At 46.3% G+C, this 71,849-nt stretch overlaps 2 protein-coding genes and 1 non-coding gene across 4 annotated transcripts in view; all 3 read right to left on the reverse strand.

The window, feature by feature from the left end:
- Positions 1 to 3,071, reverse strand: part of ACADL (acyl-CoA dehydrogenase long chain) — a 44,338-nt gene extending 41,267 nt beyond the window's left edge. The window contains exon 1 of the mRNA XM_038766434.1: positions 2,791 to 3,071. Coding sequence (XP_038622362.1) covers positions 2,791 to 3,071 — 281 coding nt within the window. The remainder of the gene's footprint in view (positions 1 to 2,790) is intronic.
- Positions 3,072 to 14,328: 11,257 nt separating this feature from the next.
- On the reverse strand, positions 14,329 to 14,465 carry LOC119945663. Its single transcript, XR_005456321.1, has one exon. It is a non-coding gene; the product is annotated as a small nucleolar RNA SNORA7 (small nucleolar RNA).
- Positions 14,466 to 25,542: 11,077 nt separating this feature from the next.
- MYL1 (myosin light chain 1) lies at positions 25,543 to 54,292 on the reverse strand. 2 transcript variants are annotated; one of them, XM_038766664.1, is made up of 7 exons: positions 54,053 to 54,292; positions 36,651 to 36,678; positions 30,708 to 30,851; positions 29,029 to 29,202; positions 28,155 to 28,232; positions 26,758 to 26,800; positions 25,543 to 25,850 (listed from the first exon to the last, which is right to left on the reverse strand). In XM_038766664.1, the coding sequence occupies exons 1-6, from the start codon at positions 54,176 to 54,178 to the stop codon at positions 26,772 to 26,774; spliced, it is 579 nt and encodes a 192-aa protein (XP_038622592.1). In that variant the 5' UTR covers positions 54,179 to 54,292; the 3' UTR covers positions 25,543 to 25,850; positions 26,758 to 26,771. The 2 variants fall into 2 exon arrangements, with proteins under 2 accessions (XP_038622592.1, XP_038622593.1); XM_038766665.1 differs by lacking the exons at positions 36,651 to 36,678; positions 54,053 to 54,292 and adding exons at positions 36,939 to 36,963; positions 37,693 to 37,759.
- Between the last annotated feature and the right edge of the window lie 17,557 nt (positions 54,293 to 71,849).

Consider the following 71,849-nt stretch of genomic DNA (forward strand, 5'->3'; position numbering starts at 1 on the left):
AGTGGAAAGAGCAGGGGCTTGGGAGCCGGAAGTTGTGGGTTCTAATTCCAGCCCCGCCACGTATCTGCTATGTGACCTTGGGCAAGTCACTTAACTCCTCTGAATCTCTGTCACCTCATCTGTAAAACGGGGATCAAGATTGAGCCCCATGTGGGACGGGGACTGTGTCCAACCTGACTACCTTGTATCTATCTTTCCTCTCCATCTAAACCACCACCATGTTAATACAATCAGTCATGCCTAGATTACTTCATCAGCCTCCTTGCTGACCTCCCCGGATCATCTTTCTACAGAAACGTTTGGGACACGTCACACCACTCCTCAAAAATCTCCAGTGGTTACCTGTGAGCCCGTTGTTGGGTAGGGACCGTCTCTATATGTTGCCGACTTGTACTTCCCAAGCACTTGGTACAGTGCTCTGCACACAGTAAGCGCTCAATAAATACGATTGAATGAATGAATGAATGAATCTCCATATCAAACAAAAACTCCTCACCATTGGCTTTAAAACACTCCATCACCTTGCCCCCCCTCCTACTTCACCTTGTTTCTCTCTTTTTACATTCTAGCCTGCATACTTCACTCCTTTAGTGCTGTTTCACTGTGCCTTGATCTCTCCCGTCTCACCACAAATCCCAAACCCATGTCCTGCCTCTGGCCTGCAGTGCCCTCCCTTACTCTCTCAAAGCGTTATGGAAGGTGCATCTCCTCCAAGAGGCCTTCCCAGACTAAGCCCCACTTTTCCTCATCCACCCTGATTTGCTCTCTTTGCTCTCCCCCCCACCCCCCCACCCCAGCCCCACAGCACTAATGTGCATTTCTGTAATTTTATTTCTTTATATTGATATCTGTCTCCACCGCCCCTGGACTGTGAGCTCATGATGTGGGCAGGGATTGTCACTCTTTATTGCTGTATTGTACTTTCCCAAACGCTTAGTACAGTGCTTTGTACTGAGTAAGCGCTTAATAAATACGATTGAATCAATCAATCGTATTTATTGAGCGCTTACTGTGTGCAGAGCACAGTACTAAGCGCTTGGGAAATACAAGTTGGCAACATATAGAGACAGTCCCTACCCAACAGTGGGCTCACAGTCTAAAAGGGGGAGACAGAGAACAAAACCAAACATACTAACAAAATAAAACAAATAGAATAGATATGTACAGGTAAAATAGAGTAATAAATATGTACAAACATATATAAGAATGAATGATTGACTCTAATCCAGTGCTTAAAACTGGATTAACATGGCACGCAGTAAGTGCTTATGTTGCCAACTTGTACTTCCCAAGCAATTAGTACAGTGCTCTGCACACAGTAAGTGCTCAATAAATCCGATTGATTGATTGATTAAGAAATACTACACTTATTATTATGAGATAATTGAGACCCAGGGAAGAGAAGTGACTTGTCCATGGTCAGCCACCAGACAAGTGGCGGAGCTGGGATTAGAACCCATGCCCTTTGACACCCAGGCCCCAGCTCTATCCCCTAGGCCCTGCCAGTCACCAACCGTGCCTTGACACCGGTGGCGTTTCTCTGTAGCTAGAATTCTCGGTCCGGAAAGGCGTTGTACCCAAAGAGACCGGTTTCCTGAAATCGATAAGGTCCCGCCAACGAGCCTCCGGGCCCCGGGCCCGTTGGGGGGGGGGGGGGGGGGGCGCCTGGGGAAGCGGCCGCGGCCGCACCCCCGGGGGCGCGCCAGCCCCATCCCGGCCACGGGGAGCAGCGGGGAGCAGGGAGGGAAAAGAAGGGGGCAGGGGGGGAAAGGGGGGGACAGGGAGGGCAGCGAGGAGCAGGGAGGGCAGGGGGGCAGCGGGGGCAGGGAGGGCAGCGGGGAGCAGGGGGGAGCAGGAAGAGCAGAGGGGGACAGGGAGGGCAGCGGGGAGCAGGGAGGGCAGGGGGGCAGCGGGGGACAGGGAGGGCAGCGGGGAGCAGGGGGGCAGCGGGGGACAGGGAGGGGAGCAGGGGGGCAGCGGGGGACAGGGAGGGCAGGGGGGGACAGGGAGGGCAGCGGGGAGCAGGGAGGGGAGCAGCGGGGAACAGGGAGGGCAGCGGGGGACAGGGAGGGCAGCGGGGAGCAGGGGGCAGCGGGGGACAGGGAGGGCAGGGGGCATTGGGGGACGGGGCGCAGTGGGGAGCAGGGGGGCAGCGGGGGACAGGGAGGGCAGCGGGGAGTAGGGAGGGCAGGGGGGCAGCGGGGAACAGGGAGGGCAGCGGGGGACAGGGAGGGCAGCGGGGGGCAGCGGGGGACAGGGAGGGCAGGGGGGGACAGGGAGAGCAGGGGGGGGACAGGGAGAGCAGGGGGGGACAGGGAGAGCAGCGGGGAACAGAGAGGGGAGCAGCGGGGGCCAGGGAGGGGAGCAGGGAGGGCAGCGGGGGATAGGGAGGGGAGCAGGGGGACGGAGGGGAGCAGGGGACAGGGAGGGCGGGGGGGGACAAGGGGGAAAAGGGGGGCAGCGGGGTCCAGGGAGGGCAGGGACAGCAGGGGCTGCGCCCGACGACTGAAGGGACTGGCCGGCGGGGCTTGCCGGCCGTCCTGCCTCCCTGCCTGCCTGCCGGCCGGCCGTTCGTCCGTCCGTCCTGCCTGCCTGCCTGTTTTCCTTCCCGGCGGCGGCGGCGGCGGCGGTCGGTCGGGGCCCGCGCTGGGGCGGCCCAGCGCGGGCCCCGACGGCCGGCCCCGACGGCCGGTGCCGGCGGGCCGCACAGACGGGCCAGGGGGCGGGGAAAGGACCGGGCCCCCGGGCCCCCCGGGGCCCCCGCCCGCCCGCCCGCCCGAGGAGGCTCACCGGGGAGCGGCCGCGGCCCCGAGCCGGCTCCGGACGGGGAACAGGCGCCCGGGCCCGAGCCCCAACCCGGCCCCGGCCCCGGCCCTTAGGGCGGACACACAGCGGCCCAGCGGCCCTCCAGCCATGCTGCTCCCGCACCCCCAACTGCCCACCAACCGGGGGGCGGGCCGGGCGGGGCCGGGGGCAGAGCGCGGGCCCCGGGCGCGGCCGGGTGCTCCGCCCCTGCCGTCCTGGCACCGGCCCGCCTCTGCTCCTGCCCCCCTCTGCCACCGCCCCGCCATCAATCCATCATCGGTCGTCTTTGGGGAGGATTTCCTGGGTGCAGAGCACTGTCCTAAGCGCTTGGGAGAGCATACTGTAACGGACACATTCCCCATCCGCAACCAACTGACGGTTTAGGGCGGGAGGCGGAGATTTCCTCCTGCCTGATGTGCATATAGCTATAATTCTATTTATTCTGTTGGTATGTGTATATAGCTATCATTCTATTTATTCTGTTGGTATGTGTATATAGCTATAATTCCATTTATTCTGCTGCTATTCACACCTGACTACTTGTTCTGTTTTCTTGTCTGTCTCCCCCTTCTAGACTGTGAGCCCGTTGTTGGGTAGGGACCGTCTCTATGTGTTGCCGACTTGGACTTCCCAAGCGCTTAGAATAGTGCTCTGCACACAGTAAGCGCTCAATCGATACGACTGAACGAATGAATGAATGAATCTCTACTCGGATGCCCCGCCGACACCTCAATCTGAACATGACCATAACGGAACTCCTTACCTTTCCACCCAAACACCGCCCTCCCTGTGATTTTCCCATCGCCGTAATAATAACAATAATAAAATAATTAATATAATTATTTGTGTTATGTTAATATAATATAATCGTGTATATTTATTTATATAAAAATATTGATATTGATATACACCTCGTGCCAAGCATTGTTCCAAACGCTGGGGTAGATACTGTTTAGGTTGGATAGAGTCCCCATCCCACTTAAGGAGCACGTTCTTAATCCCATTTCATAGATGAAGTAATTGAGGCTCAGAGAAGTGAAGTGACTGGCTCAAGGCCACACAGCAGACATGTGAGGGAGTCAGGATTAGAACCCATGACCTTCTAACTCCCAGGTTCGCGCTCGATCCACTAAGCCACGCACCATCCTCCCTGTCTTGCAAACCTGTGACATCAGTGTTATTCTTGACTCCTCCTACCATTCCTCTCCAAACATCTTAAGCTAGTCGTCTATTCATTCATTCAATCAATCGTATTTATTGAGCACTTACTGTGTGCAGAGCACTGTACTAAGCGCTTGGGAAGTACAAGTCGGCAACACATGGAGAAGGTCCCTACCCAACAACGGGCTCACAGTCTAGAAGAGGGAGACAGACAACGAAACACAACATGTAGACAGGTGTCAAAATCGTCAGAACAAATAGAATTAAAGCTATAAGTACATCATTAACAAAATAAATTGAATAGTAAATATGTACAAGTAAAATAAATAGAGTAATAAATCTGTACAAATATATACAAATGCTGTGGGGAGGGGAAGAAGGTAGGGCAGGGGGATGGGGAGGAGGAGAGGAAGAAGGGGGCTCAATCTGGGAAGGCCTCCTGGAGGAGGTGAGCACTCAGTAGGGCTTTGAAGAGAGGAAGAGAGCTAGCTTGGCGGATGTGTGGAGGGAGGGCATTCACCCGCTGTCTCAAATTCCTCTCATCAAATTGTCTCCTGGACCCCCTCCAATCTGGCTTCCGTCCCCTTCACTCCACAGAAACCGCCTTCTCAAAGGTCACCACTGATCTTCTTCTTGCCAAATCTACAGGCCTCTACTCCATCATAATCTTCCTCATTCTCTCAGCTGCCTTGGACACTGTCGACCACCCCCATCCCCTGGAAATGTTATCCAACCTTGACTTCACCGACTCTGTCCTCTCCAGGTCCTCTTCTGATATCGCTTATCTTATATCAGTCTCCTTCAAGGGCTACTCCTCTGCCTCCCACTCCCTAACTGTGGGGGTCCCTCAAGTTTCAGTTCTTGGTCCCCTTCTACTCTCCATCTACACTCACTCCCTTGGAGAACTCATTCACTCCCACAACTTCAACCACCAGCTCTACGCAGGTGATACCCAAATCTCCATCTCCTCCCCTGATCTCTCTCCCTCTCTCCAGGCTCACATCTCCTCCGGCCTTCAAGACATCTCTATGTGGATGTCCTCTCGTCACCTCAAACTTAACATGTCCGAAACAGGGCTCCTCATCTTCCCACCCAAACCCTGTCCTCTCCCTGATTTTCCTGTCACTGTAGACGGCACCACCATCCTCGTCTCACAAGCCCATAACCTGGGCATTATCCTTGACTCCTCTCTTTCATTCGACCCACATATTCAATCCGTCTCCAAATCCTGTCGGTCCCACCTTCACAACATGGCTAAAATCTGCCCTTTCCTCTCCATCCAAACTACTACCACATTAATACAATCACTCAACCTATCCTATCCCTAGATTACTGCATCGGCCTCCTTACTGAGCTCCCAAATCTCCAGTGGTTGCCTATCCACTTCTGTATCAAACAAAACTCCTCACCATTGGCTTGTCCTACCTCTGGCCTGGAATGCCTGTACCAAGCGCTTGGAAAAGTACAGTACAACAAGAAATGGTGACATTCTCTGCCCACAATGAGCTCACAGTCTGGGGGTGGCGGGGTGAGGGGCGGGTGGACAGACATCAATACAAAGAAATAAAATTACAGATATATTCACAAGTGCTGTGGGGCTGGGGTCAGAGGGTAGGAAGAGCAAAGGGAGCAAGTCAGAGCAATGCAGAAGAGACTAGGAGATGAGGAAAAGTGGGGCCTAGTCTGGGAAGGTCTCTTGGAGGATATGTGCCTTCAGTAACCCTTTGGAGGGGGGAGAGTAATTAACTGTTGGATTTGAGGAGGTTGTTCCAGGCCAGAGGCAGGATATGGGCCAGGGGTCAGTAGCGAGAAAGGCGAGATCGGGGAACAGTGAGAAGGTTAACACCAAGGGAGCAAAGTGTGTGGACTGGGTTTTAGAAGGAGAGCAGTGAGGTGAGGTAGGAGGATGCAAGATGATGGAGTACTTTAAAGCCAATGGTGAGGAGTTTTTGTTTGATTCAGAGGTGGATAGGCAGCCACTGGAGATTTTTGAGGAGTGGGGGTGACACGTCCTGAACGTTCCTGTAGAAAGATGATCCAGGCAGCGGAGTGAAGTATGGACTGGAGTGAGGAGAGGCAGGAGGTTGGAGGTCAGCAAGGAGGCTGATGTGGTAATTTAGGAGACGAGATGAGAAGTTCTCTTTTGGACATGTTAAGTTTGAGGTGATGGGAGGATGTTGAAGTAAAATAGATGTCTCGAAGGCAGGAGGAAATGCAAGACTGCAAAGAGGGAGAGGGATCAGGGGAGGAGATGTAGATTTGGAAGTCAACTGCATAGAGGAGGTAGTTGAAGCCATGAGAGCAGTTGAGTTCTCCAAGGGAGTGGGTGGAGATGGAGAATGGAAGGAGACCCAAAACCAAGGGACTTCAGGGACACCCACAGCTAGGGGGTGAGAGGCAGAGGAGAAGCCCATAAAAGTTCCGGAGAATGAGCGGCCAGAGAGAAAGGAGGAGAACCAGGACAGGACAGTGTCGGTGAAACCTCCAGTTTTTCTGCCTTGCTGGTGGCTTTTAGGAACACACCAATTTTGGTTGAGAGAGGTTCTCAATAGACTGCAAGCTCCTCGAGGGCAGGGATCATGACTATCTACTTTCTACTTAATGACTATCTCTATTAACGAGAAGTAGCATGGCTCAGTGGAGAGAGCACGGGCTTTGGAGTCAGAGGTCATGGGTTCAAATTCCGGCTCTGCCAATTGTCAGCTGTGTGACTTTGGGCAAGTCACTTAACTTCTCTGTGCCTCAGTTACCTCAGCTGTAAAATGGGAATTAAGACTGTGAGCCCCATGTGGAACAACCTGATCACCTTGTATCCCCCCCCAGCGCTTAGAACAGTGCTTCACACATAGTAAGCGCTTAACAAATCCCATCATTAGTATTATTATTACTTTATTTTTAATTTTTTTGGTATTAGTTAAGTGCTTAATATGGGCCAGGCACTGTAGTAAACACTGGGGTGAATACAAGATAATCGGGTTGGACACAGTCCCTATCCCATATAGGGTTCACAGTCTTAATCCCCATTTTATCGTGGTAACAGAGGCACAGAGAAGTTAACTGATTTGCCCCAGGTCACACAGCAGACGAGTGGCCGAGCTGGAATTAGAACTCAGGTACTCCGACTCCCGGGCCTGTGCTCTTTCCACTAGGCCATGCTACTTCTCAATATCTATGCCACTGTACTCTCCCAAGCACTTAGTACAATGCCCAGCACACAATATGTGCTCAATCAATATCATACCCATATTAACTGGTCTGGAAAGCTTCCTGGCTCACAGGAACAAAGGGAGGTCAAATGCTTCCAAATGAATGCTGTCTTTCCAGCCTCTTGAAGAGAGGCTCTTTTAGGCAGGGGAAGGAAGAAACTGTCAAGAAGTGAGCCCCTGTGGTGAACACAGAAACACTGGCTCTCAGTTAACATGACAAAGATTTGGAGTCATTTCTATTCTAGACATCACCTTTCCCCCATTTCCCTCTCCTAGCAGAGATGAGCTTTTCCCCAGTGGCTTCTCCAAGCAGTGTGATAAGCTAGAATGTTTCTCATGCCAATGTCAGGAGGTGAATTCACGGGGAGGATGAGGAAGCAAGTAAAGACAGCCCATAGGACAAAACATCGAATGGTTTCTTCTGGTGGAGAGACTACCACTGACAAAATGATCAGCGTAAGACTGGAAAATGTTCAGATCAAATAGGTTTCTTGCCGAGCTCAGAGTACTCAGATTCCCTGTGGTTAAAGATAATTAGTAGACTGTGTGAGCCCCATGTGGAACATGAACTGTGTCCAACCTGATTGACTTGTATCTAATCAATGGTATTTACTGAGCACTTTTTGAATGCAGAGCACAGTATTAAACTCTTGGGAGAGTACAATATAACAATATTGAGAAGTAGCCTGGCTTAGTGGAAAGAGCACGGGCTTGGGGTCAAAGGTCGTGGTTCTAATCATTCATTCATTCAATCGTACTTATTGAGAGCTTACTGTGTGCAGAGCACTGTACTAAGCGCTTGGGAAGTACAAGTTGGCGACATATAGTGACAGTCCCTACCCAACAGCGGGCTCACAGTCTCGAAGGGGGAGGCAGACAACAAAACAAAACATGTGGACAGGTGTCAAGTTGTCAGGATAAATAGAATTAAAGCTAAATGCACATCATTAACAAAATAAATAGAATAGTAAATATGTACAAGTAAAATAGAGTAATAAATCCGTACAAACATATATACAGGTGCTGTGGGGAGGGGAAGGAGGTAGGACGGGGGGATGGGGAGGAGGAGAGGAAAAAGGGGACTCAGTCTGGGAAAGAGGGGGCTCTAATCCCTGCTCCTCCACTTGTCAGCTGTGTGAGTTTGTGCAAGTTGCTTAACTTCTCTGTGCCTCAGTTACCTCATTTATAAAATGGGGGTTAAGACTGTGAGCCCCACATGGGACAACCTGATTACCTTGTATCTACCCCAGCACTTAGAACAGTGCCTGGCACATAGTAAGCACTTAACAAATACCATCATTATTTAGAGAAGCAGCGTGGCTCAGTGGAAAGAGCACAGGCTTGGGAATCAGAGGTCATGGGTTCTAATCCCCACTCTGCCACTTGTCAGCTGTGTGACTTTGGGCAAGTCACTTAACTTCTCTGTGCCTCAGTTCCCTCATCTGTAAAATGGGGATTAAGACTGTGAGCCCCACGTGGGACAACCTGATTATTTTGTATCTCCCCCAACGCTTAAAACAGTAGTAAACACAACAAATGCCATCATTATTATTGTTATTATTATATAACAGAGTTAGTAGACACATTCCCTACCCACCATGAGCTTACAGTCTAGAGCTGGGGTATAAACAAATAAATTACGAATGTGCACATAAGTGATGTGGGACTCAGGGAGGAGTGAATAAAAAGGGGCAAATACAAGTGCAGTGATGATGCCGAAGGGAGTGGGATAAGAGGAAATGAGGCCTTAGTCAAGAAAGACCCTTTGGAGATGTGCCTTCAATAGGGCTTTGAAGGTGCGGAGAGTAATGGTCTGTAGGATGCAAAGTGGGAGGGCGTTCCAGGCCAGATGCAGGACGCGGGTGAGAGGTTGGCGGCAGCAAGATAGACGAGATTGTTGCACAGTGAGTAGGTTAGGATTAGGGGAATTAAGTGTGAAGGCTGGGTTGCAATAGAAGAGATGGGAGGTAAGATAGGAGTGGACAAGGTGATTGAGTGTTTTAAATTGCTTAGAACAGTGCTTGGCACATAATAGGCACTCAAGTGCCATTATAATCATCATTATCATCATTATCATTATTGTTTATTGCCTAATCTGGCCACACTGCCTTTCTGTCTCTGGTACTTTTCCATGGACTATTTGCTTATAGGTAATAACCCACTTCAAATCCTCCTCAGAAAAGTATCGACCTGTAGGATAAGACCAAAACAGGTGGCGAGGCCTAGTGGAAAGAGCCCAGGACTGGGAGTCAGGATACTAGTTCTATTCTAGTCCCAGCTCCACCACTTGACTGCTGGGTGACCTTGGGCAAGTCACTTCTCTGTATTTCAGTTTCTTCATCTGTAAGATGGCGATTTGAATAGCTGTTCTCCCTCCATGGGGGCACAGGAATGGGGTAGGCCGGACTGAGGAGTCTGCCAGAAAGTGTCCAAGAGAGCTCGGGTCATACAGATCAGCACACGGCCCATAAAGGCCAGACCAGGCCACCACACATAGTGGTTTTGCCTTAATTGGGCTAGAAAGCAGAGCCATGAGCAATTTTCGGGAACCGTGCCTGAAGGATAGTGAGGAGGATGTCTTTTTGGGTAGGGGTTTTATCTACTAACTCTACCATACTGCTCTCTCCCAGGCACTTAGTCCAGTGCTCTGCATAAAGTAAGCACTCAATAAATAACATTGATTAAATGATTGATTTGATATGCCTTAGCAGTTCCCTCAGCTGTAAAATGGGGATTCATTAGCCCTTTTTTAGTTTTCGGTATTGGTTAGGTGCTTATTATTATCCAGGCACCACCCTAAGCTCTGGGGTAGTTACGAGATAATCAAGTTGAACACAGTTCATGTCCCACGTGAGGCTACCAGTCTTAATCTCCGTTTTACAGATGAGGTACCAGGCACAGAGAAGTGAAATGACTTGCCCAAGGTCACTCACCAGACAAGTGACAGAGCTGGGATTAGAATCCAGGGCTCTGTGACTCCCAGGTAGGTGCTTTTTCCATTTGGTCAGGTTGTTTCTACTTAGACTTTGAGCTGCATGTGGTACAGAGGCTGTGTCCAATCTGATTGTCTTGAGGCCTCTCTTGCAGTTAACAAACATAGTGTTTTGCACATTGATCAGTCAATCAATGGTATTTACTGAGCGGTTACTGTGTGTAGAGCACCATTCTAAGTGCTTGGAAAAGGGCAAAACAATAGAGTTGGTAGACATAAAGGGGGAGACGGACATTGAAATAGGTAACAGGTAGGGGAAATACAAGCGTATAAGTTTGTGTAAGTATTGTGGAGTTGAGGTGAAAATCAAAATCAAAATCAAAACAAAATGCCATAGCCAAGGGCCTAGTTGCTGCTCCTATATATATGTATATATGTTTGTACGTATTTATTACTCTATTTATTTTACTTGTACATATTTATTCTATTTATTTTATTCTGTTAATATGTTTTGTTTTGTTCTCTGTCTCCCCCTTCTAGACTGTGAGCCCACTGTTGGGTAGGGACCATCTCTATATGTTGCCAACTTGTACTTCCCAAGCGCTTAGTACAGTGCTCTGCAGACAGTAAGCACTCAATAAATACGATTGAATGAATGAATGAATGCAGAGGGCCAGTGGGTAGGAGAAATAAAGGGCTTAGACTGGGAAGACCTCTTGGAGAAGTTGTGATTTGAGGAGGGTTTGGAAGGTGGGGAGACTGCTGGACTGTCAGCTATGAAGAGGGCAGGGAGTTCCAGGTCTGAAGGAGAACCTGGGCAAGGGGTCACTGGTGAGATAGATGAGATCGAGATTTGGACAGTAGGTTGCAGGATAGGTTGTAGTAGGAAAATAGTAGGCATTTAACTTACAATTAACAAATGCTATTATTATTATTATTATTATTATTATTATTATTATTATTATTCCTGTCCCTAGGATTAAGAGGACTGAGGACCCCTGAGCAAGATGACAAGAATCAGTAATTCATATTTAAATGATATTTAATTAATTAATAATTAATAGAAGCAGCATAGCTTAGTGGAAAGAGCACGGGCTTAGGAGTTCTAATCCCGGCTCTTCCACTTGTCAGCTGTGTGACTTTGGGCAAGTCACTTAACTTCTCTGTGCCTCAGTTACCTCATCTGTAAAATGGGGATTAAGACTGTGAGCTTGATAAGCTTGTATTGTCCCAGTATTTAGAACAGTGCTTGGCACATAATAAGCATTTAACAAATACCATCATTATTATTATTAATCCTTCATTTGATTCAGTTACAGGTTATCCTCCCTGTGACCTAATACAACCACTTCCAACTTTTTTGTATTGTACTCTCCTAAGCACTTAATGTGGTCTTCCGCACACAGTAAGCACTCAAAAATATGATTCATTGATTGATTCTCATTTCCTCTTTTCCCACTCCCTTCTGCGTCACCCTGATTTGCTCCCTTGATTCACCCCTTCCTCAGCCCCACAGCACTTATGCACATATCCTTAATTTATTCATTTATATTAATGTTTGTCTCCCCCTCCAGATTGTGAGCTCACTGTGGGAAGGGAATGGGCCTACCACCTCTGTTGTATTGTGCTCTCCTAAGAGCTTAAGGCAGTACTCTGCACAGACTAAGGGCTCAATAAATATGACTAATTGGTTGTATTGATGTTATATGTGACTTCTGTTGAACTGGTGGCTCTTCCTTCCTGACTAGCCTGTGCTTTCCCTATTCTGTAGCCCAAAATAATGGTAATAATCCTGGTATTTGTTAAGTCCTTACTCTCTGCCAAACATTGTTCTAAGCTCTAGTGTAGATATAATACTCTCAGATCAGACACAGACCTCCTAGTGCCACACGGGACTCACAGTCTAAAGTGATGATGGTATTTGTTAAGCGCTTACTAGGGGCCAGGCACTCTTCTAAGCCCTGGGGTAGATAAAAGGTAATCAGACCGGACACAGTCCCTGTCCCACATGGGGCTCACAGTCTTAATCCCCATTTTAAAGATGAGGTAACTGAGGCACAGAGAAGTTAAGTGGCTTTCCCAAGGTTGTACAGCAGACGAACTAGGGGAAGCAGCATGGCTCAGTGGAAAGAGCACGGGCTTTGGAGTCAGAGGTCAGAGGTTCAAATCCCGGCTCTGCCAATTGTCAGCTGTGTAACTTTGGGCAAGTCACTTAACTTCTCTGGGCCTCAGTTACCTCATCTGTAAAATGGGGATTAAGACTGTAAGGCCCCCATGGGACAACCTGATCACCTTGTAACCTCCCCAGCGCTTAGAACAGTGCCTTGCACATAGTAAGCGCTTAATAAATGCTATTACTATTATTATTATTAAGTGGCAGAGTCGGTATCAGAACCCAGGTCCTTCTGACTCCCAGGACCGTGCTTTAACCACTATGTCATGCTGAAGGAGAACCAGTATTGAATCCTCAATTTACAGTTGAGGAAACTGAGGCACAGAGAAGATAAGTGAATTCTTCAAGATCGCAAAGCAGGCAAGTGGTGGCTCTTTAATAGACCCCAGGTCTTCAGACCCCCAAGCCCATGCTCTTTCCACTCAGCAACATTTCTTCAAAAGAAAACTTAAAAACAATCCCTTCTGTCCAAGCTCTGTTCCAGATTAAAATTCACAAAACAACAAAAAAGGAAATTTCCTTTTTTCTTTCCAAAACACTCTCTTAAATTGGTTGGCAATTCGATTTCAACCAACTTTGAACCGATTTCAACCAACTTTGAACCGATTTCAACCAAATTTCAACCGATTTCAACCTTTACTCTCTCCCGCCACCTAGCGGTGGTTTTTGAGGTTACATGCATCTATATTGAGACAGCTTTAAACTGATCTCAACGCCCTAACTCAGCAGAGGCTTTGCTGACACACATGCAGCCAACTGGTTGGTGACTTTTCATTAAAATAAAATTAGAAAACATAACCCACTGTTCCCCCAAAGTCGAGGTTCAGAGGCACAAAGCCCCGCTGCTATCACATTAGTGATAGGAATCACTGGGATTTGCCCAGTGAATCAAAGGGATTTGCCCCAGATTCAATACCAGGGAATACGTAGAAGATGTTTTCCAGAGACCCGTTTGGGGCATTTCCAATCAAGGAACTTCTGCCCGGTTCTCTGTGGGATCGGAAGGACATATCTAGATGGCATCAACCCAAGATCAGCTGGGCTACGTTACCTGTCCTAGGGCGGACTACGACAGCCTTTGCAGCCAACTCTCCTGCCATCAGTCAATCACTAAACCAATCAATGACTGATAATCTGTTACTGGGCAATAACTGCATGCAGAGCCTCATACTAAATGCTTGGGAAAATACAAGACACCAAAGTTGGTGACATGAGGTGACAGAGAAGCAGCGTGGCTCAGTGGAAAGGGCACGGGATTTGGAATCAGAGGTCATGGGTTCAAATCCCGACTCTGCCACTTGTCAGCTGTGTGACTTTAGGCAAGTCACTTAACTTCTCTGTGCCTCAGTTACCTCATCTGTAAAATGGGGATTAAGACTGTGAGCCCCCTGTGGGACAACCTGATCACCTTGTAACCTCCCCAACACTTAGAACAGTGCTTAATTAAGCACTTAACATTGTAAGTGCTTAATAAATGCCATTATTATAATTATTATTATTATTATGATGAGCCTTGCTCATAAAGGACTTACACTCCAGAGGGGGAGGTAGACACTAAAAATGATTAGGGATAAGGGAAATAGTGAGCTGGATTCTGCCACCGCGATCGCTGCGGGGAGGAGGTTGGGAATGTGGGTAGTTGTGGAAGTATCAACTTCCATCCCATAGCCCTGCTTCTGACACCATCCCCTCTATGTGGGGAGCTAGACTCAGGACCAGTGTCTTCTCAGCTTGTTTGGGGAAGGCCTGGAAAGTGTGTTACAATGTGCCCTCCTAAACGCCTAGTACAGTGTGCTCTGCATTCAGTAAGCACTCGGTAAATACCATTAACTGATTCTTGTCTTATGCTGTCGAGTCATTCCCAACTCATAACGACTCCATGGACACATCTCTCCCAGAACACCCCACCTCCATCTGAAATCGTTCTGGTAGTATATCCATAGAGTTTTCTTGGTAAAAATACGGAGGCGGTTCATCATTGCCTCCTTCCACACAGTAAACTTGAGTCTCTACCCTCCCATGCCACTGCTGCGCAACACCAGTGAGTTTTAACTTATAGCAGATTGCCTTCCACTTGCTAGCCACTAGCCAAGCTAGGAATGGAATGGGTAGGCCTCTGCTTGACTTTCCCCCCTTAGCTGAGACTGGTAGAGTACTGGAAACTCTCCAGGTGTGATCCTGAGAAGGATTGATTAATTCAAGGGGCTGGGAATTCTGGAGCAACTGATACATCCACTCTTCAAACTGGTTCCGTCCACAGTACGTCAGCCTTCTGGGGGCTGCCAGACCAGATGAAGCCAGTCAATCAATCAGTGGTATTGATTGAGCACTTACTATGTACAGAGCATTGTACCAAGTACTTAGGAGAGTACAATACAACAGAATTGAATTTGATTTAATTAGTAATGAAATAACAAGCAGCATGGCCTACTGGAAAAATATTGGGCCTGGGAGCTCTAATCCTGGCTCCACTACTTCCCTGCCGTGTGACCTTGGGAGAACTTTCCTGTGTCTCAGGTTTCTCATTGGTAAACATGTGGTTAAAATGCCTGTTCTCCCTGCAGTTAATAATAATAATACTAATAATAGTTATGGTATTTGTTAAGCACTTATGTGGGGCTCACAGTCTTAATCCACAGTTTACAGATGAGGTAGCTGAGGCACAGAGAAGTTAAGTGACTTGCCCAAAGTCACACAGCTGACAGTTGGCGAAGCTGGGATTTGAACCCAAGACCTCTGACTCCAAAGCCTGTGCTCTTTCATCTGAGCCACGCTGCTTCTTTAAATTATATCATACCTTTAAATTATATATTATAAATTACTTATTTATTCATATTAATGTCTGTATCCCACTCAAGGCTGTAAGTTTGTTATAGGCAGGGAATGTACCTGCTAATTCTGTTGCATTGTACTCTCCCAAGCTGTTAGTACATGAATGAATACTCTGCACATATGACACACTCAATCAATTTGATAGATTGATTGACCTTAGCACTATACTTGGCATATAGTTAGCTCTTAACAAACACCTCAGTTATTATTACTAGTAAGTGATTGGAAAGAAGTGAAAGCTAAAATAAAAAGCATTGATAAAAATCAATCAATTAATTGTGTTTATTGGGCAGTACTGCACTGAGTACTTGGGAGAGTTGGTGGACACATTCCATGCCCACAACGAGCTCACAGTCTAGAGGGGGAGGCAGACATTAATATATATAAATACATTACAGATATGTACGTAAATACTGTGGGGTTGAAAGTGGGGTGAATGAAGAGTGCAAATCCAAGTGCAAGGGCAGTGCAGAAGGGAGTGCAAGAAGAGAAAATGAGGACTTAGTCAGGGAAGACCTCTTGGAGGAGGTGTGCCTTTAATATAGCTTGGAAGGTGGGGAGAGTGATGGTCTGTCAGATAGCCAGAGGCAGGATGTGGGCAAGGGGTTGTTGGCAAGATAGAGGAGACTGAGGTAAAGTGAGTAAGTTAGTATTAGAGGAGCAAAATGTGTGGATAGGTTGTAGCAGGAAACCAGAGAGATCAGGCAGGAGGGGGCAAGGTGATTGAGTGCTTTAAAGCCAAGGGTAAGGCATTTCTGTTTGGTGCAGAGGTGGTTGGGCAGGCACTGGAGTTTCATGAGAAGCAGGGAAACATGAACTAAGTGGTTTTGTAGAAAAATGATCTGGGCAGCAGAGTGAAGTATGAACTAGAGTGGGGAGAGATAGGAGGTAGGGAGGTCAGCAAGGAGATTGATGCAGGAATCAAGGTGGGGTAAGATGATAACAATAATAACGAGGGCATTTGTTAAGTGCTTACTTTGTGCAAAGCACTGTTCTAAGGTTGGCGGGGGGTACAAAGTGATCAGGTTGTCCCACGTGGGGCTCACAGTCTTCATTCCCGTTTTACAGATGAGGTAACTGAGGCTCAGAGAAGTTAAGTGACTTGCCCAAGGTCACGCAGCAGACATTGCAGAGCCAGGATTAGAACCCGTGACCTTTGACTCCCAAGCCCGTGCTCTTTCCACTGAGCCACACTGCTTCTCCAAGATAACTGCATTGGATGGCTTAGTATCATTTTGGATGGAGAGGAAAGGGGGGATTTTTGCAACGTTGTGAAGGTTGAACCGACAGGATTTGGTGACATTGAATGTGTGGATTGAATTACAGAGATGAAAGTAAATTATGATCATTTTTTTCAGACAATCTCTAAGGAACTCTAAGGTCTATTAATACCAACTTCTATTTCCCCTAAATTCAAGGGCTTGAGGGCCTGGCAGTGACTTTCCCTTAGCTGGGAAGACCTGGCTCCCTCTGAAAAACAGTTCTGCTCCTCTCTGAGACCACAGGGAGTCACCAGGGAACAACACAAAAGATTTCTTCTCTTCAAGGATCCCACCCCATTGACTTGAGGCAAGCTGTTGAAAACTGGTTCCTGCCCTTTCTGCTCTGAGCGCTCTTTATCGAGTGGATGTTGTGCATCTGGATTTCCTTTGGAAGCTTTTGTTAAACTATTTTGGGATTAATTCAGTTTCATGGGAAACCTAAAATGGCCCTGGGACGGGGCACCCCGAAAGAGGTCACAAGGGACTTCGTTAAAAAATATAATACTTAATATTAATATAATACTAGTAATAACAGTGCTTTTTGTTAAGCACTTGCTGTTTCAAGCATTGGGGTAGATACCATACAATCAGAACAGACATAATCTCTGTCTCGCATTGGGGTCATAGCCTAAGGGGGAGGGAGAATGGGTATTTAATTCCCATTTTACAGTTCAGAAAACAGAGGCAGAAAAAGTTAACTGGGATTATAACTGGGAGCTGGGATTACAACACAGGACTTCTGACTTGCAGTGCTGTGTTCCTTCCACTAGACCACACCTGCTTCTCTTAAAATGTTTTGTATACCCAGTTCTCCTATATTGCAATGGCTGTGTTCTTGTGAAATATCTTAGTAAGTAAAACTCACACTACAGCTCTCAGCCATTCCAATGCCATGTCCATGCATACATGTACACATGCATGGGCTCACAGGAACATGTTCAAATGTGTATATACAGATGCACACATGTACACACATAAAAGCAGTTTCTTTGATAACACTGCATACTGAAACGAAACAGACTCGTACTATTGGAAGAACATTTTCTAATTCCCTGATAGCACCCTAGCCAAAGTGGATATTGAAAAAAACATGTTATGAGAGAACCGATTATTTCTACCCCATGTGCCATCGCTCTCTAATCTTAAAGGGCAAAGGGAATGACAGAGTAGATTGACATTGAGCCAAGGGGGACCCTTGAGTATTGTTATACTGTACTCTTCCAAGCATTTAGTACAGTGCTCTGCAACAAGTAAGCGCTCAATAAATGCGATTGACTGATTGTAACTTTAGACTGGTCTGGACTTGATGTCATGTGGAATTAAGCGTGAACCTTAAGGGAGCCAGATAAAGTCCAACTGTTATCTCTCCCTTGTCTCCCTGGCCTGACACTCCTCTGAAAAGTTTAAGACTGATCTAGTAGAAATTGCTCATCCTATGGTCTTCCTAGGGTTTTACGGGGTTTTTTTAGGGTATTTTCTAAGCAGGCACTGTTAAGCAGGCACTGTTTTACATGCTGGGGTAGGTACAAGTTAATCAGGTTGGACACAGTCTTAATCACCACTTTACAGATGAGGTAACTGAGACACAGAGGAGTGAAGTAACTCACCCAAGGTCACACAACAGCCAAGTGGCAGAGCCAAGATTAGAACACAGGTCCTTCTGACTCCTGGGCCCCATGCTCTATCCACCAGGCCACACTGCTTCTACAGTTGGTTACAGTCCCACCGATCCTTTATGCCCATCTCTTCCCAGACATCCATTATGAAGAAGGCCTGATCTCCATCCTGCCCTCATTCTAAGAAGCAGGCACAGCATTTGCCCTTTCCCAATCTTTAGGGGTTTCTTCCACACTCCATGAGTTCTTGGACATTATTACTAGTGACTCTGCAGATATAGCCGTTGATTCCTTCACTATTCTAGGAGGTTCTGAAGGTTTAAATACACCGTTTTTAAACAATGAGCATCAAAGGCCTCCATCTTTCATGGTCTCTATGTGTTATCAGTAATAATAATGGTATTTATTAAGTGCTTACTGTGTGTTGAGCACGCTATCAAACGCGGTGAAAGAGAAAATAGTTGGGAACAGATTACTATCTGTTATTACTAGCTTGCCCCTTTGGGCTGTGGTAGAGGGAGATAGGAAGGAAGATAAAGGAAGGGGAGAATACTTAGAAAGTCATGCTATTTCTTTCACTCCTCTTTGGGATTCTCACTTAATTTCCACTCTTTGTACCTTCATTTACCTTTTAGAAGTCTGAGCCAATGCAACATCTTTTCACTCTATTGGCTTCCTTTGCATTAACATAGTGTGTTCCTGAGCCTGCAGAGTTGTTTGTTCGAAGATATTTGTTACCTCTAGGAGGATGGGCCGGAAAGGTTTAAAACTACAAATGCAAGGCTTAATTGCCTCATTATCAGCTGCAATTAAGCTGGGCCCTGGCCACATGTTCACCCAAAGGCTTTTTTTCCGGGAAGTGAATGGAAAACGGTTAAGCAAAAGAACACCAAATGGGAACAGCCTAATTTCCCTTTTAATCCAGGTATATTTGAAGTTCAAAGAAATCCATAACGACGTGGAAATTCTTCTGATGTGGTCCCAACCAGGAGTAGCTCAAAGGCAGCACACTGCAGTACACCAGAGAAAATTAACTGAGGCTTTTTCTCCAAACATTTCCTGAGGAAAAGAAGTCAAATTTCTCCCAGAATATCCCAGTGGCTTCTGGGAAGTGTAGGAGAAACCAACCCCTCTGCACTAAGGGCTTTATAATTTGTCCTTCAGTCCCTGAAACTGTCCTGCCAGGCTTGTTTGAAAGCTGAAGCCAGGTGCTTTCAAACCCCTTCAATGAGCTTAACAAAAATCTACAATCCTTTCCCTTTGAGGAAACCAAAAAGGCCACTTTTAATTAATCAATTAATCAATTAATCGATTGCATTTTTAGAGCCGCTATGGTGTGCAGTGCACTGTATTAAGTGCTTGGGAGAGTACACTGTAACAGACATATGAGAAGCAGTGTGTCCTAATGGATAGAGCATCGTCTGGGAATTAGAAAGACCTTGGTTCTGATCCTGGCTCTGCCACTGGTCTGCTGTGTGACCTTGGGCAAGTCTCTTAATTCTCTGTGTTTCAGTTGCCTCATCTGTGAAATGGAGGATAGGATTGTGAATCCCACGTGGGACATGGACTCTGTCCAACCTGATTAGCTTGTATCTACCCCAGCGCTTAGTACAGTGCCTGGCACAGAGTAAGCGCTTAACAAATACCCACCCCCTCAAAAAAAAAAAAAAATCAAAATGAAACAAAGCCAGAGTTGGTAGGAACGTGCCTGCCCACATGGAGCTTACAGTCTAGAGGAACAGTTCTCTTACTGTTTGCAAATCTGTCTCTTTCTCTGATGCCCTGTGCCATTGTGCAAAAAGCATTAGTATAAAACCAAATTGAATCCCATTTTGTCATTTCCTCCCTATGTTTAGAGTTTCTTTTCTCACTGGCAGCAGAGATACTTTCCAGTATATTCTCCTACCAGGTCGTTATCAAAAACAGTACAATGAAAATGACAGAATTTATCTTGCAGCTTCATGGCCCCCATTATTATTCTTTTTTATTTTGGGGGTTTGTTTTTGTGCTACAACTGCATTTTTCCTAAACTTCATCTAATTTCCAGTCTGTCACTAAGGAGGATTTAGGTTTGAGAAAAACAATATTTTTTTAAGCCTGGATTTAGTGAAATTAGTGAGATTACAAATAATTGAGTTCTATCTTTCTTCATCTTAGAGCACATGTGCATTTCAGGGAAAATGCAATCCGTATTACTGATTTATTAACAATTAGTCATTGAAATCTTTTGAAGCATCCGTTTGGTGTCCGGAAAACATTTCTGGGCCAGTTTTAAAAGCAATTTTTCTTGGGTCCAGAAATTTGGCTTTTATCTTATCTCACTGATCTACTACATCCCAGCCCTCATATTCTTCACCTTTAGCACTAGCTTGTTCCCTGTGCCATGATCTCACCTATCTCACCGCTGACATCTTTCCCACATCCTCTGGCCTCCTTCTCCATATATACCAGACTACCACTCTCTCCACTTTCAAAGGTTTATTAAGGTCATGTCTCCTCCAAGATGCCCTTCTCCAATTCAGTCCTCTTTTCATCCCTCCTTCTCCCTTCTGCATCATGTATGTGGGCACCTGGAATTCAACCCACCCTCAGCTCCACAGCACTTATGTATATTTGTACATATTTATTACTCTATTTATTTCATTAATGATGTGTATATATCTATAATTCTATTTATCTATTTTGATGTTATTGGTTTGTTTTGCTATCTGTCTCCCCCTTCTAGACTGTGAGCCCATTGTTGGGTACAGATTGTCTCTATCTGTTGCCAAATTGTACTTTCCAAGTGCTTTGTACAGTGCCGTGCACACGGTAAGCACTCAATAAATATGATTGAATGAATCTGTAAATTACTTCTTTGTATTAATATCTGTCTCACCCTCTAGACTGAGAGCTCTCTGAGTGCAGGAACCATGTCTATCAGCTCTGTTGTGTTGTACTCTCCCAAGTGCTTAGTACAATGCTCTGCACACAGTGAGTGCTCAATAAATGCCATTAATTGATTGATTGACCTGAAACAAATAAAGCTTCTAATTGGAAGACTTAAGTCTCATTCAGAACACAAATTCACCATAGAAGAAGGTTCCAGTCCATCAGAGTGCTGGGAAAGGGGTGGAGTGACTAAGAAAAAACAAAAAAGATGTCAACGCTTTGGATCGAGTTTAGGGAAGAGCTGGAAAACTGTGACTCAGTTTCTTCACCTGGAAAATGGGGATTAAATATCTGTTCTGCCTTCTCCTCAGACTGCAAACCCCATGTTGACAGGGACTGAGTCTAATCTGCTTATTTTGTATCTACCTCAGCTCTTAGTACAGGGCTTGGCACACAGTTCAGTGCTTCACACCGCAGTTATTTAAATAAGACACTACTCAATCAATCAATCGTATTTATTGAGCACTTACTATGTGCAGAGCACTGTACTAAACTCTTGGAAGAATATAATACAACAGAACTAGCAGACGTGTTCCCATGCCCATAATGAGCTTTCAGTCCAGAGGATGAGCTTATAGTATAGAGGATGAGATTGCAGTCTGTGAAATTCACCTTCGAGTGTATGATGAGGCTGAAAAGGTCAATTCATGATCCACAGTCCGGGCATACAGTACACAAGAAAAACAAACTGTCCCTTGATGTGTTGTAAGTCTTTTTTCCGTTTGTTTTGGCCCTGCAGATATTGCTTACCAGTTGTGGTTTGCTGGAGAGCTGGTATTTGGAGAGGCAGGAGAATTTAGGAATTCCCCTTTTCAGTCCCCTTTCCCATCCGAGGTGATGTCCCTAAATAGAGCTGCTCAGACATCCAGGCTGCTGCCAAGCAGGATTGCTGTCTCTTCAGTGACCAGTATCCTGGACCGCCTACTTGTGACAGCCTTTTTTTGAGTGTTGGCATGGGGCTTGCCGCTGTCGGGAGTCCTGAAACTCTAATCAGTTTCATTAGAGTGTGTTGATTTGTGCTGCATCATTCACACCCTTGGGCCCAGTCCCCCAGAAGCCAACAGCACAGTTTACCAGTTGGCTGGTTCGTGTCTGGGTGCAATCTGTAGCTGTAGAACACTGTAATAATAATAATAATTGTGGTATTTGTTAAGCACTTACTATGTGCTAGGCAATGTGCTAAGTGCTGGGGTGGATATAAGCAAATTAGGTTGGATAATAATAATAATAATAATAGTAATGTTGGTATTTGTTAAGCACTTACTATGTGCCAAGCACTGTTCTAAGCGCTGTGGGGGATACAAGGTAATCAAGGTAGTCCCACGTGGGGCTCACAGTCCTAATCCCCATTTTACAGATGAGGGAACTGAGGCACAGAGAAGTTAAGTGACTTGCCCAAAGTCACACAGCTGACAAGTGGCGGACCCGGGATTAGAACCCATGACCTCTGACTCCCAAGCCTGTGCTTTTTCCACTGAGCCACAATGGGCTCACAGTCTTAATCCCCATTTTTTTGTCTTATGCCATTGAGTCGCTTCCGACCCATAGCAACACCATGGACACATCTCTCCCAGAATGCCCCACTCTCCATCTGCAATCATTCTGGTAGTGTATCCAAAGAGTTTTCTTGGTAAAAATATGGAAGTGACTTACCATTGCTCCTTCCATGCAGTAAACTTGAGTCTCTGCCCTCAACTCTCTCCCCTGCCACTGCTGCCCAGCACAAGTGAGTTTTGGCTTGTAGCAGATTGCCTTCCACTCACTTGCCACTGGCCAAGCTAGGAATGGAATGGGTATGCCTCTGCTTGACTCTCCCTCCCGTAGCTGAGGCTGGTAGAATACTGAGAGGGAAATCCCCATTTTACAGCTGAGATAACCGAGTCACAGAGAAGTTAAGCAACTTGCCCAAGAACAGCAGAGAAGTGGAGGGGCTGGGATTAAAATCCAGCTCCTTCTGACTCCTAGGCCATGCTACTTTTCATCACTGCCTGCCCTCTTTTCTTCCAACCCTGCTGGGCCCACACTTTGGGCATCATCACAGAGCGAAACACTAATTCCCAGATGAAAAGAAAGCCGGGCCCTCTAGATCCTTGGATCATTCCACAGCAGTTAGGGAAACAAATCTAGAAACGCAGCTTCGACCATGTTGCTTGAAACCTGGCCTCTTCTGGAGAAATGGGAGGAGGCAAAGATTCTGTAAGTGGCTCCTTGCTGTGCTTTGGAGATTAGTTGCATGTGCTTCCTTCCATGTAAAGGCTTAACCAGAAGTCCTTTTTAAAGAACCAGGAACCCAGCACCTGTCACTGGCCCAGCTGGTGTATCGATAGACAATTTTGTCACCCTCCTAAATAGTCTCCTCTATTGCACCTGTTACTCCCAGAGTTATGGGTACATTATACATTGTAATTTAATAAGGTTGGGTCACCCAGCAATAGAAGGAGCTGTCGTTCCACTAGAGGATTAAGACAGTTTTATAACCTCCTGAGGGAAAGTGGTTATGGGGGAACACTAGAATCACATACATTTGCTCTAGGAATACGACTTCACAGTTATGGAATTGAGGGATGGGAATTATAAATAGAGCCTGGAATCTGACGATGACTACTTTGTCACTTATGTGTTTCTATTTACCCCGGCCACCTGGCCTGTGGGAGGATTCTTCAGGATAAAAAGACTCTCTTCTCTTTTGGCCACTGGCTGGGCCCTCACTGCCCGGCCTTTGAGTGCACTTTGAGTGAAATCCTTGAGTGAAATCCTTCCTCAGCCCTTCTTACCGGCCCCACAGTTGTCTCCCCCTTCTAGACTGTGAGACCGTTGTTGGGTAGGGATTGTCTCCATCTGTTGCCGAATCATACTTTCCAAGTGCTTAGTACAGTGCTGTGCACAGAGTAAGCGCTCAATAAATACGATTGAATGAATGAATCCCCAACATAGTCATTGGCTGGAGCGGGCCGTAGGAAACCACATCTACAGTGCCTTTTCTATAAGAGGCTGATTTCTAGATTCTGACTTTTACTTGGTGCCATGATCCCAACAGCATCAGATGGTCCTAAATACCTCCTGGAAGTGGTTTGGGAAAAGGACAAATCCCGGCGAGGGGGAAGCCACTGTCACTAAAGTCACAGCAGCAGGTTGGCATCTTCCATAAGTGTGAAGTTAGGGGTGGCCTCAATGTCTTTCCTCCTCGGGAAGTGGTAATTCACTCTGGCGGCTGCCGAAAAGGTCAGAAGTGGAGTTTTTCAATCACAAAGCATGCTCGCTGGCCAGCAAAAGTGGGAATAATTCAGAGAATGGCTGGGGAAGAATATGGAGTTCATTTAAAAGCTTTTCCACTGCTCCCAAGTCTGCCTTCTCTCCTCAACATTTAGGATGAAGATGGTTCTGAATGAACCACAGGAGAGGGGAGTGTGGGAGGTGTGGGGGTGGAGGGAACTGTTGGGGCATCTTGATGCAATGGGAAGCAGAGTGACCTAGTAGAGAGAGCACGGGCTGGAGGTCAGAAGGACCTAGGTTCTAATCCTGGCTCTGTCTTTTGTCTGTTGTGTGGCCTTGGGAAAGTCACTTAACTTCTCTGGGCCTCAGTTCCCGTATCTGTAAAATGGGGATTAAGACTGTGAGCCCCATGTGGGACAGAGACTGTGACGAACCTGATTACCTTGTATCCACCCCAGGACTTAGAACAGTACCTAGCACATAGTAAGTGCTTAGCAAATGCTGTAAAATAAATGGTTGGTGACTTAAAAAAAAACACTATGGGCAGCTAGAAAGGCCCCTTACATTTTTCCCTCAAGACAGAAGAACTAATAGTTCCTCTCGAGTTTAAATTTCACTGTCCAGGTGGATTGGAGACCTGAGACAACTGCTCGGAGTTATGGGAAGAAGCACTCCCTACTGACTGTGATCTGTTTCCCCATTTCCGGCCTCTTTATCACACTTTCACTCTTCCCTTCTCCTTGTCTTCATCATTCACCTGCACTGCTGTGATTCAGATACAGTGCCCCTATCCCAAACCGGGCCACAGATCACCAACTGAGGCCTATGAAGACCAGGAGGTTTCACACATGAATGGTTTCGTAAATCATAAAGAGAAAATGTCTTTTAAAAGGCAAAAGATTGTGGGAATTGGGGTCTGGGACATTGCGTATTGGAGCTTTGTTAGAGAGGGACAATCAAACATGGCACCTGATCCTGCCTCTAGGATAGCCAACTTGATAGACCAGTTAGAAACAAGAATACTGTGACATTTGAGCCAAATATATGTGTGTATCTGTATTTTCCTTGTAGTACTGCACCCCTAAAAAACAGCACGACAGCATCTCAAAAAGTTATGTATTCACTCCTTGACTATAGGTGTGTTTGGAGTATTGGGAATTCCTGTAGAGTGAGTTGGAACACATCCCCCTCATTCCCCATTGAAATAGTTCACTTAACCATTGACCAAATACTCTTAATAGGCATCGTGCTGAAATTAGAGAGGGATTCCCGTATAAGCATTTCTTTAGTGACCCATCTGTCTTCATCCTTAATTTTATCCTGGAGATTCACAAAACAAAGAGACCAGATTTTTTGTTTTTCAGACTTCAGAGGGTTGGGAGAAATGACTTTACAAATACCGAGACTGTCCACAGGGATTTATTGTGATGTTCTTTGGTGACATAGATTGCTCCGAAGGGAAATAGCGATTCTTATATTTAACAAGTACAGCAGAACTCTCCTCCTATTCTGCCTCAGCAAGCATGTACGGCACATCATTGGATGATCCAGAGGGAAACTCCAGGATATAAAAAAAAGATTTGGGGAAGCGTTCAGAAGAGTCCTTGCTGACTTGGATTGGGCCTTCTAGCCATGGCCAACTGAGCTGGATTGTCGTTGTGGGAGTTTCACTGAGTCACAGAAATCTCAATTCCACTGTCTTCATAGTTGGTGTGTGCTCTGGTGGTAGAAAGGAAATAAAATTCAGTGAGATTCCCAGCCCATCTTTCCAGAAAGAATGGAGAGAGAAAGAAGTGGGGCTGGATAGAGCAAACTTGGTGGACTACATGTGGTCAGATGCTCTGTGGATCTGTGATGTGCACTTAGACGTGCTCACCTTCGAGTCACTGGATCAGACTCTCTTGCCCAGCAGGGCTGTGTTAAAGGAAGTGGAAACAGGCATGCCAAATTAGTGCCCTCACCCAACAAAGTTTGGTCCAAACATGAGAGAACAGCATTGCCCAAAATACCTTAGAGGATTTTGGGTCCTGTAGACTTGTATCTGTAAACCCTTTTAAGCACTTGATAGTTGTCCCTGACAAAAGCCCCACAACACTAACGTACATATCAGTAATGTGTTTCTGTTAATGTCCTTCTCCCTCTCTATACTGTAATCTCACTGTGGGCAGTGGACATGCCTACCATCTCTGTTGTACTCTCCCGAGTGGATAGTGCAGTGCTCTGCACATGGTAAGCAATCAATAAAAGCCACTGATTGATTGGTTGATTGATTTAGCCAGTAGCTGGCTTGGCAAATCTATGGTCAGGCTCTTGAAATAATACACTGCCTGAAACTACTGTAAAAGAATAATCAATGATCGTATGATTGCTGAAATCCTTGGTAAGGATTATTAAAATTCAATGGGACCTAATAGCAAAAGCATTTCTTGTTCAGTTGAAAAGGTGTCCCCTAACATAGCCCAAGGCTTGTAGCTGAAGTGCAGTTTCCTGCAATACTGAATTTCAGAGTATGAAAATGCAAGCATTCAGTGTTGTCTGTTTGCTAATCTCTCTGCACATGTTATCTGAAGCTATTACCCACAAAAAAAATCTGTCGAACAAATCAAACACATGCAAGAAAGTGTACCTGAAGATTTCCATTTAGTTGGACATGATGTGTTTGACAAAAGCTGTCGAAAAAAGAAAACAAACTCGTGTTAGGAGTGAAGAGCCAACAATTGAGGGGAAATTCAAATGATTCAGAGATAGGTTTGATGGTAAGCAAAAACTCCATGAAAGAAACTCTGCTGTTCTGGTTTGAAGGGGGCCTGTGATTCGTGGGGAGCTTGTCTGGGGCATAGCTTGAACAACCCCAGATGATCTCAATCAGGAGGATGATCTCAATCAGGTGCTCCAGGGCAGGACTTAGGAGTCATATTTACTAAACATATATACTAAACATACATCCTTAGGGGTCATTTGTAGTTACTAAACACCTACTATATGTTCAGCACTGTACTAGGAGCTGGAGTAGATACAACACAAGATAATCAGGTCAGACCCAATCCCCATCCCACACGGGGCTCATATTCTAAAGGTGGAGGAGACAGTATTGAATCCCCATCTTACAGTTGAAAGAACTGAGGCACAGGGAAGTTAAGTGACTTGTCTAAGGTCACACAGCAAGCAAGTGGCGGAGCTGGGATTAGAACTACTACTACTACTAATAAAATTAATGGTTTCTGTTAAGCGCTTGCTTTTTTGCCAAGCACTGTACTAAGTGCTGAGGTAGATACAATAATAATAATTATAATTATGGTATTTGCTACATGCTTACTATGAGCCAAACACTGTTCCAAGTGCTAGGGTAGATATAACGTAATCAGGTTATCCAATGTGGGGCTCGCAGTCTTAATCCCCATTTACAAATGAGGTAACTGAGGCACAGAGAAGTTAAGTGGGTTGCCCAAGGTCGCCCAGCAGACAAGTGGCAGAGGTTGAATTAGAATCCACATCCTCTGACTCCCAAAACCGTGCTCTTGCCACTAAGCTACGCTGCAGGTCTACGAGGGACTCACAGTCTAAGTAGGAGGGAGAACAGGTATCAAATCCCCATTTTGCAGATGAGGGAACTGAGGTACAGAGAAGTTAAGTGAGTTGCCCAAGATCACACAGCAGGCAAGTGGCAAAGCTGAAATTAGAACCCAGGTCCTTGTTAAGGGCAGGGAACATTTCTGGTAATTCTGCTGTATTATACTCTCCCAAGTTCTAAGTATGGTGCTCTGCACATAGCAAGTGCTCAAGAAATAAGAGAGATTGATCGATTAGATTTTCTCACTCCCAGGCCCATGCTCTTTCCATTATGCCATGCTGCTTCCAAAAACGGTAATCTTGTCCCACGGGGTGATTTCTGCCAGGGAAAGGATTGTCTCCGGCAGGTGGAGGCCTAAAGAATCTCTGGCCCCAGGCAGCCAGCGGTCTCTGAGGAAAGACAGTAGCCAGGTCAGAACCCTCGCACCAGGCCACGCCCCCCTCGGGGCCTACCTTCGTAGTTAATGCAGCCGTTGGAATCCTCTTGACCTGACAGCAGGGTTTCCACCTCCTCCTCCGTCATCTTTTCACCTGAACAGGGAATAATCCAGGAGTTCAGTCATCTCCAGCCATCCAACCCTTTAGAACTGCTCTGAAGGGAGCTGGGGAGCCCGGAAATCCATACTGGCTCCACCATCTGCCATCCCTTAGGAATCCTGTTCTAAGAATCACTTCCCATATACTATGTACTTCCCATGTAGCATGTACCGTGTATTTCCCGTGCCTTTACACTCTCACAGTCTCACCAGCTTGTCCTTCCAACTTTTGAAACCTCCTGCCCATTCCCCATGATCCTCCAGTCTCTTAGAGAGTACATCCTTCTCTTTTGGCTCCTTTCAAGGAAGTCCTGACTCTTAGGTGAAAATTCATTTTCTCTCTGGGCACTCTGGTTGGAGGCCTTGGACCACCATGGGTAGGTCTCCTCTTGAAGCATTCCATCTTTTGCACCATTTAATGATAGTGACGGTATTCATTAAATGCTTACTATGTGCCAAGGACTGTTCTAAGTGCTGGGGTAGGTACAAGATAACCAGGTTGTCCCACGTGGGCTCATAGTCTTCATCCCCATTTTACCGATGAGGTAACTGAGGTCCAGAGAAGTTAAGTGCCTTGCCCGGAGTCACTCAACTGGCAAGTGGTGGAGCTGGGATTAGAACCCACAACCTCTGACTCACAAGTCCGTGCTCTTACCACTGAGCCACGGTGTTCAGCCGGAAGAGCTAACGCAATGCGCAAAGCCTGTTCCCTCAAAATGCCTGGCTGTGAGTCCTTAAAAGAGGGTCGCTGGATGGAGATGGGGACAGCTGGTGAATAGAGGTGTCCTTACCGAGGGTAGCCAGGACGTGACGGAGTTCAGCCCCCATGACTGTGCCGTTGCCTTCCTTGTCAAAGACGCGCAGACCCTCAACGAAGTCTTCATAGCTCCCCTGGTCCTTGTTGTTAGAAATAGCCTGCATCATCGGCAGGAACTGTTCAAACTCGATTTTCTTGGCATTCAACTCTGAAAGAAACACCCCACTGCAAGTTTGTACCTTCAAAAGGTACTAGAAGGGGACTCAGGATTGCATTTACAAGATCATACTCATTTATGTTTGCTGTTGGACGGGACATGAAAGATCTATTCCTGACATCATTTAAGGTAACAAATTTCTAAATTAAAGGAAGCTTGCTAGACTGCTCACCAAAGGCCGTTTTTTCCCTTCCTACAGGGTGAGTTGTTTTCTTATTGACCAGAGGGATTCTTAAAAGTCCTCCCCCCACATGCCCACACACACAACACATATGAATGCACACATGTGTGCACCTTATGTACATGAGTACAAAATAGAGTTAAGGGAATTTTGCTGTTGCACCAGGAAGTCACAGTCTTAAGTCACTTGTGCACAGGCAGGATAGGGTACTGGGTGAGGAAGAAATCAGAGAAATTTTGGGGTCCTCTGCGGGGGGTCTATTGGTATTTGGCCAGTGACCATATAGGCAGCTGATAGCCTTGACCAGGCCATAACATGCTCCTGGGCTAGCCCCGTTACAGGCTTGGCTGGAGGTTGGAGGTGGGAGGAACACTGGGAACCCTCAGTTGGGTCTCCATTAGCTACTGGCTTCATGGAAAAAGCCTGGGCCCGGGAGTCAGAGAATCTGGGTTCTAATCCCGGCTCCCTCACTTATCTAGTGAGTGACCCTGGGCAAGTCATTTAACTTCTCTGGGCCTCAATTTCCTCACCTGTAAAATGGAAATTAAATTCTACTCCCTCCTACTTTATTTTTCCCCGATGGCATTTGTTAAGTGCTTACTCTACAGATACAAGATAATCAGATTGGACACAGGCCTTGTCTGACCTAGGCTCATAGTCTTAATCCCCATTTTACAGATGAGATAATGGAGGCCTGGAGAAGTTAAGTGACTTGCCCAAGTGGCAGAGCTGGGAGTAATAATAATAATGATGGTATTTGTTAAGTGCTTACTATGTGCCAAGCACTGTTCTAAGCGCTGGGGAGGTTACAAGGTGATAAGGTTGTCCCACGTGGGGCTCACAGTCTTAATCTCCATTTTACAGATGGGTAACTGAGGCCCAGAGTAGTTAAGTGACTTGCCCAAAGTCACACAGCTGACAAGTGGCAGAGCCAGGATTAGAACCCATGACCTCTGACTCCCAAGCCCGGGCTCTTTCCACTGAGCCACGCTGCTTCCCCACTGTTCCACTATGCGGGACAGGGACTGTGTTCAACCTGAATACCTTGTATCTACACCGGCTCCTAGCACAGTGCTTGGGATATACTAAGCACCATCATTATTATTACAGGGTCTGGGAGGACACCAGATGGGTGGGGATTTTCTGGGGGCTCCCTGGGGGTTCAGACTTTCTCTTGGTCTGGTCGGGACAGGTGGCACCAAATAGCACCCTGCAAATATACACACAAACACACACACACACACACACACACACACACACACACACACACACAGCAGCAGCAGCAGCAGCAGGAGCAGCACACTGGTGGCTTTACCTTCATTACTGGGGTTTCCTAGAACCTTCTTGACCTCGGCATTGGTGGGATTGGTACCCAGAGCACGCAGCACATCGCCAACCTGGCTCAGTGTGATTTTGTTTTCCCCGGTCCTGTCGAAGAGGAGGAAAGCTTCCTTGAAGTCTGAAAGCCAAAGAGAAAGAGGTAGGAAGGTTATTGGCATGTGGGAGAATAATAATCAACAATAATACAATAATATATGATAATTGAATTGATAATTAACAACATAATAGTCATTCATAATAATAATTGTTAAGCACTTACTATGTGTCAAGTGCAGTTCTAAGCACCAGGGTAGATACGAACTAATGAGGTCTGACAGAGTCCCTGTCCCACGTGGGGCTTACAGTCTAAGTAGGAGCAGGAGTAATAGTGTATAATAATTATGCTATTTGTTAAGCACTAACCATGTGAAAAGCACTCTTCTAAGTGCGGGGTAGATACAAGTTAATCAGGTCTGACACAGACCCTGTCCCCATGGGGCTCTCATTCTAAGTAGGCCTTCCCCTCCCCACAGCACCTGTATATATGTATATATGTTTGTACATATTTATTACTCTATTTTACTTGTACATATTTATTCTATTTATTTCATTTTGTTAATGTGTTTTGTTTTGTTGTCCGTCTCCCCCTTATAGACTGTGAGCCCACTGTTGGGCAGGGACCGTCTCTATATGTTGCAAACTTGTACTTCCCAAGCGCTTAGTACAGTGCTATGCACACAGGAAGCGCTCAATAAATACGATTGAATGAATGAAGTAGCAATAGTATGTAATAACTGTGGTATTTTTTGAGGGCTTCTAGCTGGCAAGTACTATTCTAAGGGCTGAGGTAGATACAAAGTAATCAGGTCAGACACAGTCCCTGTTCCGTATGGGGCTTCAAGTCTAAGTAGGAGGGAAATTAGGCAGATCCTTATTAGACAGATGAGGAAATTGAAGCACAGAGAATGAAGTGACTTGCCCAAGGTCACACAGTGGACATATGGCGGAGTCAGGATTAGAATCCAGGTCCTCTGACTCCCAGGCCTGTGGTTTTTCCGTGGTCTTTCCACTAGGCCACACTGCTCTTCACAGGATCAATCAACTCAGGATCTTGTTGGCCCATCACTTCCCACTGTCACAGTTTTAAGCCTTCGTAATTGTCAAGGTCTTCTCTGCCTTCCGGACTTCTTTTTAGACTCTCTGACCATCCCTTGGAGTACTTAAAGCGGCAAGAAACAAGGACTTCCTAGACCAACTATAGTTCAAGACTTTAAACTCCCCCAGGCTGTAAGCGCCTTGTGGGTAGGGAATATGTCTACCTACTCTGTCACACTCTCCCAAGAGTTTAGTACAGTCACTGCTCAATAAATGCCATCGATTAATTGATTTGTAAACTAATTTACCAATCTGTGGCTCAAGGCAATGTCAGAATCAGTCCATCAGAGGTGGACTCCTCATAACAGACAGATGATTGCTCTCCCCAACTTCAAAGCCTTATTGAAGGCACATCTCCTCCAAGAAGCCTTCCCTGACTTTGCCCTCCTCTCCTCTTCCCCCACTCCCTTCTGCATCACGCTGACTTGCTCCCTTCATTCTTTCTCCCTCTCATCCCCACAGCACATATGTTTATATCTGTATATATCTGTAATTTATTTATTTATGTATATTAATAGCTGTCTCCCCCTCTAGACTGTGAGCTCATTATGGACAGGGAATGTGTCTGTGGTTATATTGTACTCTCCCAAGCACTTAGTACAGTGCTTTGCACACAGTAAGGGCTCAATAACTACAACTGAATGAAAGAATGAGCATCTATTGAAGATTCGCGGTGTGCAGGCCACTGTACTAAGTGCTTGGGAGAGTACAGAGAGTCCTAGGCATTTCTTCCTAACTGGGATATTACCTTTTGGAAGATAAATTCCTTTCTAAAAGTATCTTTCTGGCTGCAGTGCCTGCAGACCCAGTGGTCCCCAACTCTGCTCCCTACTTGGGGTATCTTGTGTTCTGCTTCTAAGAAATCTCCACAGAGACTAAAATTCCAACATAGACTTCAGATGGGGATTTTTAAGTGTCACTGCCTCATTTCTGCTACCGTCAAATGGGTTCTAATCCCAGCTCTGCCACTTGTCTGCTCTGTAATCTTGGGCAACTCCTCTGTGCCTCAGTTACCTCATCTTTAAATGGGGATTGAGACTGTGAGCCCTACACAGGACAGGGGCTGTGTCCAACCCAATCTGTTCATATCTACCCCAGCGCTTAATACAGTTCCTGGCACACAGAAAGCGCTTAATACCATAATTCTTATTATTCAAAATCAATCAATCAGCCAATGGTATTTATTGAGCACTTTCTATGTGCAGAGTACTGTACTAAGTGCTTGGGGGAGTATAACAGAATCAAAATCAGATTTATGCCCACAATCAATCCATCGTATTCATGGAGCACATATTACATGCAAAGCACTGTCCCAAGTGCTTGAGGGAGTACTATTTAACTGAGTTGGAAGACATGTTCCCTGCCCACAGAATTATCTTATTTATTTCTCCCTCAGCCACTTCATCATTCAAGTGTTAGCCACAGGTGCCTTTTGATAGGTCTGGACTGAGTTTAAAAATGTTGAGCGAACATAGAGTTAAAACCAGGCCCGGATTTTGCCAATGATTGCCCAAAGTCAGTCCAGCAACTCTGGACTCAGTTGCTTATAGCCCTGGGACCTCTGGGTTCAGCTGTGATTACCCCAGGATCTCTGAGCTTCATTATTTTCATAACACCATCCTACTCACTCTAACTCACTCACTCATCCTACTCACTCATTGTACCTCGCTCTCATCTGTCTCGGTGCTGATCCCTTTCCTGTACCCACCCTCCCTCTGGCCTGGAACTCCCTCCCCCTCCATATATGCCAGACCCAACTTCTACCCAACTTCAAAGCCTTACTGTTACATCTCCTCCAAGAAGCCTTCCCTAACTAAGCACTCATTTCCCTTATTCCCTCTCCCTTCTACATACTTGAATCTGTACCCTTTAAGCACTTGCTATTTACCCCACCCTCAGCCCCACAGCACTGATGCATATACCCATCTGTAATTTATCTTAAAGTCTGTCTTCCCCTCTAGCCTGTAAGCTCTTTGAGGGCAGGGAATGAGTCTACAATTGAACGAATGAACACTTAATAAATTCCAACGATTGATTGACTGGTTTTTCATACCCAGGCATATTTCTGATCTGTAGACATCCAACTCTGGAAGAGCACTGAAATAAGCTTGTTATGGCTGTTTGTGCAGCCATACAGCCATCCATGGCAACAGTATCAATTATAATAATAATAATGATGGTATTTGTTAACCGTTTACTATGTGCCAAACACTGTTCTAAGTGCTACGACTGCACATTCAAAGTTAGAGCAAATTTCAAATGTGAAATTTCAGAACTGCTTGAGACCCAGACCCATTTTCATACCAGATTAAGTGTGGGATCAATGAGATGACCAATGACCTGCCTCCTTTTCCCACTTTGAAAATCCAGTAGAACTGAAATCAGTATTACTGCTGCAAGGGAGACTTATTTCAGTGTCTTGAATGGGGACAGCTGACTAGAGTGACAAGGTATTTTCCCTCTCTGAACATCGTGAGAGATCAAAATTCCCTGGCACTCAGTCCCTCTTCTCATGCATGGTGTGCAGCCAGTTCAGTAGCACCCGATCAAATTGCAGAGGCCAGAATTGGTTTTTACAACACTAAGAAAATACCTTGGAAATGGACACTTCTACTGTGCTGAGGGGGCAAAAATATGAAGCGGCATGGCCCACTGGAAAGAGCTCGGATTTGGAAGTCAATTTTAATCCTGTCTCTGGGTCTTACCAGCTGGATGATCTTGGACAAATTACTTCTGTGTGCCTCAATTTCCTCATCTCTTGAATGGGGTTAAGATCTCTGCATCCCCCCTTCTCTTAGACTGTGTGGGAGAGGGACTAAGCCTGACTGGTTTATTTTTTATCTACCCTAGTACTCGGCACATTGTGAGAGCTTAATAAATTCCATTATTAATTATTATTATTATAATTATTGTTATTATTCCCTCAGGGAAGATTCTAGGATCGGAGACTTTTCAAGCTTCCCAAAAGTTTTTGCCACCCCAAGTTCAGGAGTTTTGTGAAATGGGTTGGGGTAGTCACAAAGATGACTCTAACCTTGGACTAAACCCCTCTGAACTAACCCACTGCTCCCCCAACTCCTCTCCCCCGGTTATGTAGAGTCTATGTTTTCTCAGGTTATTTTTTTTTATTCCAAAGCAAAGTGACATTTTGGTTTTTGCTGTAGCACACAAGGATGTGAATGCCTTACTGTGTTCTGAGCAGACACTGCCTCCTTAGCAGATCTTAAACCACCAGTCCCTCAGCCCCTAATAAACACAGAGCAAGTTGGCAGGTCCTTTCAGAGAGTTACAGGGTAGGGAGCAGGGGAGCTACACTGCAGTATATTCCAGTTAAGCGGTCCTATGAAAACAGGTCAAACTGTATTGACTGTACTGTAGAGAAGTCGCATGGCTTAGTGGAAGAGCACAGGCTTGGGAGTCAGAGGACGTGGGTTCTAATTCTGATCTGCCACTTGCCTGCTGTGTGACCTTGGGCAAGCCACTTAACTTCTCTGTGCTTCAGTTACTTCATCTGTAAAATAGGGATTAAGGCTGTAAGCCCCACATGGGACAACCTGATTACTTTGTATCTACTCCAGCATGAAGAACAGTGCTTGACACAAAATAAGTGCTTAACAAATATCATAATTATTATTATTACTAATTAATATATTTTCCTGTTCTGACTAACCCTTTGCCAGACAGAAAAAGAAATATAATGCAGTCTCCAGGTGATTTCAGTGCCCAGAAAGATTATCAAAGATTGTCTAACCACTGCCTGCTTCCTCATGAGGACATCGGTCAAGAACACGGTTGGGATTAACTTCCTGAGTTATTCTTTGTGTTCTGATTATTTTTACGAGAGTGTTTATTAAGTGCTTACAATGTGCCCAACACAGTGCTAAGCACGGGGGATAGTCATTCAGAACAGAACTCTGATTCTACCCCCCCACCCCCACATCATCTCATCTTGTCAAACCTTCTCAGCTGAAAACCTGGACAGGCTTTTATAGAGGAGATTTAGGAGCTGAAAGGGAAATTAATGAACTTGAAAGGCAGGCCCTGGAAATCTCTCTTCCATTCTCAGAACTTAATTTCTGTTAGGATCTTTCTTCTCAAGGACACACTTGGAAGCTCTATTCCCTGAAAGGCTTTGAGATTTAGCTACTGCTGTTGCTAACCCAGACCCCAAAGTTCAAGAGGTACAGTGAAACATTCCCTGACCTGAAAAAAGACCCAGCAGTTTAAGTAGGGTCAGAAGGTGAAAAATGACACCTGTCTTTCAATGAGACTATCAGGCAGAAAGGGTGAGGGGTCAGGGAGAAGGAGAGGCTCCTTCTTTACCAGAAACCCTTCCCTCTCTTGGATTTGAAAGATCTGAAGCTCTCTGGTTAGTACTGATGGTCAGTATCGATGGTCAAGAGAGTTGGCAAATTTAAATGAGCCACTCAACTGGTCTCTGAACGATCTGTATTCCAAGCTTTCAGATTAACTTTTGCTCAGCATTATCCATCCCCCACACTTGCCTTATCCTTCCTTCTCTCACCCACGCCTCCCTTTCCCTCCCCTCCCTAAAGTCATATAGTCTCTCAATGTCCCGTCCCCTTTTCACCGTGATTTCACCATAGTCAGGTTAGCCCTTTCCCTGTCAATTACTTTTGAAACATTGCAGTTCTGCTCAGAGATGTATTTGATCAACATAGGTGACATCAGAAAATCAGGAGGAAGTGCCATGATTCAAATACCACCCAAACATCTCTTTATCGAAGGGCATGGGTAAAAAAGATCATTGCGTTCCACGTACCTTCCTGCTGTTCCTTAGAGAACTCGATCTAATGGAAAGAAATTAACCACAGAGATCACTTTTTTAACCAAACTTTTCTGGATCTGAGGATTATCCAGATCATCTCATGAGTCATCTTCCAAATGGGATCTCGAATGATCCTATTTGTCCAAGCTCAGATTTGGAAAGGATAATCCAGCTGGGCTAGTCAGTGATTAAATGTCACGACAGTTAATCAATGAAGAACACTGTGCAGGGTAGCAACAATTCACCCCAAGGCCATTAGAACTGAAGTTCAGCTCCACTTACCCGCAATCTGGTCAGCACTGAAGGACTGCAGTGAGTGACAAACAAAACGTAAGAAACACAAGAGAGAGAGAGAGGTGGTGCCACTGAATTTGCATTGGCAGAAGGAAGAGAGCTACTGGCTAGAACGGGCACCCTGTCTAGTGAGTTGAGACCTTCGTGGGTGCAAGTAGAGGTGGCATAAGATACCTGCTGGGAAATTCTGAGAGCCGGGATCCTGGGAGGTGCTTATCCTGGGAGGGAAGCAGGGCCTGACGCTTCAACCACGTATGGATCGTCTTGGTCCAATTCCATCTTTAGTCCACACAAGAGTCTGCCCCAGGCGGCCAGCATGAAGCTTATTTGAAGTACTATTGCTGCACAACTGTGGCACTTGGCATTATATAAAGCCCATTCATTGAACTCAGCTGGCTCCCGTCTGAGCCACTGGCTTCCCCTGGTCGGATCGTCCGAGATCGTCCGAGACTCTCTGGTGAGAGCAGGATTTGGTTTCTACATTCAGGCTGAGCCAACATTTTTGCATAGAATAACGCTAACTCCTCCAACCCTCCGGCCTCCCCCAAGCAGGACTCACCTACTTCTAGCCTAATGCCATCAAAACAGTACCGGGCTGGCAAGCTTCGCTTTCCCCGGAGAACTAAGAGGTCCCCTTTCCCTTAATCTTCCCCTCAAATTCAACTGACTTTCTCACTGCCCTTCCTTGTGGGGCCCAGTTAGCCTGAGGTCCCTAGCCCCAGGGCAGGCTCTGGGGACCCACCATGATGGAGCCGGTCAGCTGGAGAGTGGTCTTGGAGCCGGAGCGGTGGTCGAGAGCTGACCGAGTCCCTGAGTGGGGGCCTCCCTGACTGGCCCAGAGCCTTATTTATGGGGAGGCAGGATCGTCACATCGCCCCAGCTCCGGTGTCAGGGGAAGTGGCCACACCCAGAAGGAGCCTTCTGAGGCTTTCTTAGGGCAAAGGCGGAGAAGGATCGGTTTCTCCCTGCACCTGCGTGGGGGCTATTTTTAAGAAGACGTCCATGGTTGCCTGGGAGCGCCCAGCTGTGGTGAGCACGGAGGTTGTCAACATTTGCTAGGTCTCCGTCTCCGGCAGATCCAACACTGCCGTTTGGGAGGGGCTGGAGGCTGGGGAGTTTCATATCACCCTGAAAGGTCAGTACATTCCTCCCTGGCTTGGCAGTGGGATGGGCACCCAAGGGGTAGCATGCGGGCTAGACTTGTGGTAAAGCCTGGCTCAGAGGACCTACCCTTAGCAGCCTGGACCCTGAGAAGGAGCAACAGTAGCATTATTTGCTCATGCTCTCACTGGAAATGCAAATGAACCCTCACCTACCAAGCTTGCCACCCTCTCAATGCTCTCTATCTCTGCGACCTGAAGGGTCTGCTGGCTGTACTCCCTGCCCCCCTCCAGCTGGAGGGACTGGCTCATCTCTCTTTTAGACTGTGAGCCCACTGTTGGGTAGGGACTGTCTCTATATGTTGCCAATTTGTACTTCCCAAGCGCTTAGTACAGTGCTCTGCACATAGTAAGCACTCAATAAATACGATTGATGATGATGCTGCTGACCACTATCCACAGGGGTCCGCGCTGAGGCTGGCTATCTCATCTATACCACTTGTCCTCCCCTCCCTGGAGGCAGATGGCCCTGACAGGCTTCTAGAAACCCCTTCATTTCTCCCAGCTTCCTACCCATTGCCTCTCCTCACCCCATCCTGTGTATTCTCTTCAGCAGCATCCAGGGCCCTCTTCAGGGTGAGCAACTCCTATTTCAGGCCTTCGAAACCACTTCAGGCAGACGTCACAAATGTGCCAGCTTGCAGATTCTCTGCCCAACAGGGGCTATTTTAGGGCATCACCTTATACTCTGCAGGGACCCGACTCCAGAATACTTCAACAGGTCAAAGGTAGATGCTGTTTTCATTAGAAATAGGAGGGGCTGACAGATACCCGCCTTTGGAGTTGCCAGCAGGGTGGGCTAGGATGGGCATTTGGCCTCCTTATCAAATATCCCTTTTTTCTCCTCCTCAATTCCACAGCACCACTTCATTTCTCTGTAAAGATCTCAGGCTCATCTCTGGAGCTCAGAACAGGGGCATTACCATCTACAGTCCTGTCCCAAGCCATCTTCCCCTCCTGTTGGATAGGTTCCTGAATAGGTTTGCTCGTCTCAGAGCCACGCTGGGGAATGGGACTCTGAGGAGTCAGAGGAGAGATTGCAACAGGCCATGGGCCAGTGGCCAATCATGATTTCAGCAGTGGGTGTGGAGACATCGCTGGGGGCCTTGGGGGAGTGAATATAGAAGGAGTGTGGCCTAGCAGAAAGAGCATGGGTCTGGCTTCCAAACCCTGGTCTTCCACTTGCCTTCTGTGTGACTTGGGAAAAGTCACTAACTTTTCTATGCCTCAGTTTTCTCATATGTAAAATGGGGATTCAGTACCTGTCCTCCCTCCAAAGACTGCAATCTCCATGTAACACAGGGACTGTGTCCAACTTGATTTTCTTGTATCTACTCCAGAAATTAGTTCAGTGCTTGGCACATAAAACTAATAATAATAATAGTATTGTCATATTGTTATAATAATGAGAGGTGAGGGCACCTTATAGCAGGGCAGGAACTCAGGGGTTGGTTAGTGAGCATCCTGCATTTTAGGTTTTGACTGAGAAAACCAGCATTTCAGAATTAGGAGATGGTTTGCATTTGGAACTCAAACAATGATATGATTTCGTCTGTGGGCTCTCTTTAGTAGCACACAGCACATTGAGCCATAGACAGAGTTAAAGAAACTCCTAATTGGAGCACAAGCCTGAATGGCATTCCCAGTTTTGTGCAGGCCCGGTTGGAAGGGAAAGCCCTGTTATGATTTTCTCATGAGCCATTTTTTAAGCACTTACTATGTGCCAAGAGCTGTATTAAGTGCAGAGGTAGATACAGGATAATCATGTAAGGCGCAGTCCCTGTCCAATTCCAGGCTCAGAGTCTCACTGTGTCCAAGCTTCTCCAGGACATGGAGATCAAGGCACAGACATTGGCTTTTTCCTTATGGGGCTAGTCCCCTGTCTCCAGGCCTGGTCTAGCCCCTCCCCACCTCCCCTTCCCCCTCTAAAAGGGAATTGGCCTGGGGCCAGTGATTGGCAAGGACTTTCAGGAGAGGCCTGAGGGGTACTGAGGAGGGTAGGAGATTTCAGAAGAGAGGTCGAGGCCAGGGTCATGCCGCAGCTGTGACTTCTCATAACATTTTAACAACAGCCTCGCTCAGTGACTAGAGTTATTCTGGCTACTAATTCTTTATCTGTGCCTTTCGTGTTTGCTCCTCTTTTGGAGATTTACCCCCAACATTTTTCTAAGCATTTCCTTAGTATGGAGATCAAAATGAATCTTACAGATGAGAATTTAGTTCCCGCAGCCCTAGGGTTCCCATGTAGCATGGATCAATGGAAAGAGCACGGGCTTGGGAGTCAGAGGTCATGGGTTCTAATCCTGCCTCCGCCACTTGTCAGCTCTGTGACTTGGGGCAAGTCACTTAACTTCTCTGGGCCTCAGCTACCTCTTCTGTAAAATGGGGATTAAGACTGTGAGACCCATGTGGGGCAATCTGATCACTTGTATCCTCCCCAGAGCTTAGAACAGTGCCTTGCACATGGTAAGCGCTTTACAAATGCCATCAATAACTTAGCTTCTCTGTGCCTCAGTTACCTCATCTGTAAAATGGGGATGAAGACTGTGAGCCCCACGTGGGACAACCTGATCACCTTGTACCCTTCCCAGCACTTAGAACAGTGCTCTGCACAAAGTAAGCGCTTAACAAATGCCATTATTATTATTAGTATTATAGCCTAGTGGGAGGGTTTCAGGGCTAATCATTGAATGTAAGTGGATATTGGAATGAAACCATCAAACCACCTCTTGCCTTAACTCAATCAGTATCTGTCTCAGCTACTCTGCAGCAGAGAGCATTGCCCTTAAGACAAATATAAAAGAGCCAAAGCGGTGGGGGCAAACTCTCTGGGGAACCTGCCACACTGCTATTCTGCAATTGCAAGTAATCATGTGAAGGAGAAACTCTTTCTGAGTAGTTAGTCGAGCCTGTGATTGCAGCAGGCTACTAGGGAGGTCTCTATCCCCCCACCCGTTCAAGGGGGCCTGAAAGGGGAGACCAAGTTCTGCAGCCCCTTAGTGGTGACAGCTCCCCCCATCCCCAGACTATATAGTCTTTTCCACCAGGAGATAGAGGGAATTAAATTCCATGGGACCCAGGGTGGGGCTCCCAAACTGACTTTTAGACTGTGAGCCCACTGTTGGGTAGGGACTGTCTCTATATGTTGCCAGTTTGTACTTCCCAAGCACTTAGTACAGTGCTCTGCACATAGCAAGCGCTCAATAAATATGACTGATGATGATGATGATCAAATGGATTAGCTCCGCCCTCTTTCCTCTTTGGGGCAGGGCGACACAGGGCTGCCAATTGCTGAGAATGTCTTACCAAACAGTATGAGTAAAATGGATGGATGTTTTTCCTGACAGAAACTAAGCAGGCATGCCTGGGTGTGGAGACCAAGGAGGTGGCAGTGAAGTGGCGGTGGATGGGGCAGCAGTGGCTGCAGACACCAAAATATTATTATGGGCTTTATGGACAGGACCCTAAAGCGCATAAAAGTTGGGGAAGCAGCATGGCATAGTGGATAGAGTATAGACTTAAGAGTCAGAAGGTCACGGGCTCTAATTCTGACTCGGCTACTTCTCTTCTGTGTGGTCTTGGGCAAGTCATTTTACTTCTCTGTGCCTCAGTTACCTTATCTGTAAAAATGGGGATTAAGACTGTGAGCCCCATGCGGGACAGGGACTGTGTCCAAACCGATTTGCTTTTACAGTGCCTGGCATATAGAAAGTGCTTAACAAATTCTACAATCATTGTTATTATTATTACTAGAACCGATTTTTGATTCATGTGGCCTAATGGAAAAATAATGGTCCTGAGAGTCAAAGGGCATGGGTTCTAATTCCAGCTCTGCAACTTGCCTGCTGTGTGACCTTGGGAAAGTCACTTAATTACCTTAGGCCTCAGTTTCTTCATCAATAACACAGGGATTAAATCCTACTCCCTTCTACTTAGACTATGAGCCTCATACCCAACCTGATTATCTTGTACATACTCCAGTGTTTAGTATAGTGCTTGGCACATAGTATGTGCTGAATAAGTACCATAATTATAATTTTCTGGACTGACCATGAACTGACAAACAGTTTGCAGCTCTGGGGGAAGACTATATACTCACTTTTTGAGATGTCCCACATACTCTTCCAATCCCAGTGATAAAACTCCACTAAGGCACAAGATAGACACAAGTCGAAGCAGCGTGGCATAGTGGATAGAGCTCAGGCCTGGGAGTCAGAAGGTCATGGGTTCGAATCCTGGCTCCACCACCTGTCTGCTGTGTAACTTTGGGCAAGTCACTTAACTCCTCTGTGCCTCAGTTACTTCATCTGGAAATGGGGATTAAGACTGTGAGTCCCACATGGGACAACCTGATTAGCTTGTATCTAATACCCCAATGCCTAGAACAGTGCTTGACACATAGTAAGCACTTAACAAATACCATAATAGAAGCAGCATGGCCTAGTGGAAAGAACACTGGCTTGGGAGTCAGAGGTCATGGGTTCTAATCTCAGCTCTGCCACTTAGCTGTGTGACTTTGGGCAAGTCACTTCACTTCTCTGGGCCTCAGTTACCTCATCTGTAAAATGGGGATTAAGATTGTGAGCCCTTCCTGGGACAATCTGACTACCTTCTATCTCCCCCAGCTCTTAGAACAGTGCTTGGCAAATAGTAAGCGCTTACAAATACCATCATTATTATTATTATTAATTATTATTATTATTACGTCTGCAGAACATTAAACATTACAGAAGCTGCAGAGTTTATGTAAGTTGCTGGAAAGGATTTTTGGTGCAGGGACAAAAGACTTCCTCTCATTTCCCAGTGCTTCAGAAATATTCCTCAGTTGGGACAAGCTGTAGGGGAGCTTCTCAAAATGAAGGAGACAAACTCTGGGAAATAGAATGGATTTAGAAGAGAAATGAATGAATAGGGTAATCAGCTAGGATTTCTCCTGTTGGATAATTGGAATGATGGTGAGAAGCTCATAACTCAATGAGGCTGGGTGATATGGGATAGGGGGTACCCTAAAGTAGAAAGTTTAAGAGTGGAAACAATGAGTCAGCTTTCATAGAGCATCACCATTCTGGAAAGAATCAGATTCTGGCAAGGGTAGAGGGAATGCAGTACTACTACTACTAATTATGGTATTTGTTAAGTGCATCTATGTACCAGGCACTTTCCTAAGCTCTGGGGTAGATACCATCCTTCCCTTCTCACAAGCCCACAACCTTGGTGTCATCTTTGACTCCGGTCTTTCATTCACCCCACACCAGACCAGTCCATCATCAAAACCTCCAGTCTCACCTCCACAACACCAAGATCCGCACTTTCCTCTTCATCCAAACCACTACATTGCTGGTTCAATCTCTCATCCTATCCCTACTGGATTGCTGTATCAGCCTCCTTTCTGATCTCCCTTCCTCCTGTCTCTCCCCACTTCAGTCTATACTTCGCTCTGCTGCCCAGATTATCTTTGTACAGAAACGCTCTGGGCATGTCACTCCGCTCCTCAAAAATCTCCGGTGGTTGCCTATCAACCTTCGACTCAAGCAAAAACTCCTCACTCTCGTCTTCAAGGCTGTCCATCACCTCAACCCCTCCTAACTCATCTCCCTTCTCTCTTTCTACAGCCCAGCCCCCACACTCCGCTCCTCTGCCGCTAACCTCCTCACTGTGCCTCGTTTTTGTCTGTCCCATCGTCGACCCCTGGCCCATGTCCTATCTCTGGCCTGGAATGTCCTCCCTCCACACATCCACCAAACTAGCAATCTTCCTCCCTTCAAAGCCCTACTGAGAACTCACCTCCTCCAGGAGGCCTTCCCAGACTGAGTCCCCCCTTTTTCCTCTCCTCTCCTTCCCTCCCCATCACCCCTCCTCCCTCCCTCTGCCCTTCCCCCTTCACTTCCCCACAGCACTTGTGTATATTTGTACATATTTATTACTCTTATTAATGATGTGTATATAGCTATAATTCTATTTATTCTGTTGGTATTAACACCTGTCTACTTGTTTTGTTTTGTTGTCCGTCTCCCCCTTCTAGACTGTAAGCCTGCTGTTGGGTGGGGACCGCCTCTATATGTTGCCAATTTGTACATCCCAAGTGCTTAGTACAGTGCTCTGCACACAGTAAATGCTCAATAAATATGATTGAATGAATTAATAAATGAATACACAATAATCAGGTTGAACCCAGCCCCTGTCCCTCACAGGGCTCACACTCTTAATCCCCATTTTACAGATGAGGGAACTGAGGCACAGAGAAGTTAAGTGACTTGCCCAAGGTCACATAGAAGACAAGTGGCGGAGCTGGGATTAGAACCAATGACCTTCTGATTCTCAGGCCCCTGCTCTATCCACTAGGCCATGCTGTTTACTACTACTACTACTACTATTACTAATAGTAATAATAATAAAATAATCATCAGAAGAACTTCCAGCAAAGGAGTTTAGATTTCCTGACACGTTGCATTCTATAAAGGAAAGACTTCACTCCTGAAAATCACTCTATCACTTTGCCCGCTCCTATCCTACTTTGCTGCTTTCCTTCTACAATCCAGCACACTCACTTCACTCTTCTAATGCCAACCTACTCAATGAACCTCTATCTCCTCTCTCTTGCCACTGACCCCTCATCCACGTCCTGCTGCTGCCCTGAAACTCCCTCCTCCTTTACATGTAGAAGCAGCATGGCATAATGGATACAGCACAGACCTGGAAAGCGGAAGATCAAGGGTTCTAGACTCGGCTCTGCCACTTGTCTGCTGTGTGACCTTGGGCAAGTCATTTCTCTGGGCCTCGGTTTACCTCATCTGTAAAATGGGAATTGAGACTGTGAGCCCCACCTGGGAGAGGGACTGTGTCCAACCTGATTTGCTTGTATCCTCGCCAGTGTTTAGTACAGTGACTCACACAATGTAAGCACTTAACAAATACCATTTCTTTTACTTTATCCCATAGACCCTGACTCTCTCTACCTTTGAAGCTCTATTCAAATCACATTTCCTCTAAGAGGCCGTCCCCAACTAATCCCTCATTTCATCTACTCCCTCTCCCTTCTGCATCACTCTTGCACTTGGATTTGTACCCTTTATTCACCCCACCCTGAGCTCCACAGGACTTATGCACATGTCCATAAATTATTTAAATGTCTGTCTCCTCTCCTTCATGGGCAGGGAACAGGGCTACCAAATTGGTTATAATGTACTCTCCCAAGGGCTCAGTACAGTGCTCTGTACATAGCAAGATTGATTGATTGATAAAGGTCTAAGAGAAACCAAGAACAGGGAAACTATGGAATCAAAGGGACTTCCCAGGAGTCAGATTTAGAGAGCAGCAGTCTATGCCAACATGAGAGATTTAGAGTTGGGCTGAACCAACTTATCTTCAGGAGGCTCAGCTAGAGGAGTGGATTTCCTTGGGCTCCTGGTCAGGGGAGAACTAAGGCTGAGCCTGGAAGACCTTAAGCAGGGAGTTTGAGGCTATGACTGTGGCTCATTGGATGGAAGAGTAACTGGGTTGGGAGGAGAAGTTTCCTCCATAAAAATGAATTTTTGCCATTGAAATCTGTTTTTCTAATATTTGGATTTATTTGGGCAATAGTTTAGATGCCTGTTGTCCCACTGCACTCTACCACTATAGTGGTTTCCGGGACTTGGGGTTTTAGATCAGGGGAATGTGTGCAGGGTGGGAAGATGTTGGCACCTGTGACTCCCCATCGAGTTAGTTGTCTGGGAGTTCTAGACTGGCAAAGCCCTAGGAACTACCACCCAAAACTGCCTGCTCTGCTCTGCTCCAGTGATAGTTGGGACTCAAAAATCAATGGCAAAACTCCCATTCTGCTACCCTTCACACTCTGCAGGTAGGAGTGGGGGGAACAATGACAACATTTTTTCTTCCCTGGCCCAGATCCATATCCCTTATAAGGGTGAGCTCATTTCCTCAACATTTATTCCTGTCCCCTGGGTCCATTTTAGATTAGAGAAGGTGCCAAGCTCTGTGGCAGATGAAATCTGAAACCCAGGTTGGAGTTTTATAGCTATGACTGGAAAAGGGGCAGGAAAATATTGTGTTTTATCAGCAGACTAAATGGAACCCTTTGTAATTGTCCATGAATCAGGCAGACTTTAATCCTGCACAGTTGCAGAACAGTCTATGAATGACCCTGGCCAGAGGTCTTCTCTCTTTGCTGAAATGCTCCTGCAGAGAGTCCATCTGTTTGAGTAATAGTAATGGCATTTGTTAAGTGCTTATTATGTGCAAAGCACTGTTCTAAGTGCTGAGGAGGATACAAGATGATCAGGTTGTCCCTCGGGGGACTCACAATCTTAATCCCCATTTTACAGATGATATAACTGAGGCACAGAGAAGTTAAGTGACTTGCCCAAAGTCACAAAGCTGACAAGTGGTGGAGCCGGGATTAGAACCCATGACTTCTGATTCCCAAGCCCGTGCACTTTCCACTGTGCCATGGTAGGGGTCAAAGACCTCCCTTCCTCAGAGATCACTGAGCCAGGCAGCACCTCGTAACCAAGTCTGGTTTGGATTTGTTGCAAGAGAGAGCATTTTTTTAGCAGCATTTGTCAGCACTTAATAAACATTACTATTACTACTATACTACTACAACTACCCAGTGTTCGGCCCACAGTCATTGCTTAATCAATACTATTCCTACTACAAGGAGCTCACAGACTAAGGGGGAAGAAAACCAGCTTTTCCTCTTGGTGACTGAAGTTCAGGATTTTAACTCTCCCGAAGTCGGGCCCAACATTTTTGGCATTTCCAAAGGGTGATGGTGCCATTAGTGTTTTTACGACCCAAATATGGAAGGGTGAAAGCTGAATGGTTGGTCTGATTTGGTGGGGGCTTGTGCTGGTTGGTGGGCTGGGCTTTTCACTCTTTTGAAAGTGCTCTCTGGGGCCTCGGGGAGAAGGGCAGACTTGCCCTTCCTAGGGTCCTTGGCCCATATGTCTCTCCAAATTTACCCCTGGGGGAGATGGGCCCACCCTGACAGCCAATGGGAGATGGTGTGGCCTCAACCTACAGCCATTAGGCCCCCAAGTCACCAGAGGGTTGTCCCTGCTGTGGGGCTGCCAGCAAGTGATTCCCCTTGCCAAGGCCCTGGTCTTGCTTGTCCTTTTAGAGCTGAGGACAATAATAATGATGATGGTATTTGTTAAGCACTTACTGTGTGCAAAGCACTGTTCTAAGCACTGGGGGGGGGATACAAGGTGATCAGGTTGTCCAACATGGGGCTCACGGTTTAATCCCCATTTTACAGATGAGGTAACTGAGGCACAGAGAAGTTAAGTGACTTGCCCAAAGTCACACAGCTGACAAGCAGCGGAGCCGGGATTAGAACCCATGACCTCTGACTCCCAAGCCCGTGCTCTTTCCACTGAGCCAAACTCAGAGTACGTCTAGGCAGACCTGCTGCACTCAACACGGGGGGGATTCTCCTCTTTCCCCAGGGAGCATAAATCGGGGGCATGACTGAACCTCTCTGTTCTAACCATTTGTCTTTATTGTCTTTCCTCCATTATTTTTCCCTAACCAGAGTGGGTTCAGGCCCAACTTAAAATGGGAGGGGTGGGCTTTGGGAAATGACTTGGACAGCCCTTGCCAAGTTCTTTGTTCCAGAGAAAGCCGGGCTTCTAAGGCCCTCGTGGGACAGGGATTGGGTTCTATCTGCTGATCTCGTAACTGCCCCAGTGCTCAGTACTGTGCTTGGCACATAATAAGCCCTTTACAAATCGCACATCTCAGAATTCCTTTTCTTGGGAAGCAAGAATGGAACCCTCCACTTTAAAATGACTGAAAATCCTTTTCCTCCTAATTCTACTCCTCAGGCTGGATAGGTCCCCTTGCCCACCAGCTCTCTTAGGTGATCTCTATTGTAGCAGTCAGAGGCACAGACCACTATTCAGGGAAGCCCACTGACTTCACCTCCCCCAGCTCCTAGCCTGGTTCTTGCCCCATCTAGGGCAGTTCCAGGTGCCCTCCACTAAAGCAGACCTAAAGCAAATCTGCCTTAGAATAGAAATGGACTTCCCAGTTCAGACCCAAAAACAAAGCCAACAGGGTCTCCCTCCGGTCACCAGGACCCAAAACATCCCTCTCCCAAACACCCACTCCCAAACAGAGTGGACCCATCATGCCCCACCCCAGGCTACTCTATATTTCCTCAGACAGCACTGGACCGCACGGCCTCATTGACTATGCCACCGTGCCACCTGGCCTGCCTGTCTTTACTTGGGAAGCATGGAGGTGCTGAAGCTCTACAATGGATTCCTGCCCTCGTGGCTGCATTGAAGTTGGTAACCCTGCCCGCCACAAGGTCCCTCGCCTCTGCGAGCTTCGTAGATCCAGTCAGCGTTCTTTCTGCCAGTGCATCTCATGGGGTTATCTCTCTCGTAATGGCACTTGCATGTCTGTCAGAGATGACCTGGTTGAGTGGTAAACAGAACAAGTGTTACAAGGGCGGTGCTACTAAGAGCCATGGAAACCACATCCTTCTGTTTGGAGGAAGATACGCTGAAAGCATGCATCATGCAAATGGTTTACTTACCAGTCGGTGGTCTTTTCACCTGTCAGGTGCCCAGATACAGCGCTCATCTACGCCTCCCGTGGCTCTTCTCCACGGAGTTGCCAGGCAGTTGTTTTAGTGGTTGGGATTGTTTAATGGAACCAAAGGGGCTGGGCCTGTCAGTGGTCGTCTCAAGCCCGGTCCAGCCACTGATTGGAACCGGTCGCGGGAGAGCAAACAGAAAACATGCAACATTTCCGGCAACCAAACCTCAGCGCTTTTGTAGAGGGACTCGGAACCCAGGGCAAGGAAGGAGAGAAAACAAAAATAACCTGTGCTCTGGCCCCCATGTTTGAAGTATCATATTCCCCACCTTTGGGGCCAGCTCCAGAACCGAGGATGGCTGCGGGACTCAAAGACATTTTGCAAATGGAAGGTGCATGATGAGGGCTCATGCTCAGTGCTATAGCTGTCAGCAATCCTGAAAGGACTAACTCAGAGTCCAAAGGACTAGCCGCTTTTCATTGATTGGGAGTCCCAGGAGGCAAAAGGGAATTGGATTTGTGGTCTGATATCTGGCCTTTTTGGCCTGAAATGTCTTCAGGACTGCTGCTCGATAATGAGGCCAAACCCTGGTAATAGTTTCCGAGGTCCAGGCAATAGTTCGAGGGTAAAAGAGCCTGATGGACTGGCGGGGGAGGGCCTCTTGCTTGCCTCTGACACATTAGGGCACTACATATGCGGGTATGTTCTGAATTTCATGGTTCCTGGAAGGACAGTTGAAGCTTCTCTCTTCTGGAATGTTGGAGGAGGAAGCTTTGCTTTTTCCTTTGATCTCTGGGCCCCACTCACTCCTTCCAAGGGCACTTTCTCTTTGTAAATAAGAGATAATTGAAACAGGATGAGGAGTCCGGGCATCAGTCAACAGACTTTAACTCGGGAGCCATTTCACACCAGACCCAATTAGCCCCGATTCCTTCTGAGATCAGAATCGACATTGTTAATGGGATGCACCTGCAGTAGCTTTCTCTGCTTCTAAAGAAGAAAACCAGGCTGCAGAGTTCTTGGATGAAATGGTATATATATTCTTCTTCCCCTTCCTATTTAGACTGAGCCCTTGTGTGGGAAAGGGACTATGCTCACCTCCTCCAAGAGGACTTCCCAGACTAAGCCCCCCTTCTCCTCTGCTCACCCTCCCCTCCCCATCACCCCAAATCACTCTCTTTTCTCTACCCTCTCCCTGCCCCACAGCACTTGTGTCTACATGTACATATTTATAATTATAATTATATTGTTTTTATTAATGCTGTATATATATATATATATATATATATATATATATAATTCATTTCATTTATAATGATGCTACTGATGCCTGTTTACTTGTTTTGATGTCTGTCTCCCCCCTTCTAGACTGTGAGCCTGTTGTGAGCAGGGATTGTCTCTGTTGCTGAATTGTACTTCCCAAGTGCTTAGTACAGTGCTCTGCATTCAGTAAGCGCTCAATAACTATGAATGAATGAATCAATGAACCTGCTTTTCTTGTGTCTACCCTAATGCTTAGTACAATACTTGGCATCTTTTAAGCACTTAACAATTGTCACCATTATTATTAATCTGCTTTTTTCCTTTTTGGTCATAGGCGAGGGATCTGGGGTGAGAGCTAAGGGGCAAGAGAGCATTTCGAGAGATGATTTCTGCTGATTTTCAAGAACTAGAAGCAATCGAGTTCCAATCTGAATATTAGTTAGGCTGTGGACTTCAACTTGCGGATTCTGGAGAGTTTATTAAATAGCAGTGCCTGGCTGTTTCCTGAAGCCATTGACGTAGACAACTTCGGTGTTTTAGTTTCCCCTTCTTTTCCCAACCTTAAAGAAAGAAAATGAGTGACTCCTTTTAGAGGGACAGAGGATAAAAAGGGAAAGAGGGACAGAAGAGAACTAAGAGAGAGCTCTTCATTCTCTTCATGGAATCTAGAAACAGATCAATTAATCAGAGGTATTTATTAAGCATTTATTTGGTGCAGAACACTGCACTAAGTGCTTGAGAGACTAGAATAGAGTATATGGACACAAGCCCTATCCTCAAGGAACTTAAAATGAAGTAGAGGGGACAGACAGGAAAATCAATTCCAGGTAGAGAAAGCAATAGAGTATAAGGACATGCATGAAAGTGCCGTGGGGTTGTGGCAAAGTGCTTAGAGCCTAACCACTGACCATATACATATCCTAACAGGGTTCTTGCATCCCAGGAGTGGGAATGTCATGGATAGCTAGTCAACCCTTCCTTGGCTCTAACAGTCTGCTGCCCTCACTATTAATGCTTGGGCCCACGCTCAGCCCATACTAAGCATAAGTCTCACAGCATTCTGGAACTTGTAGTATGAATGCCTCCAGAAGGTTGGGGACTTTAACTCCACTCTCTCGCACAGTTGCCGAGAGAAGGAGAAGGTGTGTAAGATTAGGGCAAGTGTCCCAATACCCAGGTTTCAACCAATCAATCAATGGTATTTACTGAGGGTTTACTATGTAGAGCACTGTACTAAGCATTTGGGAGAGTACAGTACAATACATTACAATCCAATAGTGTTGGTAGACACCATCTCTGCCCATAAGGAGCTTACAATAGAGTCGGGGAGACAGGCATTAAAATGCATTACATATAGGAGAATGGCAAAGTGTAAGGATATGGACATAAGGCTGTGGAGCTGAGGGAGGGTTGAGTATGAGGTGCTGCCATACATATCAAGGCTGCTATCATATTCTTCTGATTAGTTTAATTATTAATAGCACTCCAAGTGAAACCATCAGCTTTGGACTGGCCTATTTAAACGGTATTTGTTAAGCACTTATAATGTGCTTAACACTGTATTACTAAGTGCTGGGGAAGAGTCAAGCTAATCAGGTTGGATACAGTCCATTGTCCCACGTGGGGCTTGCGGTGTTAATCCCCATTTTACAGATGAGGTAACTGAGGCACAGAGATATTAAGGGACTCACCCCAGGTCACCCAGCAGATACTTGGGTGAGCTGGGATTAGATCCCAGGTCCTCTGACTCCTAGCCCATGCTCTTTCCTCTAGGCTATGCTGCTTCTATCTAATGATAGTACTAGGTAGACTTGTTATAGATTGTTTTAGACCTGGGACTTCAGAGTGCATCTGAAGACATGTTACTAGGAAGAGCAGTGTCACTGGAAGTTGTATTTCCTCCAAGTGAACTGGGCCAAGGGACAAGTCATTTCGTAGATGGTCCAGCCTGCATTATCTCCATAAATAGATATTTATAAAGTCCCTTTAGTGTCTGGCCTAATGGAAAGAGTATGGGACCGGGGATCTAGATATCTGACTTCTCATCCCAGCTCTGCCACTGGTCTGCCGTGGGACCTTGGGCGTGTCTCCTTTGGGGCTCATCTGTTAGCTCATCTGTAAAATGGGTATAAACTTGAGCCCCCGTGGTTTGGGGACTGTGTCCAATTGGATAAGGAACTGTGTCCAATCGGATAACTTCGTATTTACAATCCTCTTGACTTTAAGGTCCTCAAAAGCAGGGAACACATCGACCAACTCAATGCTTGGCATATAGTATGCATTTTATTAAATACCATTGATTACCCAGTGATTTGCCCAGAGTAGGTGCTTAACAAATGCCTTGATTATTATTAATTATTGATTGATCCAGCTTTTGGATCAGCTACTTTTACCCCAGTGCTTAGCACATAGTAAGCACTCGATAAATTCATTCATTCATTCATTCAATCGTATTTATTGAGCGCTTACTGTGTGCAGAGCACTGTACTAAGCGCTTGGGAAGTACAAGTTGGCAACATCTAGAGACGGTCCCTACCCAACAGTGGGCTCACAGTCTAGAAGGGGGTGACAGAGAACAAAACAAAACATATTAACAAAATAAAATAAATAGAATAGTAAATATGTACAAATAAAATAAATAAAGTAATAAATACGTGCAAACATATATACATATATACAGGTGCTGTGGGGAGGGGATGGAGGTAAAGGGGGGGAGGGATGGGAGGAGGATTATTGACTGGATTTTTATTCATTATTATAACTGATCCAGCTTTACCAGACCTGGTGCAGTTGTGATTGCCCTCCAGCTCCAGCTCAAACCTCAATATGAGGCTAAAGGGGTATCGGAGGGTTGAAGTTCAAACTGGACATTCATTTCTTTGTCCCATCTCAGCCATTACAGGTCACTGAATTAAATTTTGACACCCGAATACCAAAACATGAAAGACTGATGAGGTGAATGTTCTCAACCTTGGCCAGGATGGGAACAAGTGAAATTTTAGTTAACCTCAGGTAGGAGAGACTTCATCATCATCATCATCAATCGTATTTATTGAGCGCTTACTATGTGCAGAGCACTGTACTAAGCACTTGGGAAGTACAAATTGGCAACATATAGAGACGGTCCCTACCCAACAGTGGGCTCACAGTCTAAAAGGGAGACTTGCCTCAATTGAGACTCCTTACTAACTCCTTCAACCTTGAGCTTTACCATATAAGGCAGAGTCCTGAGATGGGGAGTCTCAGACTGGGAATCTGACCTATCGGAGTGCCGAGAAGGCAGAGGCGCCGTCTGGCAGAGAGGAAGGCAATTTTTTGGCTTGCTCTCCTTTGCCTAATTCCGAGCCCCTCCAGATCAGCTGGGACTTCAGGTCCAGCAAAGAGTGGACACTAATTCATTCATCTCTTCCATCCAGCATGCAAAAATCCAAAGACACATATTAATCAGGAGGGTGCAAAGCCTGCTTGAAATTCTCTTCTTGTTCGTTAGTTTCATATATCAGAAGTGGGCAAATTTGGAGCAAAATCCATAAGTAGGAATACTGTTAAAGTCACTGAAACACTTGCGCCTATCATTTTCTACATCAGGCTAATTTAGATAGGGTCGAATTCCATCGCATCCAGCTCGTGAGAATCATGGCCTGAATTGCACAGATCTTCTCTTATGGAGAAGACACAAAGCAGCTGCACAACGCAGACATTCGGAAACACCACCCGTCAGCTGCTCTCGGACCCCGGAAAAAAGTCAGACATGAAACTCTCATGGGAGTGATTGCCTTTTCCTCCGGTCCTGCCAATGGGACCAGGTTTCCCTGCCCCTTTAAAGAGCAAACTGGCATTCACTTGGAAGACGTCTGACGCCTCGGATTGAGAGCTCAGGGTGAGAGGACCTGACTCTTGATCCTGTTCGGCGACAGCAGGTTTCCTTTCCGTAGAGGTGTTTACAGAGGGTCAGCAAGGAGGCCCCCAGAGTGGGACCGTTCACGGAGAAGAAGGTCGACCACCCTACTCTCCGACCCTGCCCCCTATGTCCCTCCTCTCCCCCCTTCCATGCCCACGAAGGCTAGTGCAAATTTCACAAGTTGCTTATTGGCTAAGTTTTTCAGTGACCAAACAATTCATCCATTTACCTTGATGGAAGAAAGGTCAATTTTCTCTTCCTTAGGCTTGGGAGGAGGAGCCGGGGCCGGGGCCGGGGCCGGGGCTGGGGCCGCGGCTGGTGTAGCAGCCTTCTTTAAGTCCTTCTTTGGTGCCATTTGGTTTAAAAGCTTTGGTTGAAAAAGGAGACGGAAACAAGGGCAACACCAACCCAACTGGTCAGAGAGGTCCTTGCGGGAAGAGGAGGAGGAGGAGGAGGAGGAGGAGGAAGAGGTAGAGGAGAAAGAGGAGGAGAAGGAGGAATGACTGTCAGGCTGATCACCCTGTGCCTTGAATGTAGCCCCAGAGTGAGAGATGGTATAAGGGCAAATATATATATTTCACTTCCTGCTGAAGAGAATCTTGTCCCATGCAGCTGGATTGGACAGTTTGCTAGCCCAGGGGGGCGTCATTTGGCCTCAGGCTATAAATGGAATCTACTGGGGTCAGGGCTTCACCAAATTGTTTTTAACTGCTCCTTGCCATCTTTTTCTAGAGGCAAAGGAGGAAGAAATTAGGCAAAGCCAGCTTCAGCTCTCCTGCTGACTGTCAAAAGCAGATTGACGGATCCTTTTTCTTGGTAGAATGTCAGTTCTGCTTAACTTGTAAATCTTTTTTCTTCAGTGTCACTGCCAGGGGGTTTGGTTTCATTCTGGAATTTTGACTTTCAAGGTTGGGAATATTACCGGCTTCCATCCTACCGCTTTGCTTCAGCTCCTCCCTCCTCTCCATCCCTTGCAAGAAAGTGTCCATCAGCAAAGAGTTAGGGATGTTTAAAAATAAAAAGGAGACGTATATGGAAAACCATCAACGCTTGAAGGTGGATTCCCCCCTCCCGCCTCTGTTCTGTAAGAGATCGCTGACTGATTCCCTTTGACTAATGTGAGCTCCACGGTCAACTCCTCGGTCAAATCCCAAACTGCTTTCGGTCATTTATTTTATTGTCTGATATCCCAGCACTGAGCACAGGGCTTGGCACTCAGTAAGTGCTTAACAAATACTACAGTTATTATTATCCCCAAGAGTGTCAAATGAAGTGCAGGCTAGCCCCAGCAGATGCCTTTTTCTAATCTTAAACTAGTATCGGTCCAAGGAGGCGGATGGTTTTTCTTGCTCACTGACATGCCAGTCATCAATCTGATTACTTTTTTGCCTTTGTGCCTGCAGAGGGATATTGTATTACCAGATTGGGGCCAGAAAAATCCTGAACCATTCTTAGGTGGCTAAAATGTACTGAAAGGAAGACAGAATATTGTATTCCTATAATCTGATGAAATTTTCCCCGAAGGTCCCCTTAGAAGCCAGAAAATTCTTCCTTTTCTGTTGTTCTCTGCCTGCCGTGGACAGCTGACTGAGCTAGATACCTCAAGCTCAAGGAGCCAGTGAGGACATTCCGTTTTTGCACATTCCTCAGGGGGTGAAGGTTGATGCTGGAAATAGCCTCCTCCCTCAGCATTCACTGAACATTTGTCTTTCTCTCATCTTAGACGGCACCCAGTTCACTCGTCAAACATTTTATATCGCAGTTTAAGAGCAGTGGGAGGACTGACTTGTTACATAGTGCACCAGGTTAAGGGCATCATGGGACTAAAAGCACCTCACACTTAATCCACTCCCCCCTTTTTCAGATATCTCAGAAAGAGGTCCATTTGGGCCTTTAACTCCTTTGTCATGGGGGTCTTCTGGCCAATATGCCTCTTCACATTTTCAGCCATGAAGAATAAGATTCACAGGTAAGAAGAGACTCACCCAAGTGCCTCCTTGCAATGACTTAGTGCTGTGAAGGTTTGATCTGCCCCTCATCTCCTGTACACCTATGCTACCCTCATCTCCAGCTCAATCACGAACTAAAATTCAAATTAGCTGAAATTATGTTTGTCTTCCTACTCATCAAGTGCCTCCAATAGTTGCCCATCCATTTTCCCCATCAAGTGAACACTCCTCCCCTTCAGTTTTAAGACACTCGATTAGCTCAACCCCTCCTTCGTACCTTCCCTGGCTCCTCTCTGACAACAACCTAACCTGCACACTTGGCCTCATCAATATCAACCTAATCACTGTGTCTTGCTTTCATCTCTCTTGCTGCCAATCCCTTGCTCATTTCCTCCCTTCTGTCTGGTAATTCTTCCACCTTCAGTCAGTCGGTCAGTTATTGAGCGCTTACTGTGTGCCTAGTGCTGTACTGAGTGCTTGGGAAAGTACAATATAAAAATAAGCACATTCCCTGCCCAAAATGAGCTTCCAGCGGACACTGCTCTCCCAATTTTCAAAGCTCTACTAAAAATTACAACTTCTCCAGGAAACCTTCCCTGACTGATCTCTCACCTCCTCATTCTATTTTCCTCCCAACTGAGTCCCCTGTGCACTTTTTTTGGTCATGATATTTGTTACTTTATACCAAGCACTGTACCAAGTGCTGGGGTAGATTCAAGCTAATCAGATTGGACACAGTCCATGTCCCAAATGGAGCTTGCAGTCTTAATCCTTATTTTACAAATGAGGTAACTGGGGCACAGAAAAGTTAAGAGACTTGCCCAAGGCCACACATGTTCTTTCCACTAGGCTACGCTTCTTCTCAAGTCAGTACACCCTAAGCCCTTGGGTAATCAACCCACCCCTCTTCACAGTAGCTATGTGCATATCTTTATATTCAGTTGTTTCCCCTGCCTGTATTTATTTTAAGGTCAGTCTTCCCTGATAGACTGTAATCTTCTTCAGGGGAGAGATCACGTCCACTTGCTCTATTATATTTTCCCAAACATTTAGCACAGTGCTTTGCCTAGAATAAATGCTCAATAAATACCACTGATTGAATGACCAACAGTGAATTCCTACACCCATCACCTCCCCATAATAATAATAATAATAATAATAATAATAATAATAATAATGGCATTTGATAAGCACTTACTATGTGCCAGGCACTGTACTAAGTGCTGGGGTGGATGTAAGCAAAAAGGATGGGACATAGTCCCTGTCCCAAATGGGGCTCACAGTCTCAATCCCGATTTTACAGATGAGGTAACTGAGACCCAGAGAAGTGAAGTGACTTGCTCAAAGTCACACAATAGACAAGTTGCAGAGGTGGGATTAGAACCCATGATCTTCTGCCTTCCAAGCCTATGCTCTAACCGCTATATGATGCTACTTCTCTAGCTTGAAGCGCTCTATCTGACCCTGAAGTACCTGGAGGAGATGCCTTTTATTCCATTTATCCAATTTGAATAACGTTTCCCAGAAATAACCCATCTTCACAGTACTTATGTGGGTATCGTTATACTCAGAAAATAATACCTGAATCTCTTCTGCTGAGCTACGTAATATGATATAATCAATGATATTTATAAGCATTTACTGTGTGCAGAGCACATACTAAGTGCTTGGGAGAATAAATGCAATAGAGTTGGTGGACACGTTCCCTGCCCACAACAAGCTCTTCGTTTAAATTCCCCTCATCAAGAGCTGAAGAATCTTTCTCCCTCTGAGTCTTCTGGTTTGACAGCAGCCTCTTTCTTCTCTTGGATTCCCTTTGTTGATGGGGTTGGGTTCAGGGAGAGACACGCCAAGAGCACTGACCAGTGACTGCATGGGGCAAGGGGGTCCCCAAAGGATAGGTCAGGAACCTTCCCAAACCCCAGGGATGATGCTGGTCAAATAGCAGCAGTAATAGTATTTATAACGTGCCTAACATGCAGAGCAAGAGCACGACACTAAGTCCAGGGAGAGAATACACAGATGTATGATAGAGTCACAGCAGGGTGAGGGAATTCAGTTCGGTGGAGGGGAGATGTTGGAGGCATGGATTTGTTCCTCAAATATACCGGCAAAACAAATATTTATGTTTGTTATTTATACATCTATAAATACAAATTTATACATTATTTATACATATATTTATTCAGCTGTTCATTCTGATATGCTCTTACTGATTCCTCCCGGTTGTATCCTGGTTCTTCCTCCTGCACCCTTTCTTAGTAAATAATTTATGTCTGCCTTCCTGCCCCTGGTAATAATAGTAATAATTATGGAACTTTCATTCATTCAATTCAATCATACTTATTAAGTGCATACTGTGTGCAGAGCACTGTACTAAGCACTTGGGAGAGTACAACAATAAATAGACACATTCTCTGCCCACAGCAAGCTTACAGTCTAGCATTCACTATGTGCCAAGCACTGGTCTAAGTGCTGGGATAGATATAAGCTAATTAGGTTGGACATAGTCCCTGTCCCACAGGGAGCTCACATTCTTAATCCCCATTTTGCAGATGAGGGAATTGAGGCCCATAGAAGTTATGTGACTTACCCAAGGTCACAGAGCAGACATGTGGCAGAATGGGGATTAAACCCCAGGTCCTTCTGACTCTCAGGCCTGTGCTCTATCCACTAAGCCATGCTGCTTCTCTGTAGATCACAAGAGCCTTAAGGGACCTTGCATTATGCTTCTGGGGTGCTCTATAATGAGAACAGGAGTAGTGGTATTAAGAGTTTATTATGTGCCAAGCCCTAGGGAGATGCGATACAATCAGATTCGACCCAGTCCTTGTCTCATTTGGGGTCCACATTTTAAGGAGGAAGGAGCATGGGCATTTAATCCCATTTTACAGATGAGGAAATGGAGGCCCAGAGAAGTTAAGTGACTTGTAAGTAAATGGCAGACCTGGGACTAGAATCCAAGTCTCCTGACAACCAGTCTAGTGCTTTTTCCACTAGGCCATACTGATTTTTCAAAGAGTTTAGTACAGTGCTCTGCACATAGTAATAGGTCAATAATATCATAGACTGATTGATTGATTCTTGCACTGCACTTACACCAACAGGAAAAAAGGCTGCCTCCTTTGGGAGGCGACTGCACAAAGCACTGGCCTTTCACCTATGACCTAGGCCTGAAATGTGCATCCCGGGCCTTTGAATTTCCTCTGTGATCTCACGACGGGGTCATAATCCCCATGTGGAATAGGGATGTGCTTATTGTTTCACTGTACATTCCCAAGCGTGCTCTGCACACAATGAACACTCAATAAACATGATTGATTCACTGACAGACTGACTGGATGTGACTCATCCACTCATATTACACCTATATTGAGAAGCTGCCTGGCCTAGAGGAATAAGCATGGGCATGGTTCATTCATTCATTGTTGCATTTATTGAGTGCTTATTGTGTGCAAAGCACTGTGCTAAGCACTTGGGAAGTACAATTCAGCAACAAATAGAGACAATCCCTGCCCACAACGGACTTAGGGGTTGGGAGGCAGAGGAGGAACCCACAAAGGAGACTGAGAATAAGTGACCAGAGAGATAGGATGAGAACCTGGAGAGGACAATGTTAATGAAGCCAAGGTTGAATAATATTTCCAGGAGAAGGGGGTCGCTGACAGTATTGAAGGCAGCTGAGAGGTTGAGGAGGAATAGAATGGAGTTAGACACCTTTGGATTTGGCAAGAAAGACATCATTCGTGACCTTTAAGAGGGCAGCTTCTGTAGAATGAAGGGGGCAGAAAGAGAGAAGACCCAGATTGAAGGGGGTCAAGGAGAGAATTGGAGGAAGAAGTGGAGATTGTGGGTGTAGACAACTCACTCAAGGAGTTTGCAGAGTAATCTTTCAAAGACTTATTGAAGGCACATCTCCTCCAAGAGGTCTTCCTTGACTAAGCCCTCACCTGGCTTCTCATCTCGGCTCCCACACTTAATTTCTGGGTGACCTCGGGCAAGTCGCTGAACCTCTCTGTGCCTCAGTTTTGCCACCTAGAAAATGAGGATAAAATACCTGTTCCTCTCTCTCTGAGACTGTGAACTCCATGTGGGACAATGGCAGTGTCTAATCTGATCTGGGAATGTCACCGTTTATTGTTGTATTGTACTTTCCCAAGCGTTTAGTTTAGTGCTCTGCACACAGTAAGCGCTCAATAAATACGATGGAATGAGTGAATGAATCTGATCGAGCACTTAGTACAGTGCTTTGTACACAGTAATCACTCAATAAATACAATTAAATCTGTTTATAGGGAGTCAACCCCAGCTCTTAACGCAGTACTTGACACAAAATAAGGATTTAACAAATACCACAATTATTCTTATTAGCATTATTAAGATGAAAGAGAGGGTCCTGTAAAGGTTTCCAAAATAGCACCCCTGAGCAACCCCCACCCCCCAACCCACCCCGAGGCTCCAAGGCCAGGAGTGACAGGGGAAGGGAAAGCCAGAGAACAGGTGAAGATTCCTCTCCCAGGGACAGCTCCCAATGTGCTCTGCTGTTTAACTGTACCCTCTGCTGTACCTGGCTCTGGGGGCCGAGCAGCTGATGTTGGAGGTCGGGGAGGGAGACGAGGGCAGCTACCCAATAAAGGTTGAGAAAAGTCTGTTCTATTCTTTCACTTCAGTGTTAGCTTTCATTCATCTAGATCTGTTTCCACAATGTCAAGATTGCCATTTCCCTTTCTTCTGAGAGAGGTGAGCCTTTGTGGGATAAGGTCCCTTCTGGACAGGCCCTAATTGACCATGGTGTTCCTACAGGGCTTACTTTGTGCTCAGCACTGGACTAAGTTCTGGGGAGAATTCAGAGAAATGTTCAGACTTAGTTCCTGTCCCATAAGGGGCTCACACTCAGAGGGCAGTGGGGGAAGGCAGATGTGGGAAAACAGGAATAAATCTTTAAAAGTTGGAGTTATTAAAAACATATAATTCAATTATAAAATAGTCCTTGGGTGAGGAGTTTTCTCCAAAGCCTCTCAGCTCCAGGCGACTGCACTTAATAATAATAATAATAATAATAATGTTGGTATTTGTTAAGCGCTTACTATGTGCCCAGCACTGTTCTAAGCACTGGGATAGATACAAGGTTATTAGGTTGTCCCACTTGGGGCTCACAGTCTTGATCCCCATTGCCCATTGGGAAGCAGCATGAATCAGTGGAAAGAGCACAGGCTTGGGAGTCAGGGGTCATGGGTTTAATCCCGGCTCTGCCACATGTCTGCTGTGTGACCGTGGGCAAGTCACTTAACTTCTCTGAGCCTCAGTTACCTCATCTGTAAAATGGGGATTAAGACTGTGAGCCCATGTGGGACAACCTGATCACCTTGTATCCCCCCCAGCGCTTAGAACAGTGTTTTGCACATAGTAAGTGCTTAACAAATGCCATCATTATTATTATTATTACAGATGAGGTAACTTAGGCACAGAGAAGTTAAGTGACTTACTTAAAGTCACACAGCTGACAAGTGGCAGGGCCAGCACCCGCGACCTCTGACTCCCAAGCCCGTCCTGTTTCCACTAAGCCACACTGCTTCTCAGACTTCCCTGTGTCCTACCCATCGTAAAGGCTGTTGGCAGAATCCTCTCCTCCTGTGGGAGTGGGGAGGGGGCCTGCCTCCCTTGGTGATGTTTTGAGTGAGGAGGTGAGGGAGAGAGGGTGAGAAAGGCCTTTTTTAGGCAGGAGACAGCCTCTGACGGTTCCCAGGCTCATGATGCAGTGGCGGCATTTCCGTGGAACTGGGTTTGCTCTCTAATTCATTTCCTTCGTCATAGGTACCTTGGATTCATTCCGATTTGATCCCACTGTTAGCCTCCTGTATGCACTTCTCAAGCAGTGGGTTTCACTTTCTAGCCACTTCAGAGTCCATCATTCTTCCTCCCCTTCTCATCCCCAACCTCCTGAGCCTCTCTGTCTTCTATCTACTCAATATCCACCCAGCACTTTGGCATCACCTAAGCACTTGGGCACAAACACATAACTCTCCGTTGGCCCCAAGCGGTACTTCCATCCATATCTTGAAATTTCCTTCCTTGTCGCTGCCTGTAATTTATTTTAGTGTCTCTCCAGCTAGATAATAAGCTCCTTTAGGACAGGGATTAGGTCTATTTTATCTATTGTACTGAGCTTAAGTACTGTGCTCTTTACAGAGCAAGCCCTCAATAAATAATGTGGTTGGATGATTGATTGATTGAACCCAGGGCTCAGTTTCCAATAGTGTCCTCAAGAGACTTGAAGGAAACATGCAATGTTTATCCTGCTCTTCCCCATCCTCATGGTCATTATTATTGTTATTATTATTATTATACTTGTTAAGTACTTACTATGTATCAAGCACTAAGAGCTAGGGTAGATACAAGTAAATTAGATCCTCATCCCACATGAAGCTCCTCCCTCCTCCTCCCATCATTCCCCTGATCAAACTCCTTCAGTGGCCCCATTGCTTCTCTCTTAATCAACCCAAAAATTAATGGCATTGATTGCATTGTATTCTCTCAAGTGCTTAGAACAGTGCTTTGCACATGGTAAGTACTCAAAAAATACCATCGATTGATTCATTGAGTCCTTTTGTACTAAGCACTTGTGAAAGGACCATACAGTGGAGTTGTCTGACACAGTCCTTGCCTTCAGGGAGCTTACCATGTAGATGGGGGGATAGACCTTAAAATAAATTCAGAAAGGGGAAGCAGCAGAATATAAGGACACATGCAGTTCACAGGTGCTTTAGGGCTGAGGATGGGGGGACTATCAAGGGCTTAAGGGGTCCAGAGCCAAGTGCACAGGTGATCCAGGAGAGAGGGTGAATAGGGGAAAGATGGGCTTAATCAGGGAAGACTTCCTGTTGTCATTGTCATCACCCCAGGAGTAATAGTAGTATAGAACAATCCGCATTAAGGCTCTCCACTGGCTGTCTCTCTCATCCATATGCTTTCTTCTACCACCATACCCAGGAATCAATCAATTGATCAATCAGTGGTATTTACTAAGGTCTTACTGTATGCAGAACACTGTACTAAGCTCTTGGGAAAGTACAATAGGATATCTAGAGATGACCCCTGCCTTTAAGGAACTTACAATCTGGTATGGGAGACAGACGTTAAAATACATCACAGATAGGGGCAAGGCTCTCTTTGTTGCTGAATTGTACTTTCCAAGTGCATAATACAGTGCTCTGCACACAGTAAGCACTCAATAAATATGATTGATTGATTGAATGAATGAATATGTACTTAAGTGCTGTGAGCCTGGGAGTGGGGTTAGTATCAACGTGCTTAGGGGGAACAGACCCAAGTGTATATGCAGTGCAGAAGGGAGGAAGAATGGGGCAGAAAGAGGAGTGGATAGTCTAGGAAGGCTTCCTGGAGTAGATTTCATTATCATCAACATCATTACATTCACCATTGCCACCATCAACAGTAGTATGTTTTGAGCACCTACTCTGTGCTGAGCATTTGGGAAAATTCAGTAGAAGTAAGACATGCTCCTTGTCTCTGAGGTGTTTACAAATGAATGGAGGGAGACGGATAGACACAGGTTATGAATAGACAAAGGGAATAGGAGGAGAAAAACAGATGTGACAAAAATGAGCAAAAATGAATAGACAAGTGGAAGGAATCAACAGATATATTGAGTGCTAGAAGTGGATGTGAGACAGGGATCAATACCGGATGTCTCCTGGAGGAGGGGGCGTTTAGGAGAGCTTTAAAGGTGGAAAGTGTAATGATTAGGTGGATTCGGTGGGGAAGAGAGTTGATGAAAGGGGAAAATTGTGTCCACTGGGTTGAAGATGAGAGAGTCCAAAGCATTTCTGCCTCCTTGGTCCTGCTGCCTATTCTCAGCCTTCAAAATGATCCAAAGATTGGAGATTTAATCCCTATTTTACAGATGAGCCAAATAAAGCCTAGTGGAAAGAGCCTGGGCCTGTGAGTCAGAGAAGCTGGATTCTAATCTTGGCTCAGTCCCTTGCCTGCTGTGTGACATCCTGGGCAAAAGGCACTAAATGAATGAATGAATGAATGAATGAATCAATCAATCAATCAATCAGAAGCAGAAGCAGCATGGTTTAGTGGATAGAGCAGTAGCCCGGGAGTCATAAGGACCTGGGTTCTAATCTCGGCTCCTCCACTTGTCTGCTGTGTGACCTTGGGCAAGTCACTTCACTTCTCTGAGCCTCAGTTACCTCATCTGTAAAATGGGGATTAAGAGAATGAGCCCCGTGCGGGACGGGGACTGTATCCAACCTGACTGACTCGTATCTACCCCAGCACTTAGAACAGTGCTTGGCACATAGTAAGTGCTTAACAGGTACCGTAATCATCATCATTAACAATCAATGCTATTTATTGAATGCTGAGTGTGTGCAGAGCACTGTATACAGCTCTCTTCCCCCTGCTTGTTTTCAATCCTCTCTCTCTACACCCAATATTTCTTGCTTCACTCCTCCCAGGCCAACCTCATTCTCACTGGGCCTCATTCTCAACTCTCTTGCCGTTGACTCCTTGCCCACTTCCCTGCTCTGGCCTGGAACTCCCTTCCTCCTTCACATGTAGCAGACCACTGCTCTCCCCATCTTCCCAGCCCTTCTGAAATCACCCTCCTCTAGGATGTCCTCCCCCAGTTGACCTCTCACCTCCTCATCCTGTGTCCTAGACTCCACTGCCCCTGGCTACTGATCTTCTAGGGCCAAGACTTTTAGTGGGTCCTCACCCGCTCCCTGCCCCCAGAGCCCTAATGTATGTTTTTTTGGCCTCTGACTTGTAGGTGGGTCAGCTGTTCCAGGGACCTCCAAGTGCCCCTTTTCCCCCAGGTCCTTCCTGGAGGGTCTCACCTGGGAAGGCAGGGCTGGAGACTGAGAGAGGGACATCCTTGGGCCCAGAAAAGCGGCAATGTCAGAATTTCCCAATAAGCCCTGCTCTCAGCGCAAGTACTCTCAAAAGGGTCATGGCCGGAGGCAGCAGGGTGAGCCGGGAGGAGCTGAAATGGATTGGCAGCAGCAAGGCCTAGAGCAGAGAACATGAGCCTGGGAGTCAGCAGGACCTGGGTTCTAATCCTGCCCCCGCCACTTGTCTGATGTGTGACCTTGGACAAGTGATGCCTGTCCTCCCACACACCCCCAGACCATAAGCTCGTTGTGGACAGGAAACGTGTCTGTTTATTATTATGTTGTCTTCTCCCAAGCATTTAGTGCAGTGCTCGGCACACAGGAAACGCTCAATAAATATGATTGACTCAACTTCTCTGTGCCTCAGTTACCTCATCTGTAAAATGGGGATTAAGACTGAGAGCCCAGTGTGGGACGGGGACTGTGACCAACACAGTTACCTTGTACCTACTCCAGGGCTTAGTACGGTGCCTGGCACGTAGTCAGTGCTTAACAAATACCACAGTTATTACTAATTCTCTTTGGCAGGGGCTCTTTCGGTCTCTCCTGGCTGTGAAGGAGGCGGTTTGTATGATCCTGCCACGGGGAAGAGGGGGACCGGTATCCTTGGGGGCCATTAACATTGCTCAGAGATGGATGCATCTCGTAATCATCCTGAGTTTAGCGCTAGCATGAGAGGAATTCCCCTACTGGGGTGGGTGTGCATGCTGGCGAGGGCAAAGAGACAAGCTGGAGCTGGAGCGAGAATCTTTCCGTCGAGGCTTTGGGGCAGAACGCGGGCTGGGGGTGGGGGCGGGAGAGCTGAGTGGGCTGTGGGCAGGGGGGCTGCCTGCACTCATCATTAGCTGAAGTCTCAGCCCAGACAGGGCTCGGGGAGGGAGCTTCGGGAGGCCGGAAGGCTACAGGGGAAGAAAATGCCCCGGGAAAGTGAAGCCCAAGAGGTGGTGAACTCCTCTCAAATGGCTCCAAAGCTACTTCCTGAAGGAAGGGCTCAGTACAATGCTCAGCACACAGAAAAAAAGCTCAATCAATAGCTTCGATTGATGGATTGATTGATGGACCGAGACAGGGGGCGGGGTGTCTGGCCCTCCCCCACTTGGGCCTCAGTGTGCCAGCCCAGCTCGGGGAGAGGAAGGGCAGCAGATGCTGCTCCAGGAATAGCCTGCGGCTGACTTTGCATTTGCTCCGGTTCGGCCTCCTGCCCGAGGTTTTCTAATTCTGGCCGAGACCAGTGTCCCTGTCACTGAGAGCCAGCTTGGAGGTGGCTTGGCTGATCTGAGGAGCTCCCGGTCACCCCCAAAACCCTCTCTGGAGGGGCACGCCTGGGAGCTAGGGTTGGAGGCTAAGAGAGGAACTCTCTTGGGCCTTTAGAAGCAGTGGGGCCCAGAGAATAGAAGGGAGATGAGTTCTAATCCTGACTCGACTTCTAGCCTGCTCTGTGACCTTGGGAAAGTCATTTAATTACTCTATGCCTCAGTTTTCTCCTCTGTAAAATGGGCAGAAGATATCTGTTCTCCCTCTCCCCTAAACTCTGAGCCCCATGTGGGGCAGGCACTGTGTCCACCCTGTGGATATGATATCTACTCCAGTGCTTAGTAGAGTGCAGTAAGCACTTAAGAAATATCACAGTTGTTATTATGAAGTGGCAATGTTAGATTCTTCCTACAACTTCTGCTGCCAATCCAATCAACCAACCCATCAATCAGTGGCTTTCATCAAGCACTTAATGAGTGCTAGGCATCGAACTAAGTGCTTGGGAGAGTCCAATAGCAAAAAGACACATGTTGTGCTTGGCACATAGTAAGCGCTTAACCAATACCACCATTGTTATTATTATTACTCTGCCCTCAAGGAACTTGAAATCTGATGGGGAAGATGGACAAAAATTACTAATAGAGAGGAAAAACTTCAGAAATTACAAGTTAAGGTGGGAAGCAGTAGAAACATATCAGGATGGAACCGCAGAATGAAGAATAGACTGTACAGAAAAATGCATCAGTACAATAAAAAATAAATGAATATACATGTGTACCCACATGAGAAGGAGATTGAAGTTCACAAGTCCTAGGGGCAGGCATTGGATCTTTATGGCTGGGCAGTTGGGAATTGATCAGGGGAAGCTTCCTGGAGGAGGTGGGATTTTAGTCAGCTTTAGAAATGAAGGGAGAAGTGCTGTCCATTGGATTTGGGAGGGAGAGAGTCACAGACTGGGGAATGGTATGAGTGAAGGGATGGTTGTGCGAACATCTAGAGGGAGGTAGGGTTAGAAGCAACATATTAAGTGACTTACCCAAGGTCACACAGCAGGCCAGCAGTAGAGCCAGGATTAGAACTCAAGTCTCCCCTCTTTCCTCTGGATATAGCACGGGCCTGGAAGTCAGAAGGACCTGGGTTCTAAACCTGACTCTGCCACTTTTCTGCTGTGTGACCTTGAGTAAGTCACTTAACTTCTCTGGGCCTCAGTTAACTTATCTGTAAAATGGGGATTAAGACTATGAGCAGCGTGGCTTAGTGGACAGAGCCCGCGCTTGGGAGTCAGAGGTTGTGGGTTTGAATCCCGGCTCCGCCGCTTGTCAGCTGTGTGACTTTGGGCAAGCCCCTTACCTTCTCTGTGCCTCAATTGCCTCATCTGTAAAATGGGGATGAAGATTGTGAACCCCATATGGGACAACCTCATTGCCTTGTATGTTCCCCAGCTTTTAGAAAAGTGCTTGGCACATAGTAAGCACTTAACAAATACTCTTCTAGACTGTGAGCCCGCTGTTGGGTAGGGACCATATCTATATGTTGCCAACCTGTACTTCCCAAGCGCTTAGTACAGTGCTCTGCACACAGTAAGCACTCAATAATGTTCTGCAAACAGTAAGCGCTCAATAAATATGATTGAATGAATGAATGTGAGCCCCACGTGGGGCATGGACTGTGTCCAACGTGACTAACCTGTATCTACCCCAGCATTTAGTACAGTGCCTGGCACATAGTAAGCACTTATAATAATAATGATGATGGAATTTATTAAGCACTTACTATGTGCAAAACACTGTCCTAAGCACTGGGGAGGTTACAAGGTGATCAGGTTGTCCCAAGGGGGCTCACAGTCTTAATCCCCATTTTACAGATGAGGTCACTGAGGCACAAAGAAGTTAAGTGACTTGCCCAAAGTCATACAGCTGACAAGTAGCAGAGCTGGGATTTGAACCCATGACCTCTGACTCCAAAGCCCGTGCTCTTTCCATTGAGCCATGCTGCTTCTCTTAACAAATACCATTTTTAAAAAATGGTGCATTTGGCGGGGGTGGGTGGTAGTGGACGGAGAACCTGGCTTAGTTCCTCATATCCTCTGGTGACTGGGGATGGCCCCCTTTGTCGGGGCCTCCCAAGGTGGATGTATTGATATTAGTTCCCAGAAGAGGTGCTGATTGAAATCATCCTTGACCAGAATGAGGGAAATGAGGCAGAAATAAAAAAACAAAACAGGGAAAGCAAAGTTCCAGATACCCAGTGGGGGCATGGCTGCCCAAGCCAAACTCATGTATCGGCCCCCATTGAGCAGATTCGCTGCTGGGTGGCGGAGTTAGCTGGCCCATGGGGGCCTGCCACACACACGCCAGGTTACCCATGCCCAAGGCCCAAGGTGCTCTTCCTGACACATACATACCTGCAGGGATTCTAAGCTCTCTATAGCCAGGGAAAGTGATGCTGATTCTGTTGTATTGTAGTCTCCCACAGTAAGTTCTCAATAATCTTTTGAATGATTGATTCAAATTTCTCCCTCTGGGGACTTCTTTGGGCCATGAGAATTAGTGGCTTATAAGAGCCCTCGGGCTCAACACCAGTTGTGTAGCTTCTCTTTCCTCCCCTGGAATGTGTCCTGGAAGAACTAGGTTCCCCTACAGAGAAACCAACTGTCTCAGGCCCAAGGCCCTTGGCAGTAACCTGCCAGAAGCTGGACTGGCTTCAGAATGAACCGTGTCACGTCCAGGGAGTGCCGTGACACCCAGCCAGAACTGAAATGGCTTTAAAATAGGAAAAGGCATCGAGGCACATCTAATTCAGTGGCAGCAGACTGTCCCACACACACACCTGTCCAGCCTGTTGCATCTCAGCTAAGGCGGCCAGCGGTGGCACTGCAGAAACCAGAGCCCCAAGATGTGCAGAGAGTGCTGTTAATAATTGTGGTATTTGCTATGTAACAAACACTGTAGTAAGTTCTGGGGAAGATCCAGGATAATCACATCAGACACAGTCCCTGTCCCACATGGGGCTCTTGGCCTAACAGGGAGGGAGGATGGGTATTTCATCCCCATTTTATAGATGAGGAAACTGAGGTACAGAGAACTTGAGTCATTTGCCCAGAGCCACCAGAAGACATGAGCCAGAGGGATTTGAACCCAAACCTACTCATTCACAGTCCTGTGCCCTATCCACTAGACAAAACCGCTTCATGCCTAATATACCGCCCTGTGGCCTCTTTGGCACAAATCTCCCTCTCCCTTCTGTATCATCTATGAACTTGGATCTGTGATCTGTGGGCATCTGATGTTCACCGCACCCTCAACCTCACAGCACTTATGTACAAATCTTTACATTATATATTATAAATGATTTATTTATATTAATGCCTGTCTCCCCATCTAGACTGTAAGCTCACTGTGAGCAGAGAACGTATCTACCAAATCTGTGCTTAGTATGCTTCTCTGCATGTAGTAAGTGCTCAGTAAAGTAATTTCAATGATTGAAATCTGTGCAGTTCTGCCCGAATCTGCCTTATCCTAGAGCATTTCTCCGGGTGGGGGGTCCCACCCCCACTTTCTGAAAAGCCACTTAGGGCCCCTTTTCAGTTCCCTCTGACAAAGGTTACAGGTTCTGGTCTGCAGAATCTGATTATGAGAGCTGCCCTGCAAATGTGAGCACTGAATACAAATGTGGTCCCCAACCGAACTGGTGCCAGACAGGGAAAAGACTAGCGAAAAACAGGACCGTAGAGTCCATGACAGCATGAACGGCCATCTGATTCTCACTGAGACTAATTGACAGAAAATTCCATGCTTTTCAGCAATAAATAACCCTGCAAGTTCTTTAACAAAATGAACATTAAATCAAATAATGCAGCAATAGTATTTACTGAGCACTTACTCTGTGCAGAGCACTGTGTGAAGCATGCGGGAAAGTACAAGAGAGATGATGGGCATAATCCATGCTCACCAAGAGGCTACAGTCTAGCAGAAGTGAGCCATACTAAAATAAATTACAAGAAAGGTGAAGTAACAGAGTGAAAAGATATGTTCATAAGTGCCCCAAGAGCAGGGCGGGGAGGTGAGGACTCAAGTGTATAGGTTATGCGTGAGTGTAGAAGTGGCAATATGGGGGAAAATGAGAAGGAGGGGTGAGAAATTAGCAGTGTGCCTCAGAGGAAAGAGCACGGGCTTTGGAGTCAGTGGTCATGGGTTCAAATTCCGGCTCCGCCAATTGTCAGCTGTGTGACTTTGGGCAAGTCACTTAACTTCTCTGTGCCTCAGTCACCTCATCTGTAAAATGTGGAATGACTGTGAGCCCCTTGTGGGACAACCTGATCACCTTGTAACCTCCCCAGCACTTAGAACAGTGCTTTGCACATAGTAAGCGCTTAATAAATGTCATTATTATTATTAAGTAGGGAAGGCCTCCTGGAGGAAATGGGGTTTCAGAAGAGTTTTGAGAATGGGGAGGTAACTGAAGCACAGAGAAGTCAGGTGACTTGCCCCAGGGCACACAGCAGACAAGTGGCGGAGCTGGGATTAGAACTATGATCTTCCGACTCCCAAGCCCGTGCGCTATCCACTACATCATGCTGCTTCCCTACTAAATACTTGGGAAAGTATACCTTACTAAAGTTGGTAGATGTAATCCCTGCCCACAAGGAGTTTACAGTCCATGGTAAATGAGTAGTAGTAACAATAAAATTTGCAGTAATAGTAGTAGCAGTAGTAGTAGCGTGGCTCAATGGAAAGAGCACGGGCTTTGGAGTTAGAGGTCATGGGTTCAAATCCCAGCTCTGCCAATTGTCAGGTGTGTGACCTTGGGCAAGTCACTTAGCTTCTCTGTGCCTTAGTGACCTCATCTGTAAAATGGGGATTAAGACTGTGAGCCCCACACGGCACAATCTGATCACCTTGTATCCTCCCCAGCGCTTAGAACAGTGCTTTGCACGTAGTAAGCGCCTAACAAATGCCATCATTATTATTAGGAGGAGGAGGAGCAACAGCAGCAGCAGCAAAGTGAGTATCCTCTGGGTGCAATTCACTGTATTTAGCACCTGGGTAAGTACAGCAGTAGTACGATACGGGATCCTTACCCTCAAGCAGGTTACACTCCAGTGTGGCAGTTTACACTCCAATGGGAGTGACTGACATAAAGCTATGCTGAAATGGAACAGACTATACAGTCCATCATATATATGTACATACCATTGGCTTTAAAGCCCTCAATCAGCTTATTCACTGTGTCCCGATTTTGTCTATCTGGGACTGACCCCTTCCCCTTTCCCTCTAGCCTGGAACGCCCTCCCCCTCCATATATGCCAGACCACCAGTCTCTCTGCTTTCGAAGCCTTATCGAGGTCACATCTTCTCCAAGAGGATTTCCCTGTACAAGCCCTCTTTTTCCCGCTCCCTCTCCCTTCTGCATCATTTATGCACTTGGATCTGTGACCTTTGGGCATTTTATATTCACTTCACTTTCTAGACTGTGAGCCTGTTGTTGGGTAGGGACCAACTCTATATGTCGCCAACTTGTACTTCCCAAGAGCTTAGTACAGTGCTCTGCACACAGAAAGAGCCCCCTCCTTCCTCTCCCCCTCCTCCCCCTCCCCATCCCCTCTGCCTTACCTCCTTCCCCTCCCCACAGCACCTGTATCTATGTATATATGTTTGTACATATTTCTCTATTTATTTATTTATTGTATTTGTACATATTTATTCTATTTATTTTATTTTGTTAATACGTTTTGTTTTGTTGTCTGTCTCCCCCTTCTAGACTGTGAGCCCGCTGTTGGGTAGGGACCGTCTCTATATGTTGCCAACTTGTACTTCCCAAGCACTTAGTACACTGCTCTGCACACAGTAAGCGCTCAATAAATATGATTGAATGAATGAATGAATGAATGAATGAATAAATA

Source organism: Tachyglossus aculeatus, chromosome 25 (genome assembly GCF_015852505.1).
Source record: "Tachyglossus aculeatus isolate mTacAcu1 chromosome 25, mTacAcu1.pri, whole genome shotgun sequence".
Taxonomy (NCBI): domain Eukaryota; kingdom Metazoa; phylum Chordata; class Mammalia; order Monotremata; family Tachyglossidae; genus Tachyglossus; species Tachyglossus aculeatus.

Coding starts and splice junctions, on each gene's coding strand:
- MYL1 (XM_038766664.1), bottom strand. CDS start 54,178: ATGGCACCAAAGAAGGACTTAAAGAAGGCTGCTACACCAGCCGCGGCC. Junction 30,852..36,650: donor CTCTAAGGAACAGCAGGAAG/GTACGTGGAACG, acceptor TTTGGCTTTCAG/ACTTCAAGGAAGCTTTCCTC. Junction 26,801..28,154: donor CGGCTGCATTAACTACGAAG/GTAGGCCCCGAG, acceptor TTTTTTCGACAG/CTTTTGTCAAACACATCATG.